General features: G+C 38.0%; 5 protein-coding genes across 6 annotated transcripts; all 5 read left to right on the top strand.

The window, feature by feature from the left end:
* The first annotated feature begins 24871 nt into the window (after nt 1-24871).
* On the top strand, nt 24872-40466 carry LOC122065346 (methionine aminopeptidase 1A-like). 2 transcript variants are annotated; one of them, XM_042629148.1, is made up of 17 exons: nt 24872-25090; nt 25338-25441; nt 26075-26125; nt 26542-26727; nt 29553-29628; nt 32442-32489; nt 32581-32625; nt 34517-34616; nt 35262-35313; nt 35406-35447; nt 35588-35649; nt 35744-35842; nt 37900-37973; nt 38062-38131; nt 38267-38332; nt 38423-38511; nt 40118-40466. In XM_042629148.1, the coding sequence occupies exons 2-17, from the start codon at nt 25368-25370 to the stop codon at nt 40193-40195; spliced, it is 1212 nt and encodes a 403-aa protein (XP_042485082.1). In that variant the 5' UTR covers nt 24872-25090; nt 25338-25367; the 3' UTR covers nt 40196-40466. The 2 variants fall into 2 exon arrangements, with proteins under 2 accessions (XP_042485082.1, XP_042485081.1); XM_042629147.1 differs by having other exon boundaries at nt 24873-25090; nt 25349-25441.
* A 3645-nt stretch (nt 40467-44111) lies between these two features.
* LOC122065351 (hsp70-Hsp90 organizing protein 3-like) lies at nt 44112-51046 on the top strand. Its single transcript, XM_042629153.1, has 7 exons — nt 44112-45346; nt 48808-49096; nt 49698-49783; nt 49906-50129; nt 50244-50310; nt 50389-50448; nt 50742-51046. Exons 1-7 carry the CDS (start codon nt 44462-44464, stop codon nt 50853-50855), a joined length of 1725 nt encoding a protein of 574 aa, XP_042485087.1. The 5' UTR covers nt 44112-44461; the 3' UTR covers nt 50856-51046.
* Nucleotides 51047-54153: 3107 nt separating this feature from the next.
* On the top strand, nt 54154-56283 carry LOC122065345 (endoglucanase 8-like). Its single transcript, XM_042629146.1, has 6 exons — nt 54154-54519; nt 54700-54792; nt 54887-55081; nt 55172-55280; nt 55690-55853; nt 55957-56283. Exons 1-6 carry the CDS (start codon nt 54169-54171, stop codon nt 56281-56283), a joined length of 1239 nt encoding a protein of 412 aa, XP_042485080.1. The 5' UTR covers nt 54154-54168.
* A 3794-nt stretch (nt 56284-60077) lies between these two features.
* LOC122065348 (endoglucanase 8-like) lies at nt 60078-63749 on the top strand. The gene is made up of 7 exons (XM_042629149.1): nt 60078-60347; nt 61354-61761; nt 61864-61956; nt 62063-62263; nt 62758-62872; nt 62974-63140; nt 63341-63749. Exons 1-7 carry the CDS (start codon nt 60135-60137, stop codon nt 63662-63664), a joined length of 1521 nt encoding a protein of 506 aa, XP_042485083.1. The 5' UTR covers nt 60078-60134; the 3' UTR covers nt 63665-63749.
* Nucleotides 63750-66105: 2356 nt separating this feature from the next.
* LOC122065350 (endoglucanase 8-like) lies at nt 66106-70131 on the top strand. Its single transcript, XM_042629152.1, has 7 exons — nt 66106-66317; nt 68026-68433; nt 68530-68622; nt 68709-68909; nt 69157-69271; nt 69369-69532; nt 69697-70131. Exons 1-7 carry the CDS (start codon nt 66156-66158, stop codon nt 70030-70032), a joined length of 1479 nt encoding a protein of 492 aa, XP_042485086.1. The 5' UTR covers nt 66106-66155; the 3' UTR covers nt 70033-70131.
* Nucleotides 70132-70714: the final 583 nt, after the last annotated feature.

Below are 70714 nucleotides of genomic sequence, written 5' to 3'. Positions count from 1 at the left end.
AGAAGGTATAAAAAGGATTCCGATCTTAATGATCTCATGAAATCTGATTAAAGCCATCATGGAAGATTCGGATCCAACGGTTGTAGGAACCATGGACTTCCGCCCCCGCCGCGGGATCGCGATACTGCACGTAGCGCGGGTACACACGCTCTAGGGTTCAACCCTAATGAGATGAGATAGTATCCCCTGGTCGTCAAATGCCAGGGGGGATACACGCTATGGGTAAAAGGGAGTCGCCACCTAGAAAAGGGTCTAGGACCATAAATGTCTCCCCCAATCAAGGGAGAGAGACTAATGACTCTGATGGATAAGGCTAGTTTGCACCAAGATTCTGGGCAAGTGTCAAGTGACAGACTGGGAAGGTGTTAGGCACCCAGTCTGCCCGACCCGAAGGCCGGTCTCTTTTTGTTTGACCGAAGTTTGTTTGTACCCTACTAACTAGTCCTAAATCTAGGTCACTAAAAACCCTAAACTAGGTATCTAAGCATGACATGTGAAAACCCTAAACCAAATGTCTAAATTATGCTAGCTAGGTTATGATGCAAATAATGAAATGATTACACTAATTAAATAAGCCTAAATGATTTAATTAATGTATTATGAGTCTTAGATTAAGCTAATGAAATAAGCCTAAACCTAGGATTAGTTTAGCAACTTATGAAACCCTAAATTAAACTAACTCGATTAATTGAGTCTAACCTAGATGGATGATTAATGAATTTATGAAATCCTAAATTGAATCAGTTAAAATGGTTAATCCTAATCCTTAGTAATTTGTGAAATAAATTATTGCAATCCTACTTAATCTAATTGGTAAAAATATTTTTAAATTAAATGGGGCCTAATTAAATTAGAAAAGTTAAATGGGCTAATTACATTAAATGAATGCATTTTTTCTAATCTACCTAATCTAGTATAGGAGGATTAAACTAAACCTAAGGTTTAATTAAATTAATTATGAAACCTAATTGGACTAATTATGTCTACTTTAAGCTAATCCTAAGATGAGTTAAACATTTTTCAAAACCCTAGTTAATCTAATGAGAAGAGAATCTTTTAACTAATTAATCTAGTTAATTATCCTACATTAAATAACTAATTAGTTGATTGATTAAAATAAACAAACACCTAGAGGGAAAAAGATTGGTAATTACACAAGTTTAATAAATTGAATTGAATGAAGAAATCAAATGCAATGATTTAAAAAGCTAAATTAACAAACCACAATTAAATAAACAACAGTTGAAATGACTAATTACATTAACTAAGTTACTTTAATTAATCTAAATTAATACTACACTAATGCAAGTGAGTGTTGGAGTACAGAAGATAGGAGATAGTAGGAAAACCCAAATCCCCAATACGCACCTAATGCTACGAGCCGGTTTGAGGGGCCAGCCACGCCCGTTCTAAACTAAACACGCCCTAAACCACGTCCCATATATTCATTTGCTGATTCAAAACCCTAACTTAATAGAAATTAGTGAAACCCCATGGTTATCATATGATTCAAAAATAATGAGCAAAACCCAATCGGTTTCAGCCCTCGATCCTAAGGGGCTGGATTAGAGTGACCCTAGGACTCCATATGGAATCCCCTAAAAATATTAATTGAAACACGGAGAATTAATTAAAACGCAGCGAAGGCAAAAGTGAAATGGGAGAAATGTCACACAATGATAGGGGTTGGGAGCATATTACAATTTGAATTACAAAGATAAATAAATAAATAAATAAAATGAAATGAATAAACAAAAGAAAATGAACACAAGAAAAAGAAAATAAAATAAAAAGAGATAGAGAAGGAGATGGGGTTTCGGCCATAGTAAAAGAGAAAAGAAGAGGGGAAGAAGAAGAAGAAAAAGAAGAAGAAGGAGAAGAGGGGACTGGTTTTCTACTACAGGGAAGAAGAAGAAGAAAGGAAGAAGGATGCTGCTGGATTTAGCTACAGTGAAGAGAAGAAAAAGAAGAAGAGAGAAAAGGGAAGAGAATAGATGGAGATGGGAATGTGCGGTTCAGGTTTCAAAGGAACAAAAGAAGGGAGAGAGCAAGGGTTCGGTGGCTGCCAGTTACAGTAGCAGGGAAGGAAAAGAGAAAGAAAAAGAAGAAGAAGAAGAAGAAGAAGAAAAGAGGGGCTCGGTTGCTGCTGCAGGAGAAAAAAGAAAAGAAGAGAAGAAGAAGAAAAGAGGGGCTCGGTTGCTGCTGCAGGAGAAAAAAGAAAAGAAGAGAAGAAGAAGAAGAAGAAAAGAAGGGGAAGTTGAGTGTTCGGTTGCTGCCGGTTGGGTGTTGCAGCAGCAGGGAAGGAAAAGAGAAAGAAAAAGAAGAAGAAGAAGAAGAAGAAGAAGAAGAAGAAGAAGAAGAAGAAGAAGAAGAAAAGAAGAAGAAGAAGAAAAGAAGGAGAAGTTGCTGCCAGTTACAGTAGCAGGGAAGGAAAAGAGAAAGAAAAAGAAGAAGAAGAAGAAGAAGAAAAGAAGGGGAAGTTGAGTGTTCGGTTGCTGCCGGTTGGGCGTTGCAGCAGCAGGGAAGGAAAAGAGAAAGAAAAAGAAGAAGAAGAAGAAGAAGAAGGAGAAGAAGAAAAGAAGAGAAGAGCTCGGTTGCTGCTGCAGGAGAAAAAAGAAAAGAAGAGAAGAAGAAGAAGAAAAGAAAAGAAGAAGAAAAGGAAGATTAGGTTATATGAAAAATTCTGATCCGAGGGTCCAGATTAAAAGAACAAAAGTAACTTAAAAACTAAACCAAATAAAGGTAAACATGTAAAAAAAAACAATTAAACTTAACTAAGCTAAAAGAATCAATTAAACCTGAATATTTTTAATCGGACCGGAATAAATCAATTTACATCTGATAAACCGCATTAAACCAAATTGAGACTAATTAAACATAATTAATATAAAAAAATCAAATATTAATAAATTAGAAATTAATCTATTAAATTAGATAAACTAGTTCTAATAGAAAAGAAAAATACCTTAAACCGGCTTTAATCAAGAAACAAGGGGAGATAACCCTTGTGCTTCAAGACCAAAATCGAACCGAATCGGACTAAGTCTCCCGGCTCAAGGAAGGATTACACATTCAAAGATTTTTACTTGGAGGAATTATTTATTTAGAGAGAGGGAATTAGCAAAAACCTTCATGGGGCCATATTCCTTCTCTCCAATTTTTCTCAATTTTTCTCCCCCCTCTTGGAAGAGGGGAAGGGCTATTCTTATAGCCTTGGGACTTGGGACAATTCTCTCAAATTTCCGATGTGGGACTAAAAAACTAGAGAGAATTGTCCCAAAAGGCTTGCTTTTGGACAAAGGGGTTTGGGCGCCACGTGGCACCCTTTGGTTGCTCGGAATGGAATCTGATACCGAACTTTGGAGTCAACTTTCGGGGGTCATATCTTTCAAACCGTTTGTCGGAATTCGACGTGTAATATGTCGTTAGAAAGCTCAGTCCGAGCACTATCCAATGATGTGAGACACGATTGTAGTCTCGATCGGGAACCTTTACAAAAATATGCATAAAGTAGGGACCCGGATCATATAATGAAAGAGAGAATCGGGCGTCGATTCGCATAGTTCTCGCATCAAAGTGTAATGTCCGACTTGAGGAGACAAACAACAATAATCCACAACATCAAATTCTAATTTTTGAAAACATTTTCTCTTGAAAGTTTATAGGAAAAATTTGTCATTTTCTACTCTAAGTTTGAAAATTCTCCAAGTATAAAATGTCCAACATGTAATCCTTCATATTATCATCATTGCCGAGGGGTGACAAAATTCGGTGTCTACAACGGTCAATATGCATTTTCACTTTTATGAGTGGGAGACAAGCTCCCTTAAAATCCAGAAAAGCAACAAATCATAGATCGACAACACTTCTGACGATGTCAGCGCCTACGTCATGATGACGTCATTGAGATTCAAATTTAATGGTTTGGATCTATTGTCCGTTGGTTTAATCCGACGACTTAGATTATAAGATCTTTTATATGAGATCTACGGTCAGATTTCGCCCCTGTTGCGCCGCCGCCGGTGTAGCCTACGCCACCCCTATGAAGATTCCATTTCAGGCTATCTCATTGCTTCAACTTCAAAATGTCATATCTCCCTCATTTTAAGTCGGATTTGGGTGAACCAAGTTGCAGCTTCTTCGTTTTTTCAAGCCCTACACCATGGAAGCAAGAAAAATGGGTTTTGAGTGAAAGAAGGCTACGGGTTTGGTAGGAGAAGCTTCCCCCTCTTTGTTGGTCCTTGAATGAACATACATTCTTGATGATAAATGTTCTTAGGCCATTAAAAGAGGTAAAAGAGGTAGTTGAAGTGTGTTAATGGTACATTAACTCAAAGCCAAGGAAGAAGAGAAGAAAGCAAGGATGTGTTTGCTTTGAAGAGCAAGAAGCCAAGGAGAGAGAAGGTGTGAGTACCAAACTTGTCAGTACAAGTTTCCAGTCATCCCAGGCAATCGGTTGTGAGATTCTCTAACCTTTGATTTTACATTACATGTATGTATGTATGTTAGGGTTAGTTGTGGATGAATGTATACATGCTAGGTTAGTTGTGGATGAACTGTAAGCATACTAGCTAGTTGTGGATGCATATGCTAGGCAGAGCTTGACTGTAGGGCATTGATATAAGCCCAATTAAATTGTATTATTTATTGTGTGCTTAGTGGGTGCTAAGCACCGGGAGTGGGTGCTCCCGTGTAGTGGGTGCTACACATTGTATCGGCACTACGAGTTCCATCTCAGCTTCGGCTTGAGAAAATTGAGTGTGGGTGCTCCCGACTGTGGGTGCAGTCAAAAGTAGTGTATTGAGTAGGTATGAAGCCTTTACAGGCACTACTCCGGGGATGTAGGCAAATTGCCGAACCTCGTAAAAACCCTGTGCTGTGGGTGCTTATTGTTTGCATTTTATATTGAAGTGCGTGGAATGTGGAATGGGTGTGCATACTTGAAAGTGCCTATGAGAGGCTGAGTGTGCATACGACTATGTGCAAACAGGGACAAGTATATTAGGTTTTTCTTGGCCAGACATCAGACAGGTTTTTGGGGATCGGAATTGGACTCACTGATTCACCCCCCCCTCTCAGTGACTGCCGGGTTACAACACTTTGATACTGAAGTCAAAGAGGGAGAGTGCTCAAGTGGAAGGCATTGATTTTGAGGAAACTTTTGCTCCAGTGGCAAGACTTGAGGCTATCAGAATGTTCTTGGCTTCGTCAGTGTACAAGGGGTTTAAGGTCTATCAGATGGATGTCAAATCAGATTTTCTAAATGGAAACTTGGAAGAGGAGGTTTACATAGAACAGCCTGATGGGTTTTAGCTGAGTGAGGACCCCACTCTTGTGTGTGATTGAAGAAGGCATTGTATGGCTTGAAATAAGCTCCAAGGGCATGGTACTTCAGATTGGATTCTTACTTGTGGAAGTTGGATTTCAAGAAAGGCTTAGTGGATAGTAATCTCTACATCAGAACTAAAGAAATCAGTCAGCTTGTGATGGTTGTATCTGTAGATGATATCATCTTTGGGGGTCACAAAGATGAGTTGTGTAGAGATTTTGCAATGAGGATGCAAGATGAGTTTGAGATGTCTATGTTGGGTGAATTATCATTCTTTTTGAGTTTACAGATCAGTCAGAAGAAGGAATGTATCTTCATATCTCAGTCTAAGTATGTGAGGGAGATGTTGAAGAGATTCACCATGGAGGACTGTAAGCTAGTTAGTACACTTATGATGACTGGGTGTAAGTTGAGCAAGGAAGATGACTCTCCATCAGTTGACCACACCTTGTATAGATCAATGATTGGTAGCCTATTATATATGACAGCTAATAGGTCTGACATCTTACAAGCTGTATGCATGGTAGCTAGATTCCAAATAGGACCAAAAAAGACACAAGTGGCAACAGTGAAGAGAATTTTCAAATATCTGAAAGGGACTAGTGAGTTTGGATTATGGTATCTGAAGGTCAAGAGCTTTATTTTGTCAGCTTATTCAGATGTAGATTGAGTCGGATATGTGGATGACATGAAGAGCACCAGTGGTGGTGCATTCTATTTGGGGAGCAACTTGGTGGCATGGCACAGTAAGAAACAAGAATCAGTCTCTCTTTCAACTGTAGAGGCAGAATACATTGCGGCTACATCTTGCTATACACAAGTGTTGTGGATGAAACAGATGTTGAAGGATCTGAGTGTGGAGGTTGAGCAGGTAGTGCCACTATATTGTGACAATACTAGTGCTATCAACATCTCTAAGAACCCGGTGATACATTCTAGAGTGAAGCACATTGCTATCCAGTATCATTTCTTCAGAGACAAGGTGATGGAAGGTGAAGTAAGGTTGGCATTTTTTCCCACAGTAGAGCAAGTGGCTGACATCTTCACTAAACCACTTCCCAAATATCAGTTTGAGCTCTTCAGACAGAAGCTAGGAGTGGTGATTCTTCCCAAGCACTAGGGGCATTAGGAGAGGGGGAGTAAGTTGCTTGATATGCTACCCCCATATTAGACTCAGGGGGAGTCTATTGATTCCACCCTTTGTACTTGCTGTCAAAGGGAGAGAGAGTTACTCATCGAAGTTTTGGAATGTATTAGTGATGAGGTGGTTGCCAACAACTCCAAAGGGGGAGATTGTTGTTTTATGGTTGTCCTTGTTGGCAACCCGACCACCTGGCGGTGATGACATGGCCAGTTTGGATGACACAGATGAAAATGATGATGTGTTAGTGTCCAGTGTCACCGATGAGATAACAGAGTCACATGGTATGCATGGAGTAGTTTGATTCATCCTTAGTAGGTGGTGCGGGTCTCTGGGTCAAAACTGAGAAAATTGACCTATTTACTCTCGGAGGCATTTTTTGTAATGAAAATGACCTTTTTGGAAGACCACTTCTTCATGAAAAAGATAGATTATAATTTATCTAGTCTAGTGCATCTGATTTTGTCGCATTCAGATACCATATGAAGAAGTTACAGCATTTGTGGCAGTCGAGGATAATTTCGGCATTGAAGATGAATTTTTTAAAAGAAGTGTTCTCCATGTAACAAGACGACAAAAATCCTATCTTTCCAACAATTCTAATTTCATCACGTTCCGATTCCGTATAAGGAAGATGCATCATTAGAAAGATCTAGGGGCATTTTGATATTTTTACATGACTGATTCAGATGATCGGGTATTATGGAAAGTCATAGAGCGTCAAGCTACAGTTCTAATGCACTTCGTTTCATCTCGATCGAATATCGTATGAAAAAGTTACATGTATTTTCATGAAGTCAGTTCGAAAAACTAAATCAGAAAATCAATATATATGCTCTCGGTGTTGGGCGGATTTTCCAAATTTTTATTTTAAATTTCAGGGGCTTTTATGTAATTTTGAGATTTTGAAGGTCTTAATTGAGAAGGGGAGTTTAGCACTAGAAATATGAAGGCAGGGGCTTATGTGTATATAAGAGAATCAGAGGGATCCTTAATACACGGCTTATATTGAGCCACATCGGTCATATTCAGATCTAACATCTCGTGCAAGAGCTAGCGTTGAAGATGCTTATACGAGGCTTCTCATTGGTGGAGTGTATTATATATAATGGATTGGCGCTTCACCTGATCATATTTGCTATAGTGTTACGCATATGCAAAAAGGGATGCTGATAGATGCCATTTAATTTGATCTCATGAGATCTAGATTAAACTAGATCTAAAGATCTAGATTAAACTAGATCTAAAGATCTTGATCCAAGGATTGTAATCTGTTTCAGCCTTCATGAGAGATAGCCGACAGCCACCGTATTTTGTACTGACGTAGCCAATGGTACGTCAACAACGTATCTGATGATGTCAATGCCTACGTCACACTGACATCATCAGTTGACTCAATTATTTTAATCTTGCGGCTAAGATTTATTAGCCATTTGAATAATTTAACGGCTCAGATTAAAACTGGATTTTGGATTAATCCGATGGCCCAGATTTCGCCCTTGTTGCGTGCGCCACCGGGGTAGCCTACGCTAACCTCTGAAGATTCTATTTTGAGTGTTTTGGTTGGTCCAACTTCAAATGGCCATATCTCCCTCATCTTAACTCCGATTTGAGTGATTCAAGTTGGAGATTCTTCATCTCTCTGAGTTCTACACATTAGAGGGAAGAGATAGGAAGAGGGGTTACTGAGGTGGTTAGAAAAATAAATTGAAACTCGTGGAAGGCTAAGGGTTTGAATGAAAGACTTCCATCCTCTTGCACTTGATCCATAGCTCCCATTAGAGGCTTAGGAAGCTACTGGAAAATAAGGCAGCAAGCTCTATTGGTTGTTGCCAAGAGAAAGAAAAAGAAAATGGAAGAGAAGAGAAGAAAAGGGAAATAGAGAAGAAGTTTTTTCCTTCTCTTTGTGTGTGTTTTGAATGCCTCTCAAGAAAGATTTTCTCAAATCCAATTAATGGAGTTTGATGGTTCTTGTTGAGAATACTTTTTTTCATTAAAGCTTTATTTACAAGGAAAACTAGAAGATGAGAAGTAGATAGATAGATAGATAGATAGATAGAGAGAGAGAGAGAGAGAGGAGTGTGTGTGTGAATGTGAATGCCATTGTTGCTCCATGAAAGTAAAGACAAAGAGAAAATAAAGAAGAATAAGAAGAACCTTGAATTTGGTTATTATGAGTTGCTTCTAGAAACTTAAGTGCCAACCGGGGTTGAAGCATTGGCGGCATCGAGACAACGTGGTTGCGGTTCGCATCAAGTGGAGATCGACATTATTACATCTCTGACGGTTACTCCTTGCCAAGGGAACCTCACTTTTGCCAAATTTTTATTATTATAAATCATTGTAAGCAAGATGTTTGATAAAATTCCTAAGTGATAGTTGTAGTTTATTTGGAAAAAAATTGTATGCATGAGTGCTTCACTATAGGGCATTGTTATAAGTCTAACTTCATTTTTTATTAGTGTTCAGTGGGTGTTGGACACAGCGGCTATGTGTTCCTTGGTAGTTACAACTACCTAAACCTATTTTCCATGGGTGAGGCCTCTCAGATCATTCTGAGAAAACTAGGGTGAAGACCTAGCCATTGTATATCATTGGTGAAAACTGAGAATGTGTTTCCTTGGCTGTGGATGCAGTCATAATTAGTATTAAGTAAATGCTGAGCCCGACAGTGGGCATTACTCTGTGCATGTAGGCAACTGGCTGAAGCACGTATTTATTGTGTTGTGGATATGTATGCTCGTATTTGTATTGTGGATTGGAGTGCTTGACTACAGAATAGGTGTGTACATCTGGTAGACCTGACCACTTGATGGAGCAGTGTGGATATGCATACGACTGTGTATGTATGTGACAGTGATTATCATGTGAGGTTTATGAGACAGCTATAGGTAGCAATACAGGTTATGTGAGTAAGTTCTGTGCAACAGTAAGAATGGTCAGTAGTATACATAGTTGCTCTGGGCAGCATCAGTAGATTATGTTATTGAAGTGTAAATAGTGATTGCCACATCAGGGGTACAGCTGAAAAATGAAAAAATATTTGGTACACTGATTCACCCCCCTCTCAATGTCAATCAGGACCCAACAGAGATAAGATTGCATCATTGTTGATAGAGAATAAGGTTATTATTGTAACCCGGCAGTCACTGAGAGGGGGGGTGAATCAGTGAGTCTAATTCTAATTCTCAAAAAACTGTTTGATGTCTAGCTAAGAAAAACCTGATATACCTGTCCCTGTTTGCACACAGTTGTATGCACACTCAGCCTCTCATAGGCACTTCCAAGTGTGTACACTCATTCCACATTCCATGCACTTCAATATAAAATGCAAACAACAAGCACCCACAATACAGGTTTTTATGAGGTTCGACAATTACCTACATTCCCGGAGTAGTGCCTGTAAAGGCTTCGTACCTACTCAATACACTACTTTTGACTGCACCCATAGTCGAGAGTACCCACACCCAATTTTCTCAAGCCGAACCTGAGATGGCAATCGTTGTGCCGGTACAATGTGTAGCACCCACTACACGGGAGAGGGTTGCAATTGTGGAGCATTGGATCGAAAGAGGTTTTGTAAAGGGGATTTTTTTTAACTTGTCTGTATTTGGTCGAAAACTAAACTGAAGCTCACCCACCTCATGGAAACGTCACAGAAACCACCCTCTGCAGCCTATCGTTGTGTCGATGTTGTGCGAAATAGCTTCCAATGGGATTTGATCTCTTGATGTCCAAAGATGAGAAAAGAAGAAAAAAAAAACATATGTACAGACACAAGAGTAAATCTGTAATACCCTACTTCTTAAACCCAGTCTGATTATACGGTTGACTCAGTTTAACCATGCAGGACCCGAACCAGAGAGAATTAGAGCGGGTTCTTTATGGACTATGATGGCAAGGGTGACCTTAAACACCGGCTGGCCCGATAAGTCCGAGCCAGTGCCAGAAGAGACGGGAATACCCAAGCCGTATACATGCACCTATCATAAGGCCATCTACGGAGAAAGCAGGTATGTAGCCGTATATTAAGGTGCATACGTATATTACATCGTATGTCAAAAGTGAGGTTCGCGCCGAGGCCCGAACTCTGTCAAAATCCCAAGTTTTGGCCCTCAGGTGGGCGGACAAGTGGGCGCATCCACCCACCTGAGTGACCCACCCATGTGAATTACTTAGTATTTTAAAGAAGTGTATATAGCATTTATACTTTTCTTTTCTTTTCTCATTTATGACACTCGTACGTTGGTGAGAAGAGTAAAGAGGAGAGAGAAAAGAAAGGAAAGAAGAAGAGAAGTGAAGGAAGAGGAAGAGGAAGAAGGGATGGATTTCAGCGGCGTCGAGGCTTGATCTCCCCATTTCGGCACCGGAAGAGTGATCTTCAACACTAGATCTACATTTGGAGGTAAGCAAAGTTTGGGTTCCTTAAACCTTCACCATACCCAAGTGAAACCCTTGGTTTGGGTAGGGTTTCTTGAGATCTTGTAAATCCCCCTTGAAATGATGAATGTAAGGTTTAATAGATGATTTATATGTTGATCTTGAAGGATTTGAAGAAGTATTTACAAGGTTGGAGAAGCATTGTGGATTTGAAGTGATTTTTGGGGTTTGAAGGTGTTCTTGAGCAAAGAAGGTAAGATGGCTTCCCATTCCTTAAATCTAACCTAGATCTAAGTTAGAACCATCCTATAAGACCTTGAAGGTGTGAAGAATGGGTTTGAAAAAACCCCATTTGAATCCCCAAAGAGTGGGAAAAGTTGGGAAGAAACAGCAGGTTTTCGCCAAGACCAGTGGGCCATCTGGCCTGCCTGTGGGCACCCGCCTGAGAGGGCAGGGCCCTCGGGCACAACCGGCAGGCCAACAGGTGGGCCACCCTGCCCGTCGGTTTTAGCAGACCCTCTGGCCCAATCAGTGGGCTAGACCGGTGAGCCAACAGGCTGGCCGACCTACTCGTTGGTCCAAACCGGTGGGTCTGACTGGTGGGTCGGACAACCCAGCTGTCCGACCCACCCGAGAGGCTTCGAATGTGATTTTTACGTCCGATTGGATCCGAATCAGACGTGTGACCTTCTTTTAGGATTCTAAACATGATCTTGTCATTGGATCGTGTAAATCTTGATTCCAAAATGGTGAAATACTAACCCCGCTCACTCATGTTAAGTTCACCAAATCCTACGCTTCCCACACCGGATCTCACCAGTACCGAGCGGGAATCCTTATACACTACAAGTAAGTGGGGAGAGGATGTTTGGCCTTGTTTCAGGGCCTTGTTTGGCATTCATTTAATTGTATCTAGTATAGCCATGCCATCATGAAAATGCTATGTAGATTAGTCATCCTCACATTTTTATGCATGGGTGTTGTGTTTACTTTCTAAATGCAAGTGATGAGATGCTTATGTGATGAATGTTGACATCATTGTGCATGATGCATTAATAGACTAGATGTCGTAGTCGGCTTGGAAACGAGTGCATTGATGGCCCGTGGTATGGGACGCGGTGGCACTATGCAATTGTACTATTGTCATATAAGAGCATGCAGTTTAGGATTTTCACCTTCCCGTGCTACGCCCCTTCCCAACAGGGGTTAAGGTGTTGGGTTACCATTTGGGGGGAAGCAGTGGTCGCGGTTGTCGGGTCACTGTGGCGGTTAGACATAACGCCCGACGGATCATTAGGACAGTTGGCAACCCCTGTGGTATATTCAAGAGGGCCAATCGTACTGCTTTTAAATTGCTGAAGTCAGCACCTTTAATTTCAGTCATTTACTTTTCTGTTGAGAGCCGGTGGTCGGCATGTTTTTACTTTTTCGAGTACTCACGGTGGGCCTTCTCTGACAGCCCTATAGGGGTAACGCGGGATGGAGTTCGCGGCTCGTACCCTGAGCATACGCGCACTGTGGTTGTAGTAGCACTAAACCAAAGACTTAACAATGTTACTTAGGTGGATGTGATTTAAAATGTAATGCATAGCATATAGTGCATATGGTTGTGATTGTTGTGTGGACTGTTGTGTGGTCCATCTTTCCACTTACTGAGCTAGTGAACTCATCCCACGTGTGTACCTCTTTTTAGATGATTTTGTAAGTCATCCATCTGAAGAGCACGGGTCGGGTCCCACGGTTGAGTTCCCTGAAGAGGACTGGTGGGCCCCTGAGGAGTTAGAGCACGGTACTGATTGCTCGTGCGAGAGTTGTGCTACGGGACCGTGGTTCTGATGCCGAGCTGAGCTCCACTTTTGAGGCCGAGCTGAGCTCTACCTTGTGAAGCCGAGTTGGGCTCAACCTTTGATACCGAGCTGAGCTCTATGTTCTGATTCTGAGCTGAGCTGTATACTCTGATTTTGACGATTTCCTTTTATGTACTTGTTATGTGAATTATACTTTTATTGTGTAAATATCATGTCTTCGGGCCCACATGTATATAACTATTGTATCACAATTCGGGTATCAAGTATTAGGGGATTATTCACAGGTAAACCAAGTCTTCCGCTGATCTGATGAGCTTTTATTAGTTGTGTGTATGCTGTGGTGGAATACTGTATCTGTTGATCCTGGTAGGTTTGGGTTAACCGGTGTTAACTCGATCACTGGCCCGGTTCGGTGTGAACGGGGTGTGACACCTACAGTCAAGCTCTGCCTAGCATATACATCCACAACTAGCTAGCATGCTTATATTTCATCCACAACTAACTTAGCATGTATACATTCATCCACAACTAACCCTAACATATATACATGCATATAATGTAAAATCAAAGGTTAGAGAATCTCATAACCGATTGCCTAGGATGACTAAAAACTTGTACTGACAAGTTTGGTGCTCACACCTTCTCTCTTCTTGGTTTCTTGCTCTTCAAAGCAAACACATCCTTGCTTTTTTCTCTTCCTACTTGGCTTTGAGTTAATGTATCATTAACACACTTCAATCACATCTTTTACCTCCTCTAATGGCCTAAGAACATTTATCATCAAGTATTCATGTTCATTTAAGGACCAACAAAGAGGGGGAAGCTTCTCTTGCCAAAATCGTAGCCTTTCTTCACCTAAAACTCAGTTTTCTTGCTTTCATAGTGTAGGACTTGAAAAAACAAAGAAGTAGCAACTTGATTCACCCAAATCCAAGTTAAAATGAGGGAGATATGACTATTTGAAGTTGGAGCAATGAAATAGCCTGAAATGAAATCTTCATAGGAGTGGCGTAGGCTACGCCGGTGGTGCGCGCAATAGGGGCGCAAATCTGACCGTAGATATCATCAAAGAATATCTAATAATATGAGCCGTCGGATTCCCATAACGGTTAGTAAACATGAACCGTAGATCTAGGATCATATTACGTCATGATGACATAGACGGTCAACGTTGCGTCAACGGTCAGAAATGTTGTCGACATCCTATTGGTTAAATCAGCACGATTAACGCAGGGTTGTCGGCTATGTCTCATAAAATATACACTTCTCGCAGCCCTTGGATTGAGATCTTCAGATCTAGTTTAAATAAGATCTCATGAGATCTTGAGAAACAACATCTATCTATACCACTTTTTGCATGTGCGTAACACCGTAGCATCCTCGATCATGTACAGCTCCAGCATATGGTTCTTGATAAATCGGACCAATGAAAAACTTCGCACAAGCATATTAAGCATCCGATCCAGCGCCAATTCGTGAGCACTCTTAGATGGGAATCAAGCCTACGTGGTCGAATCTGGACTGTCCATTTCACAACCCTATACTCTCTTTTATTACAATCAAGCCCCTGCCTCCATAAATTTTAGTGCTTAATGACCCCCTACAACTCAGATCTTCAAAATCTTGAAATTACACAAAAGCCCTTAAAATTTCAAAAATAAATTCCAAAAAATCCACCCAACACCAAGAGCATACTGATGAATTTTCAGTTTGGATTTTTGAACCGGCTTTACAGAAATACTTATAACTTTTTCATACGATATCTGATCGAGATGAAACGAAGTACGTTGGAACCGTAACTGGACGCTCTACAACTTTCCAGAAGACTTAATCATTTGACTCAACCACGTAAGAAGATTAAAATGTCCCTAAACCTTTTCAATGATGCATCTTTATCATATGGAATCGGAACACGATGAAATCAGAACCGTTGGAAATATTGGATTTTTGTCGTATTGTTACATGGAGAACACTTCCTTTAAAAAAATTATCTTTAATGCCGAAACTCCCCTCGACTACTACAAAAGCCGTAACTTCTTCATATAATATCAGAGTGTGATGAAATCAAATGCACTGGACTAGGTAAATTACAATATATCTTTTTTATGAAGAATTGATCTTTCAAAAATGTCATTTTCATTACCAAAAATGTCCCTGAGCATTAATAGGCTAATTTTACCAGTTTTGACCTAGAAACCCGCACCACCCACTAAGGATGTATTAAACCACTCCATGCATACCAAGCAGCTCTGTTATCACATCGGTGACACCGGACACTACCATATCATCATTTTCATCCACGTCACCCAAACTGACTACTGTTGTTTATGGTTGTCCTTGTTGGCAACTCGGCCACGTGGCGGTGATGACGTGGTCAGTTTGGGTGACGTGGATGAAAATGATGACATGATAGTGTCCAGTGTCACCGATGAGATAATAGAGCAGCTTGGTATGCATGGAGTGATTTAATACATCATTAATAGGTGGTGCGGGTTTCTGGGTCAAAACTGGTAAAATTGGCTTATTTACGATTGAGGGCATTTTTGGCAGTAAAAATGACATTTTTGGAAGATTGGTTCTTCATGAAAAAGATAGATTGTAATTTACCTAGTCCAGTGCATTTGATTTCGTCACATTCCGATACCGTATGAAGAAGTTACGGCATTTGTGGCAGTCGAGGGAAGTTTCGGCATTGAAGATGAATTTTTTAAAGGAAGTGTTCTACATGTAACAATATGACAAAAATACAATATTTCCAACGGTTCTAATTTCATCACGTTCCGATTCCGTATGAGAAAGATACGTCATTGGAAAGGTGTAGGGGCATTTTGGTCTTTTTACATGGATGATTCAGATGATTGAGTCTTCTGAAAAGTCGTAGAGCATCCAGTTATGATTCCAACGCACTTCATTTCATCTCTATCGGATATCATATGAAAAAGTTATAAGTGTTTCCGTAAAGTCGGTTCGAAAATCCAAACCGAAAATCCATCAGTTGCTCTCGGAGTTGGGTGGATTTTTCCGAATTTATTTTTGAAATTCGAAAGGATTTTGTGTAATTTAAAGATTTTGAAGGTCTGAGTTGCAAGGAGACTTTAAGCACTGAAACGTATGGAGGCAGGGGCTTGATTGTAATAAAGAGGAGTAAAGGGAAGTGAAATGGATGGTCAAGATTCGACCACGTAGGCTTGATACCATCCAAAGGCTGCTGAGATTTTGGTGTGATATGGACGAGATAGATGCTTGCGCGTAGGATATGATTGGTTAGGTGCATAACTCTTGATGCACTGGCGCTACACCTTATCAAAGTATGTTAGTGTGTTTCGCGCGTGTATAGAAGATATAAAGAAGATTCCAATCTTAATGATCTCATGAAATCATATTAAAGCCAACATGGAGGATTCGGATCCAATGGTCAATAATCCTTTTCACTTTTGTGAGTGGGAGACAAGCTCCCTTAAAATCCGGAAAAGCAACCAATCATAGATCGACAACACTTCTGACGATGTCAGCGCCTACGTTATGATGACATCATCAAGATTCAAATCTAACGGTTTGGATCTGTTGTCCGTTGGTTTAATCGGACGGCTTGGATTATAAGATCTTTTATATGAGATCTACAGTCAGATTTCGCCCCTGTTGCGCGCCGCCGGTGTAGCCTACGCCACCCCTACGAAGATTCCATTTCAGGCTATCTCATTGCTCCAACTTCAAAAGGTCATATCTCCCTTATTTTAAGTTGGATTTGGGTGAACCAAGTTGTAGCTTCTTCGTTTTTTCAAGCCCTACACCATGGAAGCAAGAAAAATGGGTTTTGAGTGAAAGAAGGTTACGGGTTTGGTAGGAGAAGCTTCCCCCTCTTTGTTGGTCCTTGAATGAACATACATTCTTGATGATAAATGTTCTTAGGCCATTAAAGGAGATAAAAGAGGTGGTTGAAATGTGTTAATGGTACATTAATTCAAAGTCAAGGAAGAAGAGAAGAAAGCAAGGATGTTTTTGCTTTGAAGAGCAAGAAGCTAAGGAGAGAGAAGGTGTGAGCACCAAACTTGTCAGTACAAGTTTCCAGTCATCCCAGGCAATCGGTTGTGAGATTCTCTAACATTTGATTTTACATTACATGTATGTATGTATGTTAGGGTTAGTTGTGGATGAATGTATACATGCTAGGTTAGTTGTGGATGAACTGTAAGCATGCTAGCTAGTTGTGGATGCATATGCTAGGCAGAGCTTGACTGTAGGGCATTGATATAAGCCCAATTAAATTGTATTATTTATTGTGTGTTTAGTGGGTGCTAAGCACCGGGAGTGGGTACTCCCGTGTAGTGGGTGCTACACATTGTATCGGCACTATGAGTGCCATCTCAGCTTCGGCTTGAGAAAATTGGGTGTGGGTGCAGTCAAAAGTAGTGTATTGAGTAGGTACGAAGCCTTTACAGGCACTACTCCGGGGATGTAGGCAAATTGCTGAACCTCGTAAAAACCCTGTGTTGTGGGTGTTTGTTGTTTGTATTCTATATTGAAGTGCATGGAATGTGGAATGGGTGTGTACACTTGGAAGTGCCTATAAAAGGCTGAGTGTGCATACGACTATGTGCAAACAGGGACAGGTATATCAGGTTTTTCTTAGCCAGACATCGGACAGGTTTTTAGGGATCGGAATTGGACTCACTGATTCACCCCCCTCTCAGTGACTGCCGGGTTACAACAACTACGTCATCACCGTCACATGGCCGGATTGCCAACAAGGACAACCATAAAACAACAGTTATGACTAGGGTTGTCAAAACCTAGGCTAAACCAAAATAACCTAAATGAAACTGAAGCTAGTTTTGGTTGCAGTAATAAGACCTTGATACCGAATCGAATTGCATTGGAAGCCAGACAATCCCAAGATCAGCTCAGAACCTAAACCAAAACCAAACCGATAAGAAACCAAAATTAGACCAAAACTTGTATAAAGTCAGTTGTTTGATAATTTACGTTGGTCTGGTAAACCGAACCCCAATGGGACTAAAACCAAAACTAACCTAATAACAAACCAATATAAAAAAAAAAAAACTTCCTAAACCAAAACTGAACCAAAATTTCTTTATTGTTTAGGTTTTGGTTTCACTAGTCCCACATCGAAACCGACTCAATTCTGACAAAATACGAATCAAACCGACCAATTGACATCTCTACTTACAATCGCTCATCCTCACACTCCTCTCTAATTGATTATAGATACATAACAACCCTCACTACAAATGTATGGTGAAATCTTATACAAGTAATCTACCGTAATACCCATACAGTTCTAAACGTTCCTTCGGAATCAACTCACTTATGCAAGAGATGGAATACAAGACATTAATTGCACCCCCAACATAAGCTTCATTGTAGAAAATTTGTTACAAATCTGCAGAAATCTCTATGGGTTAGTATACAATGGCTACATACTATAGAGGGTGGAGGTCACTGCTCCAATTATTAGAGAAATTTCAGGTATTGCTAATGCCTTCTCCATTGTGAGAACATTGTCCTCCATAGAGCAAGCCATTGGTTCATTATAACGCGATTGGTAATGTAGACATATCAGATCAGGCTCTGGTGAACTCATGGGCGGAGGTCTCACTAAAAAAGACTTTTTTTTTTAAATGAAACTATTCATTACTTCGTGCGGGACACATATTAGAAAGATTGCAAAGATCTCTCAATTACGAAGAAGAAAGGGGCTAAACTCCATACATAAACTAGACATGTATGGCCTTCTGCACTAGTGAGTTGGCAATAGAATTGGACTGTTAGGGCCCGTTTGATAACGTAACCAGAAACGTGTTTCTGTGTTTTCTTGTTCTCAGAAACAAAGAAACCTACTAAAAACCGTTTGGTAAAAGTGTTCTGTTCCACTTGTTTCTTGAAACATAAATTGAAATTTATAACAATTTATGCTTCAAGAAACATGAATGACGAAACAAGTTTTACTTCTTTCGCTTGTTTCTCGAAGCAAAAAAGGGGCACAATTCCACGATCAACCGACACACCAACTTAAAATCTAAGAAAATATATGTTGTTCATTCGAAGATCGACACCCCCCTTCCTCTTCAAACCATCCTTCGCTTCACTACTTCTCCTGCGTACCCGACGACGGGGAGCTTTGCTTCTCCTGCGTACCCGTTTCTTTATTTTCCTGTTCTCTCTTCTTCTTCTTCGCTCCCTTTAACTTCTAAAGTTAACAACACCACAAACAACAACAACAACCATCAGAGACCTAGCCAAAGCAGCACTGTTGAGTCTTCGACCCGGGAAGGGTCTTCTCCAGCACCGATGGTACCTCCCTCGCCTTTGAACCTTGATCTGTTACATCGCGGCGGTGGTAGTACTGGTGGCAACGCCGGTGGTGGCGCTGGTCCTGGTGATCAATTGTGGTAATACTGGCAGCCAAATTTGGAAGATTTGAAATATTATAGAAAAAAAATTAAGAAAATTAACACAAAAGATATGAAGAGAGAACATAAAATACTCTATATAAGGGAAAATCTGGAAAATAAAAGGTTAACCGTGTTTGTAACAAGGAACAACATAGAGAAATTCATGATTTCTCAGTTATAAAAAACAGCTTTGAGGTGAAAACAAAAGTTCCGATCACATATTTACATGATAATTCCGATCTCAGCCTTTTCTCTCTTTTTCTTTTTTTCTTTTTTCCTTCTTAGAAAAAAATGAAGGAGCAAGAACTTGAAATGTAAATACAAATATTGTCCGTTTTGAACCAGTGACGCTCCCAAAATCACAGTATTAAGCGACTTCCAGCGGAGGGGGAGGTTGAGGTCAAGATCGAGGAGTCCCTTAGGAGAACTATGGGGTCGTGACTGAAATCAACAACGGAAGACGAGTTGGAATCGCTCTGCGCCTCACCTCCGGCACCAGAAAACACAGCTTGAAAGTCGGCAACAGTGGCGACTGTTGAACCTCAGGTGTAGAATTTATCAAACAACTTCTTACCCGTTTCTGTTTCCATAAACAAGAATTATCAAACACCCTTCTTACCTGTTTCTATTTCCAGAAACAACAATTTCTGTTTCTGTTGTTTCTTGAAACAGAAATGGCAGAAACGTTATCAAACGGGCCCTTAGAAATAAAGGAGAAACTACAAACCGATAGCACGAAGCTAGGTAGTGGATATCCTCAACAAGACCTTAAATAGAGAGCGGACAGGTCTTAAAGCCCGAAAACTGAAAAGAGAAAACCAAAATCAGCTAGTGTAATCAATTCCACTCAAATTCTTATGATTGTATTTTAAATATTTAAAAAATGAAAAAAAACAAATTCAAAATACTCTCTTACCTTGTTTTTGCCCTTTTTATCCGTTTTTGGTTCTGTTTCATAACCCTCTTGATTCTTGATTCTTGATTCCGCTGATTTCTATTCTGTAGAACTAAAATGAGAGTGGAATTCTATCTGATAAACCCGGTCTGATTTAATGCTCCTAGAGAATAGACCAACACCCTATACCCTCCAAAATAAGGATTGCCGGAATATCTTTTAGATGTTTTATCTGTTTTGGAACAACTTGAATTGGAATAGGGCTGGACAAAATTAGAAACTGATCCCGATTATATTTGGTTTCCTAAATTGCTCGACCTCCTCAACCTGTAATGGTAACATCCTTCATCTTCCTCCTCCTACTCTCATCTGTTTGCTGCATTTCCCTCTCTTTTTCTTCTTCTTCTTCACAATCAAGTCCCATCCTTCCCAAGAAACTCGACCATATGGCTAGACAACTCTTCCCATGCCATCCTAACACCACTAGAAAAATCAAGCTCATCAGAAGCTCATGCTCACCAGAAGGCCTTGAGTACAAGCCTCCTGGTTATTATCTATTTCCCTCCTTAAAGAAAAAAAAAAAAAACACACGCACACACACAAAAAGACAAAAAAACTAGCTTTATCAATCTACGACACTTTCTTATGCATGTTCATGCCCATTCCTCATTATCAATTAGGTCATACCAACCTTCTAAGGAAAATCAATATAACTATTTCTATTAAAAGGCTTCTCCATAATGTTTACTATGTGATATATTAGATGGAGCCCAAAATTTGTGGATAGGTAGATTTCAGTTCTTCGACTTAGAGTGTCAAGACTTGGCTTAATTAGAATAAATTAAATGGTAAATAAAACTTTGAAAATCCATGAGTACCACAAATCTGCCATGTGGTGTGCATGCTAATACATGGAGCAAGTCAAGTGGGTTTTTGTGATAAGATTTGACTATGAAATGTAACAATTGACCAATTTATAGTTGACTATTTTATCCAATGGCTGAAATTGCCTAATTACTTTGCAATGCGGTAAAATTAGGTGGAAAACTTGTCTACAGTAGACACCTCATCTTTTAAAATTTGGATCACACGGTTTTCCTTGAAGATTAATTATGCCAAATCTGGTATATATCTCATATCTCTAGAAGAATTAATGTGTTATGCCTGATGTGATATGGTAGTCCAAGGAATCTATGAGTTTCCATAGTATTATTCTTAATAAAATAGAGGGAAAATATATAAAAATTAATTATTATAATTCCCATATATGTGTTCCATATTTATTGAAGCTTCTGTATTCCGAACTTATTTTCTAACTCTCCCAAAACAATGAAACATCCACTTCTCTTTCGCCCTCCCCCCCCTATAATTAAAATTCTGTAAATTACTCCTAGTCCTCCCTCCCCTTCCCTCAGACAATGCCCATTGCATCCCCTTCCACCATGCCTAGCCTCCACTTGTAGTCCTCTCATTTTGACACCCTAGAGGTGCTCATCAATGATAAATATATGCTTGAAGACTGTGAGATGATTCTATCTTGGGGCTGGAGAGAGTCCGTCCCATAATCTTGAAGATGTTTGAGAATCATTCAGTTAAAATGATCAAAATGCCCCTATAGGAATAAGTAAGTTAAAATATTGTTAAGTAGCCTTACAAAAATCCACTCAAAGTTTCAAATAAAATGACTTTCATATTGATTTTCTCATAATTAAAAATGGTTTGATGATGAATTTATTTAAACCCCTAGTTTGGAAAAGATTCCATTTAGTCATGTGGAACCTAATTTTTGTTGACCAAAACATATCATCTATAAGTATTTGGAATAAGCTCTAAAATGCCTTTTGAGTCGCCAAATTTAAATTTATGGAGCGAATGTTATGACCTTTTAAAATCTTATTGAATTTGAACTTGGCTATACACAGCTGAGTTCAAAATAGAACCAATCAGACTAAAGGCTTTGGTGGCTGCTTTTCACTTAAACTTTGAATGAGCCTATATTGACATGAAAGGAGATTGAGTCAACATCGAGTGCGTATCTAACACAGTTGAAAGTAGAGTGGACTAGATAACGTTATAGCACAGATGAGTTCCGGTGAGAAAGAACAAATGTGGCTATTTCATTCAAAATGCCAGTTAACCTTACAAAAATCCCAAAGCAACCTTATATAAGTAAGTCAACCTACAAGTAAGGGCAAAACCGGAAAAAAAACCCCCTAGATTGTGCACCAAATATTGTGTGCTCCAAAACCCCTTAAACAAATGAATTATGTGAATCCATTGCCAAGACCCAAAAACAATAGTGTCTAGGTTTATCAATTCTTATAGAACATTGGTTGTCATTTTTGAATTGGGGTTATGACTTCCGTAATTCACCCAAATCAAAAGTTATGGTCCCAACACTGACATTGGAAAATTAGTATTTTCAGTCATATCACATGGCTTTCTATTGGTCCAACGATTCAGGTACTCATTAGATATCTGCTCTACATTAACATCTATCAATCAATGCTTGATATTAAAGAAACTCATATGCGTCGAACAAAACCCATTACAAGTCGAGTTTCTCAGTAGTGTGCATTAATTTGTATAGGCCTTTGGTTGACTCTAAATAGGCCCATGTAGACGTCAAATGCACGTTCATCGATGACACTTAAGTCTGATGTTCATGCTTTTAATGTCAAATAAAGGTTATTCAACATTGAAATTTGAGTTTTTGCCACAAATTAGACATTTTGTTTACCTTTGGATAAGCTCCAAGGGGTTTAAATCCATCCAAGTACATTCCTTGGACCCCAAGGAAGGATTTAGATTTATAAAAACCCTAAAATTTCAATTTCATTAGATAAACATTTTTCCCTAAGTTCAGCCTTTGATGAGAAACAACCTTGTTTTATTTGAGATACTAAGGAGGTTTCTAAGCCTATAAAACTTTTTGTTTATGTTCAAGAGCCATCTTTGGAGAGTGCCAGTGGCCCCAATAGTAAAATCCAAGATCAATTTTTAGTGAGAGAATAAGCCCTTCACCTGAGCTGTGAGCGTCCTCCACCCCAATATTCCTGCTTCTTCATCATAGGAATGTTTGCTTTAGTTTTCCTATTTATTTCAATCCATTCGATTATTAGTTTAATTGTATTGTCCATCAAAAGAGGTGTGTGTTACTATTACCTATATAAGCAACGGTGGCATATATATAATGGTTTTAATCCAATTTTAGTGTGGTTTTATGTTATTTTATCTTTTTTTGTTTTGTTTTGATGTTCATTTTAATTTTATTTGCTCTCATTTGTTTTGTTTCTTTATTGAGATTTTGATTTGGATTTGTTTTCTTCTCACCCATATTTTACACTCCCTTCTGTTTTTTTCTCAAAATATTCTCTTCTTCTTTCTTTCTTTTCTTTTCATTTCTTTATTATTATTATTATTATTATTATTATTATTATTATTATTATTATTATTATTATTTGTTTTTTAAGATAAATAAAGAGGGCATACCATGGTAGTGATCATAATCCCAACCCACAATCAGCTGACTCGAGCGATGATGGATTGTGAGTATTTTCACCACTAAGCTACCAACCCCATTGGTCCAAAATATTCTTATTTATGTCAACTTATAGTTACTTTATGTTTAATGTTTTATTTATGGTGTGTAGGTCTTTTGATTTTTATTTTATTGCTTGATTTTTGAAGGAACATTGCCAGAGTTTAGTTTATTGCTTTGATTGTTCAAGTTGATGAATAATCACCTTCAAGTCTCTATCATAGTGTGACTCACCCTTTTCAAAATTAGGTGAGTTAGGTGAGTCTGATTGTTTCATTGTCAAGAAAGAAAAAAGAGGACTAAAATTGAAGACAATAAACAAAAAATTTAGGTTTAATTTGTTTAATTGAAGACCGAATTTATAGTCTATAAATAATATATGATTAAAAGGAAAAATCAGACCAAATGAGCTCACATGATCCAGGTAAAAATACGTATTTTGACCAACTTGAACCTGGTCTAATCATTTCTTAAATCTGATGAGCCTTCATGATTCCTGATCAATTTTTATGTTTTTTTACTCAACTTAGGTGACTCTCCCAACTCAATACCTGATTTTTTAACTATGGTATCAACTATAATATTGTTCACTCCACCCGCAAGTGTGAAGAATCCATAAAGGCGGTGGAAATTAGAGGGGGTGAGAATAAATAGTTGGGAAAAAAATCGTTTGCAATTCCGATCTCGTACAATTTTGTGAAATTCCACCTTCAGGGGGGTGACACGTGTATTGATACCAATGCAATGGTCTAGATCTGATTTAAATGCTTCTTCACTGATTTAATGCTTTATTAGTTGTACTAGATCTGGACCATTGTATTGATATCAATACACGTGTCATCGTCTGAAGGTGATATTGCACGAAATTGTACGAGATTGAAATTACAGACGATTTCAACCCAAATAGTTGGCCTAAATACTTAGATGAGATATTTGAGCTTTATGGTCATTCACGAGCTAGGATTTAGTTATAAGGATCAATTTAGACTAATATCAATATGGATTCAAGATCGATTGTATCAGTCAATATCATTTATACTTTAAAAAAAAAAAAAAAAAAAAGATTTTTTTACAATTTTACCCTTGATATTGATACAAGACATGATCTTAGATTAGTCAGATATCGAGATCGGGATCCTGGGTCCCAGATAATATTAAGGATAAAAAAAAAAAAAAAAATCCAGATCGGTGTCAGCGAACACCGATTGAATTATAAAAGAAATGCATGGCCAATTCAATACCCATACCTAACCCATGCGCACGAGAGACGATTTGATTGAAGAAGTTGTCAGGTGCGGGTCCTGCGGGATGCGGGGATGGGAGACTATAGAGGAGGGAAGGGGTAGGGTTACTTTAGGGATTTAAATGACAACAGAGAAAGAGGTGAAAATTGGGCTTCGAGTAATACAGGACAAATGCAGGGAGTAATAATCGTATTGCCCGAAAGTCTTTTCCGACGGCGTTTCCGCGGATACTTTCTCTGAAGTTTGAGTTGAACCGTAGTGAAGGAAGACTTGCTTCTTCTTCCATCGATTTCTGCAAACCCTAATTTGTCGTCTCAGAAACAAATCTTCATACTCCAGGTGAGGAGTAAACCTTAATAGATTTGAAGATTTGTTATAAGTGAAATTTATGTACTTTCATTCCTTCGTAATAGTTTCGTAGTTCAGGTATGAGTATCAATCCTTGTTAATCATTTGAAAATTTGACGAAGAAAGTGGAATCCGTATGTGACTAAAATACATTCAATCTCATCCTTTCTCTGGTGGAATGTTAGTAAACATTTTTGCTCCTTTTTTTTTTTTTTTTTTCAAATCTCTGATATTACAGTCGTATGCTAGACATTGAAAAATTGCTTCAATGGACGGAGCTTCGAGTGAGCAGGCTGATTCGACGATATCTTGTGTGCGGTGTGGGAAGCCCGCTCATCTTCAGTATGTGTTTCCATGCCTCTTGAGAGTGTTTTCGACTTCTTATTTTGTGGTTGGAAGTGGCAACTTGTGGATTTTGATATTGAAATAATGGGCATGTTGGTATTTGAAAGTCAATATTTAGGTTCAATTTGCATCTTTTTATTTGTTGTTGGATTTTGGAATGATTATTTAGTCTTTGCGTGCTTTGTCTGTAAACTCAGTGAGTACTGCCTTTCGCCCTTTTTTTTCCCCCATTTTTACTTCACTTGTGAGCTCTTAATTTATCAAGTTTCAGTTCCAGTCCTTGTTCTCCACATGCCTGACAAGTTCTTTTCTCCGCCTCTAAATATCTTGTTGACGTACTGTTATCTTTGCTGTGGATGCTATTCTTCTCAGTTGGAAAAGTTCTTTGTTGAAACTCACTATCTGCAAGACCTTGTTGACTTCCCAGCTGGACCCATCAATCACCACCTTACATACAATCCACTCCCAAAAGAGGCGTAACAAAGAACATTCGAATTATAGGATATAAACCACAATCTTTGGACTTACCAGATAATCCTGCAGAATATTGTCACACATTAACATCAGTTTTGACAAGAAAGTGAACCCTGTTGCGCTTCCACTTTTGTAATTTTTCTCTCTTGTATGCAGGTGTCCTAAGTGTGTGGAATTGAAGCTTCCTCGTGAAGGTGCTGCATTCTGGTTTGTAACCGTTTCAAGCTTCGTATTTGGATTTATGGATTCAAAATAAGTCATGGAACTATACAAGTAAACAATGAGGGGCAACATGCAAATCTGGTGCCCTACCATTAAGCAATGCCTTTAGTAAGACAATACAGATGAAGGCTTCCTTGAAGGCATGCAAGAGAGTTTGTGCCAAAGTTTCTTCTTAAGTATTAGCACCTGCAAATTAATAAGAATTTTCCATTATGGGAGGAGACTTGTTTGGGGAGCTGTTACTCCTAGTAACAGCCTTCCACTGTTTTGTTATTCTACCTTTTTTCCATTTCCTTGTGTAATCTCTGATTTAAGAAGGATTGAGTTTTTTACTCTGAAGTTTTCTGAGTGATTACCCAATTTCTCTTTTCAGTAATTCTGTTGTTTTGTGGGGTTGGCAGCACTCAGGATTGTTTCAAGGCATCATGGAGTTCTCATAAGTCGGTGCACTTGAAAGCAAAGTTGTCCGCAGTTGGTGCAGGCACCCCAGAGGAACAAATTTCAACCTTACTTAATGACGGATGGCTATATTGCTTAAAGAAAGGCCAGGCTCGTACGGAAAAGCTACCTCATTTTGATTGGACAGGGTATTTCTCAAGGATTGTTCTTAGCCTTTTTTTTTAATGAATTTTTTTATCAACACCACGGTTGTTCTTATTGTTTGCTTGTGTTGGATGTTCTACAATTTTCAATTTTTGTGATTTTTCAGTTTCTTTGTTGTGTTTGATGAAATGCATCTCTTTAAGAACATTTTGTTACATTATTCCTTTTCTTTAAAGAGATAAATTCCTTCCTGTATGGTCATGCGAGGTTCTACAAACAGATTTGTGGCACTGTGGACCTAGATTTGAATGAAAGGTCGAGTGGGCTGGAGAAGCTATTAATTGGAAATTCTGTTGAGAAACTGATTTTGCATGAGAATCAAGGATCATTTAAAGATCTTACAAGTTTTGTAGACAAATCATGGTCAATTAATTTTTATTGTGAGGGCATCTGAAGCGTTCTGATTACGTTTCAAACTTAGCTGTATTGCCTGGTTCACACAAGTGTTATATAAGTCCATGATATACTATTTGTGAAATAATAAAATGAAGCTTTTGTGAAGGACCAGGAATGGGAGAATGGTTTGAAATGGTTTCAAAATTATACAGCTTCTTGTTAATATGATTAAGCTACAGTAAGGAAATATCTGAAGAGAAATATTGCCTCAAATAACATTGCACAGTTGGGAAGAGAACTTTGTTTGTAGTTTACTGTTTGATTGACAAGTTCCGTAAGTGCATAAATTAGATGGCCATAGAGTATCTGAACTGCCCTGTATCTGGAACCTCTTGTTCAGTCTTTTTCCTGTGGTGCTACAGAATCTATTAATTTTTAGATTAACAAAATGGTGTTTTCCTTAACGCTTAATGAGATTGTATTGACAATGAGTATAATGATGTATATGGCTGGGGAATTGAATTCCCTTAAGGTCCGTCTGATTGGGTATAAATTATTGCAAAGTAATATAAAATATTTTAGGAAGAAAAGATCAATAGATTGCATAAAATAAAATATTATCATTTTAGATAACAGTTGAAAATTGAAGTAAATATTTTTCTCTGTTGCACTTCTCCCAAAAAATGGAACTAATTTAATTGAAAATTCTAGTTCCAATTTAGTTATTAGTTCACAAAACTTCTTGTTATTAGTTGAAAATTTTCTATTTTTTTTTGTTCAAGCATATAGTACTTTACAACACTTTTCATTGGGCCAGACGGAGCCTAGATTTAAAAATTATATTCCATTTTTCATTTGACTTTTCTGCAAAACCAAAAAGTGTTGCCTCATTCTAGGTGTAGGATCTAGAATTCTAGATTTCTTGACTGGGTGATCTATGTTGTTTCAACCATGTGGAAGGATGAAATGACCGATTGGGCTTTTCTTCAGCTAGCAGAACCTTGGATTGCCTTGGCATACATCCAATTTGACTGGCCATTCCAGTTGTTGAATTTCTGTTGTATTATCAGTTGGAAATATATATTTTTTATTTTTTAATTAAAAAGTTGGGAAAATGAACCTTTTACCATTTCAATGACAGAATAAGACTGGGGTAGAATTGTTTTAGGCAATAGTTGAGGCTTGCTAAAGTGTTAAAGAGTGTTCCGTAGGAACATGTTCCATGAGATAGTGGCTGTTGGTATCTTTTTATTTATTTTTATTTTATTTTTTATTGTGAGAAGTCGGCACTGAAGTTTCCTTTGAGTGGGAAGTGAATTATGATAACAGAAGGAAGAAAAACAATGAATTGAGTAAAAACACTGACCAATTACAAAATTCAAATGGTATCTCTGATCCTGAAAAACTTCACTAATGCATTTGTCACTGCAGCGACATATTATAAGTGGAGTTAGTCTTAAGTCTTTGATGTTTCCCCCTTCTTATTAAGCATTAGAGTTTTCTACACTCAAATGGCATAATAGAGATAGTGGGGGAGGGAGAACAACCTTATTCCTATACCTCCTGTGAGCAAGATCCAGCACAATAAGTACATGACAGACTCGTTTCCTTCAACTCCAAAACTTACACAAGGACCGCCCCTGGAACAATGCTCTATCATTATAATGGGGCACATCCCTTTAACCACTGAGCAGTATGGCCCACTATTCAAATATGTAATTCTGACTTTGTTAGTAGTTTGACATGACATTTGCAACAGGATATCCAAATCTAGGTCACATATTTGTTTCCAATGACCCTGCCCAGACGCCGCAGTGGTGGGAGCATCGTGCAGTGGTACACCCTTTTATATTTGTTTCCAATTAAAGCAGAACCATTTCCTGTGGCCCTTGCCAATTTTCACCTGCTTCAAGATTTGGCATGATCCAACCAGTGACCTGCCTACTTCTTGACCTCTTTGGAGGGGGAATGGTCTTACAGTTCATGAAATGTTAAAGAGTGTAATCCCACAGAATCAGGTATGCCATGGGATACTTTTAGAAGCCTAAAGAGGACCACTTTCTTGCCTTTATGGTTGGCAATAGAACATGGTGTAGGTGCTGTGTAAACATCCAACTTGTTCGTACACTCTTAAGAAATGTCAAAGCTTGTTGCTCTCTAGACTCCAATATGGGTGCCAAGGATATTAGTCCAGAAAGTGCTCTCTTCTCACTCATTCAATACATGCCATTATAAAGAATCACTAAATCAAAGAGTTAGTTCGTCAAAGTAAAGAATTAAATTCATGGTTTCTTTCTTTCTTAGTCTTTAGGTTATTTTTTCCCTTTTTGTTCTTTTTGACCTTTTATCTCAGTATAATGAAAACTATTTTCTATCATTTCATTCTTTATTGGGTTTATGATCTATGATTCGATGAACATTTGCTTCTTTCATGACAATTTGAGACCAAAATTTCCATTCTGTAAATTTTCAGGACCCTGAGGCCATATCCTATATCAAAACGGCGTAGTGTACCCGCTCATATTGACAAACCAGACTGGGCAATTGATGTGAGTTTTTTTTATTCACTTGTCAATTATTGGCTATTGTTTGTGATTTTTCAGGAGATTATAGCAAGTTATAAGTTATTGGTATGATGGTGGAAATATTGCTTGGGGGAGAGGAATGTATCACTGGAAGTATCAAAGTGGTAGATAATGTTGCCAATATGGGGTACGGAGAGTGGGAGTGATGAAGATTGCAGTGTACTTTTAGAGAAAAATAAAAAAAGTAAATCAAAGTAAACAAAGTCCTAAAATATTCTACTAGACTAAAGACCCAAATTGGACCCAGTTCATCTCCGTCTGGATTCCAAAATGGGTTTCGTCTGGTCCAAGGTACTACTTCTGCATCAGATGCTAAGGTAGGATTGGTGGATTCCAATCAAGTTCCAGGTGAGATGCTTTGTTCATATCCATGTATCTTTCCTCCATTCTTCTTCATCTTATCCACAAATCATGTTAGTATTTTTAAGTTTCTATTCTGTTCTCCCCACTTGCTGGAATTTTAGTTTCCTTATAGTTACATCTGAGATTTCAAATATGATTTCATATTTGGCAATCGAATAACATTCTAAACACACCCACAGTTTCAAAATTTGATCCTGTTTTTGTTTTCTTAGAATCCTACTTCAAGTTGGATTTCTTAGTTTTACTTTATTCTAAGATCAGTTTGATTTTCGGTTTCAGATCAACATCCTAATGCCATTTCTGAATTCTGTTACTGTTTCAAATCACTGTGATCATTGATTCAATATTAAAAGTCTTGCAATCAGTTTGCAGTAGGGGTGAAATATGGCCGGGTTGGGCCGGGTTTCTTAAAACCTTAACCCAACCCTAGGTCCTCAAATTCAACCCAGGCCCAACTCAACCCTGCCAGGTTCATGTTTAGGCCCAACCTTGTCAGGGCCAGGTTGGCTTGGGTTGGCCTTGGCTTCTGCAGTGGTTGGATTTAACCTTGATTGACATGTTTTTGCCATTCATATCTTATACATTAAAAAAATATAGAAAAATGAAATACTAATAGAAGCTCTAAATGTAATATAAAAATTCAGGGTTGAATTGAATTTTGGGTCTGGTTGGGCCGGGCTGAGGCCTCAACCCGAGCCCGAGCCCGAGCCCGAGCCCGAGCCCGAGCCATACCCAACCCTGAGCCAGGGTTGGGGTTTTTCAACCCTAACCCACCCTCAGGGTCAAAAAAACTTGGTCCAAGCCTTGTTCAGGCTCAGGGCGGGTTCGGGTTCGGGTTCGGGTTGTCAGGGCCAAACTTTCACCCCTCGTTTTCACTTCTGGAAACCTGTTTCAAGTGTCCTATTCTTAATAGAATAGCTCTATAACCCCAGATATTGAGGAGTTATTCTTCCCCACATAATAGACCTTCAACCGGATTTTGGGTTGAATCAGAATCTTGGATTTTCTGTTATTATAATTCTCTTGAAATCTGGTTTCATTGGATTTCTGAACCTAGTAATCTTAGGACTCTAGAAACCCATCATATTTTGGCCTAGTGAAATGGCTAATACAAGAAAGATGATAAAAGAATATAGGGACAACAATTAGCTGGCCAAGCTGGCAAGAAGTCATGAATTCATTAAAATCTAAAAAACAATTTGTCATGTCCAGTAGTTCTTTACAGGTTCATGAACATGGAGATAATCCGAAGGTTCAGACTTCAGAATATGGCTCTTGCATCATGTCAATCCAGAGAACATATGGTCTCAAGCTGGGTTAATTTGATAACTAATAACTTAATAATTTCACGACTACCTTATATGTCATTATTGGCTTATTGCACAAATAATTAACAACAAAAATAGATTTCAGTTTTAAATTGTTTTGGACAAAAAGTAAAGCTAATAGGGGTAGATTACTTTTATATAATTAACCAATGGAGATAACAAATTTTCGTACGATAAATGAGTTAACCCTAAATTATGAAAAAAATGTAACAAATATCCCTTTTGAAGAAACCATGAGTGATTTTAGGACCAAATTGACTCAGGACGTTCCCAGAAAGGATTACATCTTGAAGGGGAGGAACAAGTTTCAGGTTCCTTCAAGCTTGAGGAACCTTTTTATGCAAAAGTTTCCATGCATTTCAACTATAACCATGAGTTGGGAAATGGTTATGTACTTGACCCAATGTCTCTGGTATATCAAAACTTTCTAAAGACTGGTGGTATTTTGGGATATCTTCACAATGTTTGAACTCCTTGATGTTCCATCAATTTCTCATCAACCCAAAACGAAAAAATGCATAGGGATATATTTACAAAAATTACAATATAGCATAATTTGTATTTGCTGAACATTTCAAGGGACCTTCGCCTTAGGAAGCATGTGGTTCTGAGTTCGACTTCTCTTATCCCCTTGGGGCTACTCACACAGGGGGTGTTTAGTGCTCTTCACTGCTTTTGGTGAAAGTTAAATTGTTCTCATTCAACCCTGGTATGACCTGATCCATGCGGTTGTGGAGTCAGTATGGGCCCGCGGGTCTAATGAGGCCGAAGGCCTAGATACCTATCGTTAGCAAAAAAAATTGTTGTTCATGGTAGTTCGGTTGGTTCTTCTTTCTTTCTTACTTTGTTCTGTGCACCCTACTTTTTGATTAGTCAATTAGAAATTTTATTAATAAAAAATTGAAAAAAAAAAAAAAAAAAAAAATCTAAACAGAACAAACTAAGCTGTACAGGGCTGTGAGGGTGGCCTAAACAGCATATTTGTTCAATTAATGCTTGTGTTCTAGTTACAACCCTGCTAAAAGATAGGATTCATTGTGTTTATTATATTATTTTAGATATGACTTTTTTCTATTTAATTGGCAGGGAATCCCCAAAATTGAGCCCAATAGTGATTTGCAACATGTTGTGGAGGTAAGCTTGATAATGGCTTCTCAGATCATTTACATTGGATGTTGAGTGGGAAATAAGCGTTTGTTTTATTTTGGCATGATTATCTTTGAAGATCAAAACTCCGGAGCAGATTGAGAGAATGAGAGAAACGTGCCAAGTAAGTCCTTACTGTAAATTCTTTTCTGCATAAACTAATTCTGATTCTGTGATTGTCAAGGAAAAATGTGTTAACTTTGCATGTTTTTACAGATCATAGTTATAAATTTAAATTGTAGAGAACTATCTACTTATTTGATGTTGTTGTTGAACATCAATTGTGCATTTGCTGCACTTGATACCCAACAGAGCTATTTCATAAGATGTTCTAATATTGATGCTCCTGCATAACTCTTCTCTAGAGTGCTATGTTACATGTGATGTGATATTGGTATGTGTTGAAAAGTCAGATCCATCTCTTTTCCTGAACTTAGGACACACTTGTCAAAAAATGCAAATGGGAGTGGGGACTCTGCTAAAATGTGTTTAAAAGGGTATTGATGTGTCAAAAAAAAAAGAGTGATGCAGATACATCTGCACTTACCTGGTTGGACCAGCATGACCGGCTGTGGAAGCCAAGGGCCAAGAAGAACAGGTCCAACCCAGGTTTTTGGTTCAACAAGGGCTGGTAGTTTAGTTTAATATTAAGTCTTTTATTTTCTCAAAGTTTGTTTTGGGTAGGATACGTAGGAGGTAGAGAAGTAGGAGTCTTCAGTGTTAAGAGTCTAAGTAGTAGTAGTCTTATTATTTTCTTTTAAATACTTGCATGTACTCAATGTTTTAGCCAGATCTCCCCCCAAAAAAAAAAAAAAAAAAAAAGAAAAAGTTTTAGACAGAGAATTTTATTTTAGAATTAGTTGAATTTCTGCGTTGTGTGTGTGATCCCCTTCCCCCTCTTTATGCGATTTCCCCTTTCTTCCCTAAGGCTACCCCATCAAAGAGGGTTAATCTTTTTCTTTGTCGTAGTCATGTAATGGCTTTTGGGTGCTTTGAGTTCTTTTCTATAGTCTAAAATCTATCCTTTCTTCCTCGGTGGTAAGAAGGAGAATAACAAGTAGCAACCATGGAGTTGCAGGAGGCAAGGGGCACCAGCAGAATGAAGCAATAAGATCAGGTGGCAGCAGGTGATTGACACAGTCAGCAATGGGGTGTGGGTTCTCAGATGGTTCATGGAAGGGGGAGGTGATGTGGCAGTGGCGAGCAGCGGCTGTCAAGCAATGGCAGTGGTAGTGGTAGCAGCGAGATTCAAGTGGAGAAAGTCAATATTATTTTCAAACATACTCTTTCATATCTAAAAGTTTGGGGTGTCAAGTGGCGTTCAAGAGTTATGAAGAAATGACTTTCTTTTTTTTTACCCCAAAATCATTCACAAAATGAAAAAATAAAATAAAAAATTGAGGCAACTGAACTAAAGTTTCAATTCATTTTGTCTTCGTGTAGGTAACATTCAGCCAGATCCAATTAATAAAATATATATTCTTAAGCATCTAAATAATCAAATATCAATTTCTAAGAGTGCAAACATAAAAATGTCCATTCATAAGCATACAATCAAATACTTAAAGGGGAAATCTCCGTTCCTAAGCATACAAATAAATCCAAAATTTCACACTTCCAAATCACCAACACCAAATATATGCCTTATAAATGGGTCCTGGCGGTTCCAGTTCCTAACTGGTCTTTCAGTTCTGGAGCCACTGGCCACTGGGAAACCCTCCCCAGAACTGTGCCATCTCATTTACCTACCAGGTACCAAAACCAGAACCCAGAAGTGTCCCTTTTATTAGTTGGACAGTCCAGTTCCAGGTTTTAGCAGGTCAGTTCCTGTCCAAATTGACACCCTTAGTTTTTAATCCATATAAACTGATCGTTTATATTAAAGGGATCATTTTATTTCATCGCATAACTAGACACTGATCTATTGACATTTGGGAATGTAGTATTTCTTTTATTCTTGGCTTTTCTTCACGTTATGTTTTGAAGACCTATTTTCTATCAATTATGATCTTCAGATTGCAAGGGAGGTTTTGGATGCGGCTGCTCGTGTTATTCGACCTGGTGTGACAACTGATGAAATTGATGAGGTGGTCCATGAGGCGACGATTGCTGCTGGTTAGTTGTCAAGAATTGTTTGGCTATTTTTTGATACATCCCCATATTTAATTTTAGACTAGTAGCATAAGTTTTGCAGGGAAAAAGAAGTGTTGAATGTTTAGTTGTGTTTCTTTTGCACTGGCCTGCATAATTTCTTGGAGGATGATATCGGTAAACTGTCTGGCTGATAAGTTAGTTAAAGTGAGGCTGGTTGGGCTGACCTTTATCTGGGGCCTTACCAAATCATGTAGTGTTTTTGAATCCAGGGCTCCAGTTCCTTATGATGTTATTGTTGTTGACTTCTTGTTGTCTAGGATTTTCTTTTTGCTTAATAAAATCATTTGTGGTTGCGACGGCGTCCGGGCGAGTCTTTGATTAGTGCAGAAGGGAAGGGGTAGGGTTTTCAGACAAAGACCATGAAATTTTTTTTACCTGAAATTTATGTCCGTAGTACTTTATATGGGTTTTAGTTGTAGGACTTCGGATTTAAGAACATTACATCTGCTCTGTACTGCTAGAAGAACATGAACTCTGCGGTGATTTTCTGCCCCATATATCTTTTAGCATGGGACAGAGCACAGGCATTTGATTTTGGGAGGAAGAAAGGAAGCACTGCTCTGCTATGGTTGTGTTACTAACTAGTTGTATCTCTTTATGTTGCAGGTGCATATCCATCTCCACTAAATTATCATTTTTTCCCAAAGTCTTGCTGCACGTAGGTATTTCTTCGGCATATATCTTGTTCAATTTTGATTTGGTAACAAAGCAAAGGCGTAGTTTTACCTATTTCTGTTTTTGTTATTATAGGTCAGTAAATGAAGTTATTTGCCATGGAATCCCAGATGCCAGGTTTATATAATATTTGCTACTGTTTTTTTATTTCAATATTTTTTCTTTCTCTTCCTAACTGAACCCAAACTCTGTTTTCTTAGCCCATGCTTTATGTGCTGCCTCTTCTAACTTTTCTCCTTTGTGTATTTATCCTTTAGGAGATTAGAGGATGGGGATATTGTGAATGTTGATGTGACTGTCTACTATAAAGGTGTCCATGGTGAGAAACTTTATGATAAGACATTCATTATGCTTTAACTGCATTGTGCAAATTTGTCCTATGGGGCTCTGTAAATTGATTGAGCGATGTGCAGGTGATCTTAATGAGACGTACTTTGTGGGGAATGTTGACGAAGCATCTCAGCATCTGGTCCGAAGTACTTTTGAGTGCTTGGAGAAAGCTATATCCATAGGTACAAGTTGTAAATTCTGTGATACTAATTAGTGGTATAATATTATCCTTACATTGCTAATATCCATTAGTCACACTGCTTCTTAGCTCCCATTTCCTGCTGTAGCTTATAAGACAATTTAAGCTAAAGCATATACATGACATTGGAAATGTGGTAGTTTCTGAAAATTTTTGGACCTGGGAGGTGCCATGCTCCAAATTAACTCAACCCAACTCAAGTAAGACTTAATCCCAGACCCAGCTCAATGGGGTTTGCTTTACAAATCCTTTCTCATCTCTATTTGAAGGTCTTAAAAGAAACCCCCTTACTCAAACTCGATTGGAATTGGGCTCACCATTAGAGTTCTAGGCCCTTAAACCTAGGTGGCGACTCCAAAAACCATGTTTTCCCCATCCCCTTCATGTCGTCTAGAAGATAGAGGACATAACCTCTAAATAACGGGAAGAAGATGGGGGGTGTGGAAAGATAAGAAGAAACATGCTCCTCGAGAAAGCGGAGGGAGGGATTGCAAACCACAACAAGAGTTTTATTTGCTCGTGAGGTGGGGAGAGGACGGGGATATTTCCCAACCCCAATTTTTATCCTGACCACTTTGAATACCAATATGAAGAGTTGAACCCGTTTTGGACCTCAACTACTAGATTAAAAAATTTGGGATCATGACTACAGAATCGACTGAACCGTAGGCTCCGCCGCTCCAATACTAAGTTCATGCAGCCAGCCAATTTTAATCCAGATTAGTAATTGAGGATTTGATTGGCTACAACACAGGCCTAGTTTTAAGGAGATTTTTAGGACAATCCACCAGCAGATGAAATCTTGCAGGTTTTGATATTTCAGCAGCCTGCAACGGGTAAACAAAGAGAAAATACAGAGAAAGAGGAATGTTCTGGGCCTATGAACAGTATCTTTGAAGAAAAGAGGAGAGGAAGAGAAGAGGCTCACACATTTTCATAAATGAAATTCAATTTAACTGTCTTATCTGATAGGGGATTTTATTCTTACAGAAAAAATTCAAAAGTAGTGTTTGAGTAAACTTAAAACAAATGCTAACAGAATTAAATAACCATTAAGTAACCAAATAGACTTAAACACTAACATTTACTCGTAAAGTTTTCCGAATCTCTCTTATACTGACATAATTTGGCAGACTTAAGATATTACTCTATCTTGCTAATAAGTATCCTAATCTAACCTAAAGACTTAATTTAAGACACTAATCTTGTGTACCCCTATGGATATAAAATTTTGGGCATTGTAATTGGACCTGTTACAAGTAATATCACTTACAAAAGCCCATAACTAAATACTAGAGAAATAAGACCAATTTTTGGACTAAGCTTGCCGTAGGGGGTGGGGAGGGAGGTGGAGAGGGGGCTGGAGAAGAGGAGTGTCAACTATTCTATTGACTTGGATGGTATTTCATTTATTTCAAACTTAATCGTGAGTCCTTAGCTCCAAGTCAACATCGGAAACAATTAACTGTTGCAACTCTTTTTTTTTTCTTTAAATAAAGGTCAAATTAGTTGAAGATTGATTGAGCTATTTTGCATTTGATTCTTTTTTTTTTTTTTTCATATGGGTGGGGGGGGGGGGAGGAATAATGGCCCCATATATTGGTGACTAATGGATGTCCCTTATTTAGTTCATATAAAATAAAAAACACAGTTCTTTCGCTTAGAGAAAAAGGGTCTAAATAGGGAAGGAATTCTGGTCACATGTTGTAGGCATCACCGAGAGGTCCGAGACAGTTTGAGTGGAGATCTTCTGATGGGAATATTATGGTTATATATGTGTGGATGTCTGTGTGCTTGGATCTAAGACACGGGTGAATTGCCTAAATGTGAGGCATTTGTTGAATTTGAATTCGCTTGTTGATGGATCATTTTTCAACTGCTGATACATTTATTCTTAATTTTCCTAATCCATATTTGCTGCACAGAATATATTCAATTTTTGAGTTATCTAGTCTTATTGCTGCGGGAACTTCTGTGTAGTATGTTGTTCTTGGAAATCCAAATGGATTACAAATTTTTGTATTTCTTTTCAAATCTCAGTTAAACCTGGGGTGCGATTTCGTGAAGTTGGCGAAGTTATTAATCGGCATGCTTCGATGTCTGGGTTATCGGTGGTAATGTGGTATCTACATTTTAGAATTAATTTTGTTGATGTGATGGCAATTTTCCTACTAATTTTTAATGTGGATCCTGTAATAATAGGTGAGATCATACTGTGGTCATGGTATTGGGGAGCTATTTCACTGTGCCCCAAATATTCCCCACTATGGAAGTATCCTCAGAAACATGGCTTATCAAATCTCCTGTTTTAACCATTGTCTTATTTGTTTTCTTCACTAGTCCACCCATGGTCTCTTTGGCTCAGGCAGTTGTTGTTTTTATTTGTTGCTAACCTTAACCCAATCAGAAAATAAAGCAGTTGGCGTGATGAAAGCTGGGCAGACTTTCACAATTGAGCCCATGATCAATGCAGGTATCTTTTATAGATTCATAGGAAAATTGCTATCTTTCTAAGTGGATGTTTTAACCTGCATAACACATACTAAAAGGGATTTCTTCTTAGGAGTTTGGCGTGATCGGTCTTGGCCTGATGGATGGACAGCTGTTACAGCAGATGGCAAACGCAGTGCTCAGTTTGAACACACTCTTCTGGTAACATTGCATATCGTGGTTTCCCCCCATTTTCATGCACTTCATTCTATCTACTATGAGAAGGCTACTTGTAATGGTCAACTGGCTATTTTTAGATGAATATCAATCCTCTTTTGATTGCTTGGTTTTGGGAATTGTTTTGTCGATCACTTTAAACATTGCCATAATAAGGACTTGGTATGAGCTTTCACAGTGAGTTCACTGGTTCTTCATCCTTGGTCTGCATATAGGTCTCTGGTGAGCAGGAGGTTTGTACCATAAGCTTTTTGTGCAACTGTATAAGGATACGTACTTTTCCCATCTTAACTTCAGGTCTAGCCTTAGTTGGTCAAACATTTAGTGTAAAGATACATATACTTACCTGTCTCACATTGTATATGCATGCTTTTAAAAGCAGAATATGGGATGCGATGCTCAATCTTTGCCCCCACCCTCCAGAAAGAAAAAAAAGGGGAGAAAAGATGTTCTATACATTTCTGGAGCTGTTGTACCCTTACTTTCTGGATGAAGATTTTGTCAAAAGTATTTTAGCTATTCTTTGGCAGTAGAAAAATTAAGTTTACCTTGTGCCAAAAGTTAAATACATTGGACTTCTTTTTTTAATTTTGGGCATATTTTTCCTACCAATAATTCTACTCTCTTCCACTTCATATTGTGTGCTTTTCATCTTTCTTTCTTTCTTTTTCTCTTTTCTTTCTATTTTATTTTTATTTATTTTTATTTATTTTTATTTTATTTTTGTATTTTGGGGTCTGTTTCTAATTTTCTTTTACATTCAATCTAAAAATATTTTCATTTAATATGTGCTTCTATCTTGAAAGTTCTTTTTATGACAGAAAATCGGTACTTGTGTTAGTGAACTAGTTTCTTGATTGATTAGTTGGGGCTTACAATTTACGAAGATCTTCAAGTGAAAATTGTCGACTTTACAAAGACATTATTTCTTAAGTTGTATTAGAAAAAATAAAATCAAATGACACAACTATGAACTATGAAGAGGACTCCCCAAGCTGGGTGAGATTGGACTCTTAGACCAGTAGTCTACAATATAGCGCTTTTCTTTTCATATTATCCTGGAAATTAGTACATCTGTTCAAGTCCAAAAATGTTGCAAGCACTGGTACCAGAAATTTTGTCAGCAAGTTTCTTTTGTGAAATAACGATTACTGCAGTGCCTTACCTCTCTTACGGAGATTTATGATGCGAGCAGTTGCATTATGCACATGTATTTATCTTTGCTGACTGACACAAGTGCTGTAATAATGTTCTTGTTTTGCATTTCTCTTTCCCCTCGAGGAAGAATGTTTAAAGGCAGTGTATACCATTCCACAAGATAAAAGCTTATGAAGAATGACTGCACTAGCCTTTTCAATGTGTGCCTAGTATACTGCTGTACATGACCCACTAGAGAATATGACTGAGTTGTCATTCCAATTTATGCTTCTAGATGCTGCTCCTTTTTCTCCTTTTTGATACTATTTTTAGGCAATGCGTAACCACATCTTTGTAGTCTGTAAATTTCGGTATTACATTCTTTAATATTTTTCTTTCAATAGGAACATAAAATTTGGTTGATTATTTATACTTTCCCTAATCTTTGATGCAGGTCACGGAAACTGGAGTTGAGGTTCTTACCGCACGGTTGCCCAGTTCACCCAATGTGTTCCCGTGGCTAAATGTGTGACAGTTACAACAGCTGTTGTAAGCTTTTTAAATAACCCTTAAGTTTTTCATGACATTTACTCTATTTTGAGCTTTTGGAATCATAGTCAGTTTCTTTTAACTGTAATCTATCAGACAGTTTGCGTTTACAGCGAATGATTTTTTTTTGGGTGACGTGAATCCCTGATTCTGGGAAGAAACGAAATTTTGTGATTGTGAATAAGTTTGCCTGGGCAGAATGAACCCCAAATTTTGAAACTCGACATCAGTCTGGGTTTCACTTTTCGCATAAATGGTCAGATAGCTAGACCTTTTTTTTTCTTGCAGTGAGAGGGAAAGTGTCTTACAGTCAGAGCCTATGTGCCTTTCTAGACTCCGTGGCCACTGAAGTCACTCGATCACTATAATTTGTAACCTATACTTCATTCTCATACTTAGGGAGGGCAAAAGGAGTCTTCTAGTATATTTTTCAAGATTTTTGCTTGTTTTGTGAAGCTGTTGTTCTACCACTAGGTTTTCCTACAGATGGGAAAATGGGTTTTCTAGCGTGTCCAAATTGCAGCCCCTAGGCTAATGTAGACAATGTAATCTTTAACCCTTAATGCTAATACTTTTCCTTTTTCTGATTAAAAAAAAAAAAAAAAAAATTTGCAGCCATTAGGCCCTCAATTACCTTGGGTCTTTCTTGGCCTCTGTAGCATCTGGACCAAGGGACTGTCAGGTCCTTGGGTGAGATGTGAGATAGAGTACATAGAAATCTACACATTAGCGTCGATGAAGCTTTTTCCCATATTTTTGAATGATGCTATTTTCCATGACCCCATTAAGACAAGGTTACCTTGACACCAAATCACCTAATGCAAGTCCTTTGGATCAATCATGTGTTGTTAAGTTTGAGGTTCCATTTCAATCATATGACTCATCATTTTGGAATTTTGTTTGAATTATCTTTAAAAAAAAAAAAAATTATATTATCCCTGAAAAAAATTCTTATAACTTGCTGAGAGCTATTTGCATGTGTGCCTCTTAGTCTCTCCTCTATCTTGTAGCTTGCAGTTATTCTTTTCTTGTAGTTTAATGTTTATTTATTTGTTTATTTTTGTGAGTAGTGTCTAATTGCTGAAAAATTCTGACATGCAGTTAATTTGTCCTAATTTCGTAAAACTAGAACCTAGTTTTGGCACCATGGTTTGAAGAATCATAATTCGAAATAAGTCTGGCCGTTTCTTAATTTTTAGGGTTCAAGTTGATTCTGATCGATTTCTATTGAATTTTAAACAAATCAAAAACCATTGAAGCTGATTACATTGCCAATTCCGCTTACTCTGTTACTTTTCGTTTTTACCTTTTTAATATAAAATAATTTTTTTTCCCAGTAAAGGTAATATTGTCATTATACATGTGTATTTACATGATAATGATATATTATATCACTTTCTTTTACTAACAATGAGTATCTAGGTCTTTAGCCTGACTTAGTCCCGCGGAGTCATACTGACCCATGTGAGTGGATCCAAGAAGGTAAGAGGAGTTGAACTCAGAACTACACATCTCTTGAGACAAAGATCCCTTACCGACTCGGCTACCCCCTTGGGTTAATGATATGTCACTTTCAATAAACGGCAATTGAGAGAAGTTGTCAAGTTCTAAATATGCTAAAGAGGTGTCATTGAGACACTCCCATACTTATATCATATTAAAAAAAAAAAAATAGGGGCAGGTATGTTGTTGGGCATATGGTAAGCTCGCAGATAACAACAATGTTGGCACATGATGAGATATCATTTAGAAAGAATATGTGAGTCATTTCATAAAGTGGTTTTACCAGAAGGAAAAAAAAAAAAAAAAAAAAATTCAGAAAGGGAAAGAGATGGACACAGTGGGTGCTAGCTTATGGTATATCAACGGTATATCCAACCTTTATTATTATGAAAAAAAGATAAGAAAACCTATACACTTGCATGACCATTACACAAACGTGTAGACCAATAGAAAATCACATAAAGGCATCTAAGCAAGGGCAGCACCATCCTTCTCATTTGTGTACCTTTGGGCATAGTCGCATAGAGATTAGGGACATGCAAGCGGTCAGATTCTTTTTTAAAAAAAAGAGGAAATTACACTCCCCTCCCCTATAGTTTGGCTTAATACCACTTTTCCCCCACGTACTTTCAAAAATACCACTCCCCTCCCCTGTAGTTTAAAGATTCTATCAATCGTGCCCTTTCCGTTGCATAACCTAGTTAAGTGATGACATCAGCTTTAATGTATTTAATTTAATATTGAAATTACCCTTTAGTGATACAAATAGGCAAATACCATTAGTCGATCTCTTAAATTAAACTGAAGTTCACCTCATGGAAAGCTCACTGAAATCCTTTGCAATATATCACCACTATGCTATGACACCGCTGCAATAGCAAGACAAGATTTGCCATGCTCATTAGGCAGCCTATTTTATCTTCATTGCCACCAATGAACTCCGCGGTTGACACACAATTGCTTTCAATCTCCTCATAAACCTCGTCGAGTAATGGCCTGGTCGGGACTGGCTCACTTGACCCCATAATGGTTCCATAGGCAAGGAAGAGTACTCTTCATCCAAATACGAAAAATAAAAACTCAATTCCTCAATTAATTCCAACATCCTTTCTAGATTCCTCTCTTTTAACCATGCCTTCACTACTCTGTTTTCCTAAAATACCCCAACAGAGAAGAGAATGAACTCCTATTGATCGATCAAGCGCCATGTCTTTTCATCTCCAAAGTCAATCCTAAGTTGAAGAATCAAGCACCAACAAATTCCATCTCGTGCATAAACCTCTTCACGCTAATGTTGGAATCGTCGATGTATGCCAAGATTGGAAGGGTAAGGGATCCCGACGAAGCTCGTTGACAGCTTTTGTAACTTCACGGTAGAAGGGAATCAAGAATGTCAAGAACAATTGTAGAATTTTAAACCTTTTCATCTCATGTGTTGTTGGGCTGTGCTTGGATGCGTTTTAGTTACCCAAGTATTACAAAGACTTACGTAAAATTTCAGGCTGAGAGAAGCTCTATCTGTTGAGGTATTACCCTCGAACCAGGCCTGGTTCCATGAGCTTTTTCGCCTCTTTCTAGAGTTAGAAAACTAGCCCCTTTTGCCTTTGTTTCCCGATTCCTTAGCTATTAAACCCCTTCCCCTCTTTAGGTCCAAAAGTACCGAGCAGAATTGGGTTTTTTTTTTTTTTTTTTTTTTTTTTATTATTATTTTTTCAGAAACCCAGATTACTCATAAAGGTTAAAATACCAGAAAAGAAGCAATGGGAAAACAAAATTGAGGAATTTATTTTTCTTTTGAAAGGTAAGAAGAAGTTAGTCTATCGTTTTCTCTCTTCAATTGTCGATTTGAAAATCAAAATGGAAGAATCAAGCGTCACCATTAACGTTCCATGAGATCGTCGGCAGAGAGGGTTGCAATTGTGGAGCATTGGATCGAAAGAGGTTTTGTAAAGGGGATTTTTTTTTTTTTGACTTGTCTGTATTTGACCGAAAACTAAACTGAAGCTCATCCACCTCATGGAAACCTCACAAAAACCACCCTCTGCAGCCTATCGTTGTGTCGTCGTTGTGCGAAATAGCTTCCAACGGGATGCGATCTCTTGATGTCCAAAGATGAGAAAAGAAGAAAAAAAAACATATGTATAGACACAAGAGTAAATCGGTCTTTTTACATGACATTTTAACACCGTCAGCCATTAATGGGATGATTGATAGAATCTTTAAACTATAGTGGAGGGGAGTGGTATTTTTGAAAGTACCTGTGGGGGAAAGTGGTATTAATCCATACTACAGAGGAGGGGAGTGTAATTTCTTCATAAAAAAAAGAAAAAGAAAATTTTATAGTAGGACCATGGATAAATATTTGAGCTGCCCAAGCCTTCAAGCGGTCCCCATTCCATGAGTTCTAACGAGTTGTTCCGAGTTTTCAGACCAAGGCGAGCAGTTTCTCTGCAAACGACTTCCGAACTTTCCAGAGTCTTAAGTTGGGAATCCGGAGTATTCCTAGAACTCTCTCGTACCAGTCCCACCTTCTAAATTCCAACCCATCTCCTCACTCCGCTTAGCTCGCACGAACACTCCAGAAAGTTAAAAGAGTCCTCTGTGAGCATAAACAACTAAATTTTTCCCTCTTTCTACAACCAACTCTCTCTCTCTCTCTTTCTCTCTCTCTACCTTCTTTAGAAGTACTGCTAGATTCGATCGAAAACCGTCTCTGTATCTTGCTAAATTAGGGTTTCATCAACTGATGGCCGAAGAAGCCAAAGCAAGAGGAAACGCGGCATTCTCCGCCGGGCGCTTTGAAGAAGCAATCCAGTCCTTCTCCGAAGCAATCATTCTCGCCCCTACCAACCATGTTCTCTATTCAAACCGTTCTGCTGCCTACGCTTCCCTCCACAAATACAATGAAGCGCTTGCTGACGCGAAGAAGACAGTCGAACTCAAGCCTGACTGGTCCAAGGGTTACAGTCGTCTCGGGGCGGCTCATGTTGGCCTCGGCAGCTTCAATGAAGCCATCGCTGCTTACAAGAAGGGCCTCGAGGTCGACCCCAACAATGAAGCCTTGAAATTTGGTCTTGCTGATGCTCAGTCTTCTGCTTCACGATCCCGTGCTCCTCCTTCAGCTCCGCCCTTCGGAAATATGTTCCAAGGGCCAGAATTGTGGGCCAAATTGACGGCTGATCCGACGACCAGGGGTTATCTTCAGCAGCCTGATTTTTTGAATATGATTCAAGATGTGCAGAGGAATCCTAATAATATTAATATGTATTTGAAGGATCAGAGGATGATGCAAGCTCTGGGGGTGTTGCTTAACATTAACATGAGGGGTCCAACTCCAGAAGAAATGGAGGTGCCAGAGACGGAGCCCGAGCCAAAGAAGCAACCAGCGCCTGAGCCAGCAAAGAAACCGGAGCCTGAACCAGAGCCTGAGCCGATGGAAGTTTCTGAAGAGGAGAAGGAGGCAAGGGAGAGGAAGGCACAGGCACAGAAGGAGAGGGAGGCTGGCACTGCGGCATATAAGAAGAAAGATTTTGAGACGGCAATTCAGCATTATAGTAAGGCAGCGGAGTTGGATGACGAAGATATTTCATTCCTCACAAACAGAGCAGCTGTTTACTTGGAGATGGGAAAGGTATGGTCTTTTTTTGCTTTGTTCACATATTGGAAACTATTCATTAATGTTTTTCTTTTCTACTATTTTATAAAACATATATTATTGGCTTTGATATATTTTGATCTTCCTTATTAGTCACCGATGTCGTAGGATGGTAGTAAAAGAGAATGTGGTCAGACTTTTTTATGCTTTAGCTATGAATTTCGTGTTGATGGGTTTATTCTGGTTGTGAAGTGCATGTTTTCTGGGTAGATATTGAATTGTGGTATAGAGTATAATATTCACGGAAACATAGCTCGGATTTATTAGTTGGTTTGTGCTTGCTGTTTCTTCAGTTCATAACTTGTTCAGAAACGTTAGTTTTTCTTCGCAGACGGATTGATAACTTATATAGAAGAATATGGTTTTTGATACTACAAAAGCAAATCAGGTTTAAATTTAGGGGTGCAACAGGGCCGGGTTGGGCTAGGTTTCTTAAAACCCTAGCCAAACCCAGACCCAACCCTTACTGGCCATGATTGGCTTGGATTTTTCAGGGTTGGGCGGGGATGACCTTGATTGGCTCTGACTCTGATCCTGATTGACCCTGACTCTGACTCTAGTTAATATTAAGGGCCGGGTGTACCTTGACCCTAACCCTGCAAAATATGAAATAATTAAAAGTAAAAATATTCATAGTAAAAAGGAGATAAAAAACACAAAGTCATAAATTACTTGTCATGAGGAAGACTTCTTAAAGCAAACATTCAAACAATATAAATAACTCAAACTATTATGGTAAACAAAGAGGAGATCATCTTAAGAAATCAAATAATCCAAAAATTTTCAATTATTTGTCATGATAAACAAAGAGGTCATCCTAATAAGGTAAAAATCAAAAGATCTCAAAACCCTTGAAATGTTAAACAAAGAGGAGACATCCTAAGAAAACAAAAAATCCGAAGTCAACATCAGGGACGAAAATCAGGGCTGAGTAGGGCCAAAATCAAGGCCTAAACTCAGGGTAAAAAAATCAGGGCCGGGTTCAGGGCTGGCCGGATAGGCCAAATACATCAACCCTTACCCACCCTAACCCTGACTTAGGGTCAGAAATTTCAGGGTCAAGCCGGCCCTCAGGGCCAAAATTTTTGGGTTGATACTTGTTCGGGATCAGGGTGGGCCTATGTTTAATCATGGATTGGTATAAGGATCTGTTGAGGTGGAAGATTACTCTCTGATTTTACTATTTCTTCTCGTGCAGTCAATGTGCACTGCCCTGTTTTTGGTGATTCATGATACTTTCTATCCTATGTCTTTGACTTGTGCATGTTGGATTCTATAAAATAATGTGGGAAGTAAACGTTTTCTGAACTGTTCCAATTTTTCTACCTAAGACAGTTAAGCCATATAATTAGTGGAGTGCTTCGTCTAGAATAAGCTGTGTTAACAATAGAATTTTTGAGCCATGGTCCACATTACCATACAAGGAAGAAGTAGGTTGTCTTGCAATGTTTTAATCCATGCATGTCTCAGTATATATATATATATATAATTTTTTTTGGGGGGGGGGGGGGTTGTGTGTGTTGGGGGGCTGCATAAGGAAGTCGAACCATAGACAGATGGGTTGATGATAGTAATATGTTCAACTATGTTTTTATTAATTAGGGGACTGATATCTCCTCCTTTTGAAAGACCTTTCCTCATGTAATTGCCGAGCAGAGGCTGTCCATGACAGCTTTGGGCTTTGAGCCTTATCTACTTGGGTTTATTTTGATTTGATAAGGATTTTTGTCTCCACTCATGGAGGATTGGTCTCTGAAGTCTGTATTCCTTTAGTATATTATTCTGCAAAACAATATATTTTCCCTCGCCCAACTCCCTCCAAAACATAACAATAAATGAATGTTGATTTAAGTTTGCCCTGTAAGTGACTGTGAATGTGATTTTGTGTTTTCAGATGCACAATTTTATAGATGGGGCTGTCCCATTTCTGTGTTAAGTTCCTACGATAATTTTTTTTTAATGTGTTCCTAAAATAATTTTGTTAATGTGATGTTAGCTAGGGCCTAGGGGAAATTTTTATACTTGAAAACAAGATACAATTGTTAGTAAAAGCTTTTGCATTGAAAAAAAAAAATGGAGCAAAATGTTGACAGAACATTTTCTTAACCTACATAAATTCCAGAAAAAAATCTTTCTTATTGGGCAGCTAGAGATAACTTGGCTGCAAAAGTCGGTGAGTTTACTTTTAGTTCTGAATCAAATTTATCCTCCTCATTGTTAGAGTGTGTGTGTATATATATATATATATATATTTTTTTTTTTTTAAATTCTATAACAGTTGCAACTTAACAAGAAGCACAGTTTACTTTATGATTATTAGTAGTATTCAGAAATTAGTTTGGTTGAAGGACAAGAACTATTATGATGGGAATGAATATTTAAAATAGAAATATAGTTAACCTATCATTTCATGGATTCCTTGTAGCTAAAGTTTAAAACAGGCTTTTGTAAAAAATTATTTTCTGAATAGATAAACCTAATTTTTTTTCCCCGTTATGATTATGATTATGATAATCGATACCATTATGGAAAAACTTCCCCACACCACCTAAGTGCAATTTCCCTCTGACGTAGATTTTTTATTATTTCCTTCTCATGCTTTGAATATGTGGGCACTATGTGGATGATACCTTTTTTCAGGGCAATCATTGGTGTGGCATGCAGATTCTTCCCCACACCGGTGTCATGGGGAACACTCCCCAATTACTATTAATAGAATTGTCAATGGATAAAAACTCTTATTATGGGGATGAGGACTGGTATTTGGGGGAAAATTTATGCCCCACCTTTGGCTTTCTGTAGCTGCATGGCCTTTATGATTATGTACTTGCTACTAGTTAGAAGTTGAAGTAAGTGTCTGTTAGTCTTTCTTAGTTAGTTCTTCCACCTTTGGGTTGCCTACCCTGCTACTGCAACATAGGACATCTTTCTTTCTAATATTCCAGCTCTTTTTTAGCTGTAATTGATATTTCTTACTGCTGCTGGCATTTGCTCTACAAGGATGATAAAGATTATGCAGTGTGGTGTGTTCAATTATGAGCTGGCTTGTAATTATGTTGGATCTTATTTATTGTTTTATGTGATGTTGTTGTTTCCATTTCGTGCTTCTTGTATGAATAATTTTTGGGTCATTCCATACATACACATTATGGATTTGTCAATTTTTAGACTATTAATACAAGGATTTGATATTGGGTGCTTCTTTTATCGTTGTGAGCTTGTCTAACCTCTCTGATATTGTGCACAGTATGTTATTTATTGTTTTATGTGATGTTGTCGTTTCCATTTCTTGCTTCTTGTATGAATTATTTTTGGGTCATTCCATACATACACATTATGGATTTGTCAATTTTTAGACTACTAATACAAGGATTTGATGTTCGGTGCTTCTTTGATCGTTGTGAGTTTGTCTAACCTGTCTTTGATATTGTGCACAGTATGAGGAATGCATCAAAGATTGTGACAAAGCTGTTGAGAGGGGCAGGGAGCTGCGCTCAGACTTCAAAATGATTGCAAGGGCATTGACTAGGAAGGGAACTGCCTTAGTGAAGATCGCAAAATGTTCAAAGGACTATGAGCCTGCAATTGAGACCTTCCAGAAAGCTCTTACTGAACATCGTAATCCAGACACACTGAAAAAGCTCAATGAGGCTGAGAGAGCAAAGAAAGAACTTGAGCAGCAAGAATATTTTGATCCGCAACTAGCAGACGAGGAGCGTGAGAAAGGTATATTCTCTCTAAAGTTGTATTAGATGACTTGATAAAACTTGCTTAGTTTATGTATTTTCTCAGTTTCATTCTAGTTTACTGTGATTTAAGTAGTTAAACGTGAGTTCAAGGAGTGATGCACAGTTCAGTTGCAAGTATTTTCTGTATTCAGGATGGCTTGTCATACATATTTGTTCTTTATATGAAGGAGCGGATGAGAGTTCCTCATTTAGCGTTCCTTGTTGAATATCAATTTTGGGTCTTTGCTGTAGTGATCTATATTTCTGTACTTAATGAGTCTTAGGAAGTCTCGGTTTAATGGTTTGACAAGTTAATATGTGAAGTATGTAAGCAAGTTGGAACTGTGTTGCTCTTGGTTATTTTGTACTTCCAACCTGTTTTCATGGCTTTTGTGGGAGCTTCAATTGATAAGCTGGGTTTTTTTCCTCTCACTCTCACATGCGCACATGAACACGATGCATAGTAACTGAACTGTTCTCTTATTCTGGTTGTGTGTGTTTGAAAACTATCTATCTAGTTAGTTATGGGATTGACTTTTTTTAGGTTTCTTTTTCGATGACTGATTTGTATTTGTTAAAATGGGGTTTTTCTTGAACAGGGAATGAGTGTTTCAAACAGCAAAAGTATCCGGAGGCTGTCAAACATTACACAGAAGCTCTGAGAAGGAACCCGAAAGAACCAAGGGTAATAAAACCCTTATCTCTATGCTGAACTTTAGAACAAGAGATACAACCACCACCTCTACACATCTGTGCATCTAATTACTTGCTGAAAACTGACACACTTGCTTACTTGCTGTTATCCAGGTGTACAGTAACAGGGCAGCATGCTACACAAAGCTGGGGGCAATGCCTGAGGGGTTGAAAGATGCAGAGAAGTGCATTGAACTTGATCCAACCTTTTCAAAAGGTTATACGAGGAAAGGTGCAGTCCAGTTCTTTATGAAGGAATATGACAAAGCATTGGAGACATACCAGGAGGGGTTGAAACATGACCCCAGGAACCAGGAATTGCTGGATGGTGTGCGCCGGTATTTACACGAACTAAACTGCTATGTTTTTAGATGTTCCTGCTTCATCTTTTGTTTGTTATTTTGACTTTTGACTGGTGGCTTTGTACCCATGCTTTCTGAAATTTTCTGCAGATGTGTTGAGCAGATCAACAAGACTAACCGTGGTGATATAAGCCCAGAGGAATTGAAAGAGAGACAGGTGAGTTTAGTTGCTCTATCTTAATCTTTATGTAAAGCTTGTTCTGGGAATGGTATTAAATCTTGGCTATTTTTGCAGGCTAAGGCAATGCAGGATCCAGAAATACAGAATATACTGTCTGATCCTATTATGAGACAGGTGACTATACACGATCAATGAAAGAATTGTGCTTGCTCTCACCCGCTCCCCACCCCACCCCACCCCACCCCACCCCACCCCACCCCACCCCCTCCCACCCAAAAATAAAATAAAAAAATAAAAAAATAAAAAAAATAAAAAAAATAAAAAAAATAAAAAAAATAAAAAATAAAAAAAATAAAAAAAATAAAAAAAATAAAAACCAATCCGTAATTTTTTATTTTTTATTTTTTCTCTTCATATAATTTTTCTGTCATTGTATGGTTTGCTTACTGAACACCATTGGTGGACAGGTGCTGACTGATTTCCAGGAGAACCCAAAAGCAGCCCAGGAACACTTGAAGAATCCACAAGTGATGCACAAGATACAGAAACTCATCAGTGCAGGGATTGTTCAAATGAGATGAGAGAGTTTCAAAAAGGAAGAATGGATATTGCATATGGACAGATGGTGGAGCGTAAACCTGAAGTGTTTATCGCATTGATTGGTTCTCCACATTGTGTATTTGGATATAAGGATTCATTGGTGCACTGAATTTGTTTTGAAAATTTTGAATTACGGTCTTAATTTTATAAAGTTTTGTGGTTTTGTTACTTCCATGCTGGTTCTATATAGTTGCTAGTCTCTTCCTTACTGTTGGAGAAGCTTGTAGCAACAGCTCTCCAACAGAAAATTATAATGTTATGCTGAGTTTAGCTGGTCTATATGCTGAAATTAACCTTTCTTTTCCGCTCACTGCTTATCTGAGGTTCTTCTACCAAATAGAAATTGAAACATCTCCTGAATCATTTCTTCGATTTTCAATGATTCTTAAAAGCCCTTAGTAGCTGTATCTGGCATTCTGGTGTCTCGAGACTCGAGACATCAGAAATAGAGAATTATGGGATCCCTGGGTCTGTTCAGGATGAGCTGTGGGGAATCCACTAACCCCATCCCGAAGAAGCATGAAAATTGCCATGGCACATTAAAAATGAGCACATAAAAAAGAGGAAAAATTACATGATTATCCACTTTTAGGTTTCTCTCTACAAAATTAAATACAAAATGTTTTGGTTAACAAGAAAACCTAAAATTAGGTTTAGGTTTATAAAACTATTCACCTAAAGTTTCAGTTGACAAAAATTTTCAAAATCAGGTTTGGGTTTATAGAATTACCAAAAATAGTGATTCTTCATCTTCTACATATAATCATGTATTTTTTTATTACTAAAATTTTTAGTGGGTAGTTTTGTAGACTCAAATTTAATGTTGGGTATTTTTGTTAACTTAAACTTTAAGTGAATAATTTTGAAAAGGAAAACTTAATGTTAGGTATTTTTGTTAACTGAAACTTTTGGTGGATAATTTTGTAAAAAAAAACCCATAAATGGATAATCATATAATTTTCCCATAAAACAATTTGATCGGGCTTGGTCGGGTGCCACTTTATTATCTATAGCAGATATGTACCTTTCTTTTCGGCCTCCTCGTTCATTTTATGTTTATGGGTTATCTTTCCCTTCTTGATTGTTGGGCGAAATTTAAATGGGAAAATGAATGTTCTCTGATTCAGAAAAAAATCTGGTGAAAAAAAAAAAATTGGTGCCTGGCTGTAGAGAGACTGGGCACCCATTTTCTTGCAGTGTGACTGCCAAAAGTCCCGAGCCGTTAGTGTAGATCAGGTTCCGTATGATAAAAAGGTCCCAAGTCGTTAAAGAGTGTAGATCAGGTTGCGTATGATAACCATTCTCGTACTGGTTGAGAACTTGGTTCGCTCTCGTGGTTACGGCACCAACTGAGGGTAGATACATAGTTTTAATTACACATGAAGTGGAGAGTGGAGGTCGTAACCGCAGGTTCAGATAATAGCCGCCGATACACTGTTACTAACTCTTCCCTATTAATACAATACATCGGAGCTGCGAGAATTACGAGAACGACAAAGTGGCTCTTCTCCTTTTCTTTCCTCTTACTTCTTCATCTTCTTAAGAAAATAGAAGAGAATAACTGCCATGCCTTTTTTAATCTTCTCTTTTTCCTTCTTAAGGAAGAAAAGATATTCTACCAAATAAACAAAAGGAAGAGAAGATACATGGAATAATGGATAGATGGTCCATATATAAATAGATCATCGGTGTAAGTCTCTCTCTCTCTCTCTCTAGATCTTTCATATTTCTTCTCCATCTTCTGAATGTTGCCTAATCAGTTTGTGATTTGGAAATATCCTCATGGTCCTTGAGGATTAGGAGTAAAGGACCTTGTTTAGGAATGAATTGCCTACGAAGGTAAGCCGGCCTAAAGGTTAACAAATTGGGTTCAGTCAGTTGAATACACAATGCACAAAACAACAAAGTTGTTTCTTCTTCAAAGTTCGAAGTGGGACCAAAGACCCAAAGACCGAACATCAAACAGTACAAGTGTTTTTTTAACATTCTACATACACTGGGGCACACTTTTTCGATGTGAGAGAAAGTTGAAAATGGTCCTATTCTGGAGCTCCGGATATGGTCTGTTTGACCGGTTCAACCGTCCAACTGGTCTGAATTTGATAACTATGGAAATGTTTTTCACCATCTCAAGGATAATTGTAGGGAAAAAGATTGTCATGCCTCCGATGCCTAGTTTTCCCCTCACAAGATTGTTTCTTTATTTTTTTTTTTATGGGAGAGGGTTTTTTGAAAGATAGTGTGGCCTTGCACTAGCGTGGGCACTAATAGAGGCAAGCTTTTTGTCTTTTATGAGGGGTGTGGTGGTCATTTTCTCCCTCTATGTCTAGCCTTTTAGGTTTCTTTAACCCTTTTTTATTGTTTTTCTTACTTGTTTTAAAAATATGGGCCACATACGGATACATTATATCTTTTTTTAAAGTATCTATTAGTGTGAGCAAATTCCTTCCCACATGAGCAACGTAGGAAAGATGGATCAAATGGGTTCTCGTACGATCTTGATCCACACATATGGAATCAGGGTTAGACAAGAATATTTCTGAATCTGATCCACTCCAATGTGGAGGAACCCGCTCCCCCAAATTAAGGGTTGGGGATCGTTGCTAAGTCATGTGGCTTTTGTGTCCAAAAACAGGGAGGGTGAAATGACCACCCCCTCTCCTTTAGTCAACCACCTATTGGATGCGGAAAAAAATTGTCTGCAATTCCGATATCGTACAATTCCGTGCAATACCACCTTCAGGGGGTGACACGTGTATTGATACCAATACAATGGTCCAGATCTGATTTAAATGTCTCTTCAATGATTTAATGTTTTATTAGTTGTACTAGATCTGGACCATTGTATTGGTATCAATACACGTGTCACCCCCTGAAGATGGTATTGCACGGAATTGTATGAGATCGGAATTGCAGACGATTTCAACCCATTGGATGCTTATGCATATGCTCCCGTTGGTCCCACGCAAGGTTTACAATTTGATAACCTCTTTTTAATTAAGGATTGGCAGATTTTTTGATATTAAAGGAAAAGAAAAATTTGCAAAAATCATGGAGGAGAAACCCATATTGAACGATAGAAGTTTGCTACATTTCTAAGGGTAAACCTAAAAGTCAATTCCAACCTTCCATTTGATCATAATTAAAGAACCTTAATGGAGAGCCAATAGATAACCTATCCTATACACTATCACCCTTACATCCTTTGCTTTGTGTCATGGAACAATCTATAACCAGGTGGTTTTGGTAGGAGGCTACTATGACGCTGGAGACGATGTGAAATTTTACTTTCCTATGGCCTTCTCGACGACCATGTTGGCTTGGGGAGTGCTGGAATTTGGCGAGTCAATGGGTGGAGATCTGAAGCATGCGTTGCAAGCAATTCGATGGGCCACAGATTACTTCCTTAAGGCCACAAGCGTCCCAGGCTTAGTCTTTGCTCAAGTTGGTGATGCATATGCCGACCACAACTGCTGGGAGAGGCCTGAAGTCATGGACACCCCCCGAACTCCCTATGCTGTTAGCAAGCAATACCCTGGCTCGGAGGTCTCTGCAGAGATAGCTGCTGCGCTTGCTGCCTCCTCTTTAGTGTTCAAAACCTACAATCCTAGATACTCCATAAGGCTTCTCAAAGGGGCTGAGATGGTAACCAACATGGTTTATCTATTTCCTTTTCTCAATGATTTGGGCACCCTCTCCTTAATGGGTAGCTTTTAAGTCCCAACAAGTGGTATCGAATCTAAGTAATCTGATATGAATTCTTAATGGTTAGTTTTTAAGGATGAGTTCTAACCAACGTTTTTTCTTTTTTATATTGTTCGGTAGGTTTTTACTTTTGCAGACACCTACCAGGGATCGTACAACTACAGTCTCGGACCATGGGTGTGCCCATTCTATTGTGACTACAGTGGTTATCATGTATGATTCACACTACTTCAAATAAATCAAGTAAGAAACAGATTTGAAGTTCACTGAGTAGACCCTTTTTACATGATCATCACATACCTTACAGGATGAATTGCTGTGGGGTGCTGCGTGGTTATATAAGGCTAGTAACTCACAGTACTACTGGAATTGTGTCTTGGAAAACATACACAATTTGGAGACCAATGTGGCACAAAATGAAGACAATGCCTATGGTGGTGGCCGCTTTGCTGAATTTGGGTGGGACACTAAGGATACTGGCATTAATGTACTTGTTTCAAAGGTTGGGAAAATAGTAAGACATTATTTGAAATTTCCACATTAGCACATTCTGCTCAATCCAACAATTCTCTTCTTTTTCTTGTTGTATCAGCTAGTTATGTCTAATATTGATTACTCTGCTCTGTTTCGCTCTAATGCGGATAAGTTTGTGTGCACTTTACTTCCTGAATCTCCCATGAAAACTGTCAAATACTCACCAGGTATTATTCAGTTCCTCCTCTGTTATGTTTGTCTCGAATTCTTGACCCATTTTGCAGAATGACCCGCTCTGACTTGGAGGAATATATATATGTACTATCATCTTGTTGAGCAGGTATTGTAAAATTTGGGGTCTTTTCATGTTAGAGTTTCTGGGCGAGTTCTCTTGTCATGATGATTTGTTTGTTCTTAAGCGATCTCCAATGTAACCTCTTTTCTACATAGTGAATCATCTTCTTCTTCGCTTGAGGACGTAGCACACCACATTGGTGTGTGAACCTCGTTAAATCTGTGTTTATTTTCTTCGTATTTATTGGTGTTTGTTTTAACATCATCTTCTCTAGTCCAGTGGTAATGAACTGATATTTCAATTTTTCCCCAGGTGGACTTAATAAAAATGTGTATCATCAGGTGGGCTTCTATTCAAATCAGGTGGAAGCAAAATGCAGCATCCAACTGTTCTTTCTTTTCTCCTTATAGTATATGCTAGATATTTGAGCCAAGTCAGTGAAGTCATTCATTGTGGTGACATTGTTTTGTCCCCTTCTAGGCTTATACAAGTTGCCAAAAGCCAGGTTTGTGACTCTTAAAGCTCATGAAATCAAAGTAAATATAAACCATTTCCATTATATTTGGGCACATTTCATGTTTGAATTTTATTTTGTTGAGCTGACGCAGGTAGATTATATATTAGGAAACAACCCATTAAATATGTCATACATGGTGGGTTATGGGAAGAAATTTGCCCATAGAATACATCATCGAGCTTCTTCGATGCCTTCCATTAATCAACACCCACAACAGATCAACTGCGAAGGTGGTTCTGCTTACTACTCGAGCAACAAACCCAATACTAACTTATTAATCGGTGCTGTGGCTGGAGGACCTGATGAGGATGATTCATATGCCGATTCCCGATCAAATTTCGTGCAATCGGAGCCGACTACATACATAAATGCACCCCTTGTTGGCATTTTAGCCTACTTCAACTCAAATCTTGTGTGATGAGATTCTGCCGGGGTTGGGTATGTCTTGTATTATGTAATGATTTACATAATTATATACAGAGTATAATTGTAATTATGTGCTGTTTGGGGTTTCTATATATTCTCTCTGTGATGAAAAATCTAGTTACAAGCAAAGAGGGATCATTTTATAAGGTGGAGAATTGTGTAGGGAGTTTTTAGATATAGTGAACAATTTATGATTCTCTCGAGTGGATGTAGGCAATCTTGCCAAACCATGATAAATTTCTCTGAGTTGTGAAATTGTTCTTCTTCGTGGTTGCGCATTGTCATCCCTAAATAGCACTTGATTTCCCATGAAAGTAGAATGTACATAACAAGGGCAACCTCTACAATGGCCTAGCAAGATTGAAGAATTTTCTTTTAGCTCTGTAGTGCTTATGCCTTCTTCCTTTGTTACTCAAGCATGTGAGTTAAAGGGGCAGGACTGCCGCTAGTAGGGTCCAAGAGCTATCTAGTACAAACACTCACACACACATCTGAATACGACATGGTTCAATCCCACGAGCTCTTCCCTTGTTTGCTAGCTCTTCCAGCCAAAACTGCCACTTACTTCCTCATGTTCAATGAATTATTGGAGATTTGGCATAGGTTGTTTCATGAAGCCATCAATCATTGTATTTTCCTTAGAAGAGAAGAGCTTAGATCCTACATAACCAAAGGAGTGTAAGGCGGCTTTTCATAGTCCACCGCCACTTTCTTATGTGTTTGGGTGTGCATGGGTAGAGTTCTTTCTGCCAAAAATTGGGATCATGATCATGGCTGTGATTTTGATCGATTTGTTTTTGGAAGTGGAAAAAATTAAAATAAAGAGAAGGGTTTACTTGAGGCATAAAAATCCCATGCAGGGAAGTAGCGAGTGACAGTGAAGATCCAACGGTTTGGGTGCATACTGGGGCCTTCTCAGTTGTTAGATCCTCACAGCCACTCACTGCAGTGGATTTGAATCCGTATTTTAGAAGCTTTGTTTGGCTTTTGGTGAATTGGAGTGTCAAATTTCAGCTCAAACTGGTTGGATTGATTGAACTGGACCAAGCCCCACAAAAAACTGATAAAAAACCAATAAAAAAAGGTTCTTCATTTTGTTATTGATATTATATACAGGGAAAGCCGAAATCAAACCGAATCTGATATCAAACTGCTAATAACCTGATAAAAAAGCGACAAGAATCGGAACTGAAGCAAACCAAAACTGAAACCTACCTTACTGGTTTGGTTCGGCTTGGTCCAGTATCAGCCTGAAATCCGATTCAGCTCAAATGAAACTTGATCAAACCGGACAATTAATATCCATATCGGGGAAAGTTGGGTAGTTCAAGAAAAAGTGTAGGAAATCCATCAACAACCCCTTTTACGGTGAAAAGCCTGGTTGGGTAACAGAGAGGAAGTGAAAGCTTCCCCTTTCACGTTATTTACCCAACTTATTAACAAATAATCCCACATTGATTTTTTATTTTATTTAATAATTATTTTATTTTTCTATTGAGGACTAAGTCTTAATTTGATTGAGCTGGCTTTCACAAACTCTATAAGGATGCTCTTGGCTGTACGCATGCTTATTATTATTATTATTATTATTATTATTATTAAATTATTATTTTTATATATAAAAACATTATCACTCTGATGTAAGAAATTTTCAAACAGGATAGAGTGCGTATGAAAAGACTGTGCCGGCCCCTTTACTTGCAATGAATATGTTTTCCTTGTGTTTGGTCTAATGAGAGAACTATGTCAATTTGGTTTAAAAAACACTAGACCAACAGGCCAAGGGAGGACGTATGGGAACATATTCAGCGCAAGTCAAAGGGGGGAGGTGGTCTTTTCACACCCTTCACAGTTTGGGTGTTTCTACGTCAAACTGGCAATGTTCTTTTTCCTATATACACCTTGCGAGTCTAATGTTACATATGCCTAGACACAATTGGGTGGGAAAAGATCACATTTTTTTTAGTGAATAATATAAATATATATTAAAAAACCCCAAAGAAAGGAAAAGAAAAGAATACAAGGCAAGATGCTAGTGAGTCATGCCACCATGAGGCACTAGACCCGGACAAACAAGAGAAACACAAAATGTTCAAAACATCAACTCAGATTTTTCAATCAGCTAAGCGAAGAGAATAAAGGGCGAACCTAATATGGTGACTCCTCTCCCTAACTAAAATAGAAAGTTGGTTGTCTTCTCAATGAAATTTCTCTTATTTTTGTTTCACTTCTAGTTTATCCTCTAGATTTTCAACATATTGCATTACCTCCTCGTTATAGTTTAACTCAATCTTCCTTTTCAGGGAAACAATCTAAAAAGGCTGCGTGCCAATCCAAATTATGAAGGAGACCAAAGTCTTTACTAATCCATTGCAATTTCATTCTGGATGAATTTATGACGATTTAAAAAGTTTCTAAATGGATATCATATCTATGGGAAATCATCCCAACTTGGCCCTCAAGCTTATCTAGCTAATGAGATCCAATGGAAAAAAAGGGGAAATATTCAATATCAATTATTGTCTAACGAGTCACACCTTATAAGTAACGAAATCGGTATCCGTATTACAGATACGATATCGGTTCGGATCAGTTGGAATTAGACAGTATCAGGGCAATATTGAATATTAATTGGACATGATTTCAAAACTGAACCAATATTTTCCCCATTCACCCAATCCACACCGGCATCGTATTGGAATAGGGGCATCAGGCAAGTTTCTGACTAACGGCTCCTTCAAGGTTCTGTGACTGCAAAGAAAAACGTCATCCTTTGAGATTTTAATTTAGTCAACTTTGTAATTACTTTGTTCAATTAATGTCTTTTTTCCTTTAATAAGATTTTTTTTTTTTTTTTTGGTAAAATCTTTTAATAAGATTCAATTACTCTAATTAAATGGTTGGAATAAAATCCTCTGCTTTTCGTGCAATGATCTGTCATACCCCTACGCGAGGGTCATACAATCTCTCTATTCCAAGTATACTTTTGTGGGTGCTTAATCGCCTATCACCTGGTGGGAAAAGCATGAATTGGTAATCTGGTAATTAATGGTAAATTATCAGACACAGAACAGTTAGGACCCTGCATAATTCACATACTAAAAATAGAGAGAGAGAGAGAGAGATGAAAAAAAGGTAGGTGGGGCTCCTCTATGGCGCAATAGAGGTGGGAACACAAATCTGACGGTCTGAAGCACCTTAAGGCGTGTACTCATATATTGAGATTCTGCGCCCGAGTGCTCCAAGCTGTCAGATGTGTGTTGCCACCCTTATGGCGCCATAGAGGAACTGGATCCTTGAAAAAATGGGATATGTAACTAGGTGGTATTCATCTTTGGCGCAATAGAGATGACAGCTACTACACATCCAACGGTTTGGACCACTTTGAGATACGCAACCGTGTGTTGGGGTCCATGCCCGGGTGCTCCAGGCATATGCGCTGCCACACCTGTTGTGCTACAGAGGAACTGGATCCTATGAAATAAACCAGAACAAGAACCTTGCCCGTCTGATCTTCGTTACACTTAGAAACAATTAGGTGTAAAAAGATTCAACTGCTCCCACGTGTTGGGTATTTTCACATCCAACTGTGTATAAGCTTGAGGGCAATAACAGGAGGAGTGGGGGACAGGTAGAGTTCTTTTTTTTGGATTATTGTGACTCACATACCTAAAATGTAAGAGAGAAAGTGAATAGAAAACGTTATATATTAGTCACATACCCAAAATTGAGAGAGGAGATTTTTTTTTTTTTCCATCACAAAGAGAGAGAGAGAGAGGCGAGAGAGAGAGAGAGAGAGAGAGAGAGAGAGAGAGAGAGAGAGAGAGAGAGAGAGAGAGAGAGATGGGTAGGTCTTGTTTAGCCTCATTTTTATTGTTGTTTGCGGGAGCAGTGATGGTGGGTGTGGCTTATGGAGAAGGTAAGCAGCACGATTATGGGGATGCCTTGGCGAAGAGCATTTTATTTTTTGAAGGCCAACGTTCCGGACAGTTACCTTCTACGCAACGGATGAAATGGAGGAAAAACTCTGCTCTTCAAGATGGTTCTGACAAAAGAGTAAGTTTTACTGCTACATCTACCATTGGTAAGAAAATTAGGGAAAGACCTCTCAAGATGACCCGTGGTTGTGCCTCTCTTGGGACTTGGGGTGCGCCCCCTGCTTGGGCGTGGCTCCTACATTTGACTTAGAAAACTTCACTATCTCGATTAGTTTTGCACACTCCATCTTTTTTTATTATTTTATTTCAGGATTTGACATAATAAAGAAAAGGGAGAAAGAATGTTACTAGACAGCATAATGTACGCTAGTGCCTCCCTCCTATGAAATGACACATATGTTCACAACCGTGGGGGGAAGGAGATAGATACAAGGAGACACTAGCATACACTACACAACTAGACTAAGAACTCTTCCCAAACAAAAATCATTTATATAATTAAAAGAAGTGTCTAAATGACTACACCTCTTAATGTGAGAGCGGATCAGGTTCATGTATGAGAATGTACGAGAACATTCTCGTACGTGAACCTGATCCATTCACCTCTCAATGTGTGTTTAGAATTTGACTCTTCCTTTTGCCTCTTGCTTTATTTACAAGTTTTTTTTAATACACTATTTAATGCAAATGTTGAATTATTTTTTTTTTTTTTTTTTTTTTTTGGCATTTCTACCTCGTCTTCTTTGTCCTAGCTTGATCCATGTAGATGTCCCTCTAAATTGGGATAAGGCTTTGTTATTGTTGCAATTGTATTTAATGTATTTTTAATGTGAAAAAAAAAATATTTACTCTCATTACAAGAAAAAAAAATGTGCTCTAGCTACCGAAAAAAATGTCATATTAAAAAGGAAATAAGAAAATGTTAAAACATAAGATCGAAGGAGTGTGTAAGACTGATTATAGGTTGTGCCCTCTCACAGGAAGAGCGATTACTGATGCCCTAACCCCTAATCCTTTACTGACTGAGTCTCATTGAGTTAGGCCGAGTCCAACTAATACCCATCACGATTTCCATTTTTTTTTTTTTTTGTTTTAACTTTGTCCATGAAACACACTTATTTCAGGTGAATTTGGTGGGAGGATACTATGATGCTGGTGACAATGTGAAGTATAATTTTCCAATGGCATTCTCAACAACAATGTTGGCTTGGAGTGTCGTAGAGTTTGGGGAGTTCATGGGCGTGGAACTTGAACATGCAAAGGAGGCAGTTCGTTGGGGAACAGACTACTTGCTTAAATCCACAGACACCCCAGGAATTGTCTTTGTTCAAGTAGGGGATCCTTATGCGGATCATAACTGCTGGGAAAGGCCTGAGGACATGGACACTCCTCGAACCGTCTATGCGGTTACCCCAAAACTTCCTGGTTCAGAGGTCGCAGCTGAGACAGCTGCTGCACTTGCATCTTCTTCAATAGTCTTTAGATCATCTGATCCTTCCTACTCTCAAAAGCTTCTCAGAAGGGCCATGGAGGTGAGCTTTCTCATTTTAGTTTGAATGAATCAGCACTGTCAACTTCTTCCTCTTCATTAAAATGGTGATCTATATGTTTTTTTTTTTTTTTCCTATCTACAGGTTTTCGATTTTGCAGACAAGTACAGGGGATCTTACAGTACTAGCCTTGGGCGATGGGTTTGTCCTTTCTATTGTGATTGGAGTGGCTATGAGGTGTCATAACTTATTCAAGTTCCTGTCAATCTTCATATCCAACTGTTAGTTATTTAGATTTATATCAAATAATAATCCAGTGCCTCTTGTATTTGATTTTTTGTAGGATGAATTGCTCTGGGGAGCTGCATGGTTATACAAGGCTTCTAGCAACAAAAAATACTGGAACTATTTGGTAGATAACATATCCATTATGGGATCCAAACATAGAAAGAGTACAAATAATCAGATCAAGATGAAAGGTCCTACTTCAGGTGAATTCGGATGGGATAACAAAGATGCTGGCATCAATATCCTCATAGCCAATGTAAGTTATGAAACTATTCCTTGGTTCGCGTTACTTTCTGACTAATCAGTTCAGTTGAGATGTTGGGAGTTGTATATGGTTATGACTGATATTCACTATCAAACTAGAATCTGGGTCTAGAATGCATTATGTAATGAGAAAATGGAGAAGAATCAGGTTACATAATGCATTCTAGACCTAGAATTTATTTCGAGAATGCATGCCAATACAACCTAGAGTTGTAGTCATACTTCAGTTTGTTCTACTTCTTAGTGCCTCAATATACTCTAGAAGCAAGTGCCATAAGTTGTTGGATTGAATCTTCCAAAGCCCATGCCACTTTACTGTCCTCCCTAAGTTGTTTGATAATATCAGTTTGTTTTGTTTCTTAGTAACTTGATATACTCGATGAGCTATTTCCACTTGATGCCTTGAGGTTTTGGGTTGGTCCGTCCAACACATTCTCTTTCAAAGGGATATTTTTTTTGTCTAACTTTCTATGTTCGTTATCGCAGAGTTCACCGTTGGATAACGGTGATTCCCTCGTCAAAGCAACCAATTTGAATGCTGATCAATTCATCTGCGGAGTACTCCCAGAATCACCTACGAGAACAGTCACTTACTCAAAAGGTTCTCCTCTAATTCTAGTTTTGTACACTATTTTCAGTGTTCTTGAAACCTCGGGTGCACATGATCAAGCTCTTCATTGAACTTTCTGGTATAAATGTTAGGTGGGCTTCTATTCAAACCAGGAGGGTGCAATCTGCAGCACACAACTGCCATTTCATTTCTCCTCCTTGCTTATGCTACTCAATTGAAGCGCACCAATGATGTCGTCAAGTGTGGCAATAACATCATTGCAAATTCGGAACGGCTCATAACACTTGCAAAAACCCAGGTAATCAAAAGTTAGCCATTAAGGAGTAGGTGCCTAAGTACCTAGCTATAAGTCTCCACATCGGACTATCTATTTCCGATGTAAGGCCATTAATTTCACCTTATGCGTGGAACCCTAGCTGTTCAACTACTAAAATATTACATTGTTTGTCACCTTCTAAATGAAGTGTGTTAACAAAGGATTTTGGAATATTGGATCAGGTGGATTACATGCTAGGTAACAATCCAATGAAGATGTCATACATGGTGGGATATGGGAAGAAATTTCCTTTGAAGATACATCACCGAGGTTCTGCTCTACCATCAATGGATCAACATCCAGGTCACATCGCCTGCAAAGATGGGACTCCATACTTCGTGAGCAAGAAATCTAATCCCAATTTGTTGATAGGAGCTGTAATTGGAGGACCTTACCCCAATGATACATACCCTGATTCTCGATTTTTGCCTGCACAATCAGAGCCCACCACATACGTTAATGCTCCTCTTGTGGGTGTCTTAGCCTTCTTCAAAGCTCACACATAAATGTAATGGATTAGCGAGCTTTATCGGCTGATGTATGCATCTTGAATAATAGTCAAATGTTATGGGAATTTTTTTCAACTTCTTATACCTTTCTAGTACATGAAAATCTAATTTATTAGAGTACTAGTTGTGGATTTTTTTTGTTTCCAAGATGGTAAAGAAGTAGAGAAAAATAAGAGAAATAGAGCATCACACAAAGACATAACAGCTCAATTAATCCGCTAATTCCAACAATTTTTCTCATCTTTGCCCGCATCAGATGAATTTACCCCTAAATTTGTTAAATTTGGGATTTTTTTAAAAACTTTTTTACCCTTGATATGTATAGATATAAGATTGGTCTCTGTTGATACCAATATGAATAAATCAACTTCATACCGATTCCTCAAATCATTGTCTAAACAGTCTGACAATCTTCAAGAAAGAGGGAAAGACATTTGTTTTATTTTTCTATTTAATTTGGATAAAGATCCCACATGTGCTAGGTTTAGGGGTGAGAACTAGCAGTCTTACCCCAAGATTCTTTAATTACCCCGAAAATATCAAGAGGCTGTTTTGACTGTGAAGAAACTACTTAGATTACTAAAAATCAAAATGGTTAAGTTCAAACACTAAGTCTCTCTAGATAGCCTGTCCATATTAGCCTTCCAACCTAGTCGGTTACCCCTCCCAATACCCCTCTCTTTCCCTCTCAAACCAACTACTTGATGACAAGCTTCTCCAGTTAGCTTTGAAGTCTCTCTAGTGATTTTCACATACAGAATGAGCATAATAATGAGTTCCAATGGGAACAAAGAAACAAGAAGGGAAATAATCCAACATCTACCGTTGTGATCAAACAAGTCACACACCTTATTGGGGCTTCCCGGGTCCAGATAATATTGGGATAAAAAAAAAAAAAGTCACACACCGTATAGGTATCAAAATCGGTCATTATATTACAGATACCATATCGATTTGAAAAATTGAAAGTAGACCATATTGGGCCAATATTGGACATAATTTCAAAACTGAACCAATTTATTTCCGAGTCACCCAATATTCCACATTGGTATCGTATCAGAATTGGGCTCAGTTGATTCGATATGGTTTCGGTAAATTGATACAATTTGATACAAATCAAGCGGTTTTATCTTAAAAATCAATGTCGTATTGTACCAAAAAAAGTATCATACATTTCAATATGGTTTTGAAATCGGTACCAAATTGACAACCTTTGTTTAGAGGGTGGTTGGCACTATTGTGGTGCTAACATTTTTTTTTTCAAATAAAAATACAATTTATTTTTGATTTGGAGAAAGTTTTCCGCCACACAAAGTGAAGATAGTCTCTTCAACAAAGATGATTTGACACTATACTCGGACTCCAAGAATAATGAATATCAATGTTATTTCTCAACCATTATTGATGAAGGTCCAAAATACTCTTTATTAGTTTGACCGGAAAGTCAAATCCCATGGTTAGAGGTTCCCTCCTCAGTCCTCACTGTGGGTGAAGGAAACTTGTTGATCATGTATATTTTAATTTAATCAATTTTATAATTACTTTGTTTAATCACTCTGCCAAGCAAATTCTTTTGGTTTTCTTGCCATGATCTGTCATGCGCTTATATCAGTGTTATCCAGTCTCTCTGTGCCAAGTAGAGACTAATTAGACTTTCACTTTGTGGAAACCTACAATAGTATTTGTGAACCCAAAAGGATATTGAATTAATTTTAAGTGTGAGAGAACACTATACAATGACGCATATACCTAAATACCAACGCCTATGACCAATGGGAGGGTGTGCAAGTATCTTCAGCCTGGGGCAGCCCAATCTTCTTGCACCAACTATGTCTTGGCACAGGTACAGTTAAATAGGTAGCGTTTTTTCTTCTTAATTTAAAAAAAAAAAGAGATGGTTCCTTAAAAAGCAACGCCCGTTTACTTTCCTCATGTTTTTGTACCAGGGTAAGGATTATTGGTAACATACAAGAAAAAATCAACAATGGTGGGATTTTATCCTTCACACGTGGGGCAAGGCGTTCATTTCGTCCTCTCATATATGTCTTTTTTTTTACTGTTCATTTGTCGTTTAAAAAAAAAAAAAAAAAAAATAGAAGATTGTTTGCGAACTCAAAGGAAAAATGAATTTATTCATTTGTTTGGGTGGAGTCCGGGTTGTAGCCGACTTTTTGAGTGCTCATCACCTAGAGTGAAAAGCGTAAATCAGTAATCTGGTAGTTAATGGTTGACCAATCATAAAGACTGTCGAAGAAACCGATATACTCACAACTCGCATATCCATAATAAAACTCATAACCCACAAACCCAGAATAGAGAGAGAGAGAGAGAGAGAGAGAGAGAGAGAGAGAAGTGATATGTAACTCATATTAGGGGAAAAAGAGCCCTGCCGATATATTGCTCACATATCTAAAATTTGGAAAGGAGAGAGAAAGAGATGGGTTGGTCTGGTTTAGTCTCATTTTTATTGTTGTTTGTGGGAGCAGTGATGGTGGGGGTGGCTTATGGAGAAGGTAAGCAGCAGGATTATGGGGATGCCTTAGCGAAGAGCATTTTATTTTTTGAAGGCCAACGGTCGGGAGAGTTAACTTCTATGCAACGAATGAAATGGAGGAAAAGCTCTGCTCTTCAGGATGGTCATTCTATTGGAGTAAGTTTTACTTTTTTTTTTTTTTTTTTTTTTTAAATAAGTATTAATATCTTCGTTTTCTTAGGTGGCAAATAAACTTTACGGTCACATCTTCTAAAATATGGTTTGATCCTTCTGTGTTTCTTTTATGTTTTCATCATTTTGCGTTTGGCTTTGGCTCAGTGGCTTTTGGTGGCATCTTGTTTTATAATTTTTTTCCTCAATTTTTTGAGTTTTAATGTATTATGAAAAGAAAAAAAAAAAATCTAAAAGATAATGTGGCTCTTACATCTAGGCATAAAATGAGATCAATGAAATGATCATCCCATCCGTTATGAAAGGCAAAAATCCTAACCTTGTTAATATTTACATATATGTTCATGGTAGACGTCACTCTACATTTCAGAGAACCCTCTCCTAACATTATTAAGGAGAAGAGAATACTGTCCACTTCCAGCTACATGGCAGTACACCTCTAACCGGAGGGAAGGTACATGTGAGCATCTTCAACGAGGGCAGCACATTTTGTCTAGGTGATGAGGCTTATGAGTAAATTATATAAATAGCTTTCAATACGACTAGTGAAAACATAATAATTAGAAGATCAAACATGGAACAACCATTGTTTTAAAAGAATGTTACAGGAATCGGCTAGAAAAAAATCGAGCTTAATTAATTGGTTCCAATTCGAGTTGGGTGATCTCCTTATCCGATTCCGGTTCCAATTCCTCAAACTATGATGACACTTAAATTTGAAGTTATAAAACCTCAAAGTTGAAACACAAAATTAATCCCATTGAACTGAGGGAAAAAAAAAAAAAAAGACATGTGAGTCATATGATTGAATTGGATCACTAAATTTGACAAACGATCAAATTAGGCTGTGGGTACATATGCTTATAGGCATAGGCAGGGCAAAAACCTTTATCCATAATTTATCACATTGTATGATTTTATTGGGCAAAGATCAAGGATCGTTTCTTTATAGGGAGGGTGAAATGGTAGTTTTGCCACACTTGACCGACGCCTTGGCCCCTCTCATTGGTTCTCATGCTGGTGTAGAGCCCATGCAGCTGGACGATAATATTTTTTCCTATTTTATATTAGAATTTAATATAATAATGAACATTATTTAATAATTGAAAGGAGGGAGTGTCTAAATGACATATGTGTTTATAACTTAACACCTCTTTTTCATCTTTGTATCATTTTAAAATGTTTTTTAATACAGAAATTAATGCAATGGTTAAAAAGAGTTTTCTAAAAACTGAAATCGTTTTAATACAGCATTCAACGCACTTTTTATGTACAATTTTTTTTTTTTTTTTGGCTAAAGAACGTAAAATTATTATAATACATTTGGACAAAAAGTTATATGTTCTCCTAATAATGAAAAATATAAAATTTTAGGTTATGTTTGAATGTTTAGAAAGGAAAAAAAAATTATAATAAAAATAAAAATCATGAAGACACAATTTATGCTTTATATATCTATCTCTCCTCTCAAATTCAAATATATATATTTTTTTCTTTTTTTTTCTTGACATCCAAACTTAACATGGAAAAAATAAGGGTACAGTCTCTAATATAAAATAACATCAAATGTCAACAAAAGCCAAAGATAGGAAAAAGATCACAGACATACGTTTCGAAATTGGATCTATGAAGATTAATCCCATTCTTTATTTTTATTTTTTTAAGCTTTTCCCATAAAACCCACTTATGTCAGGCGGATTTGGTGGGAGGATACTATGATGCTGGTGATAATGTGAAGTATAATTTTCCAATGGCTTTCTCAACAACAATGTTGGCATGGAGTGTCTTGGAATTTGGGGAATTCATGGACATGGAACTTGAACATGCAAAGGAGGCAGTTCGTTGGGGAACAGACTACTTGCTTAAATCCACAGACAACCCAGGAACTATCTTTGTTCAAGTAGGGGACCCTTATGCGGATCATAACTGTTGGGAAAGACCTGAGGACATGGACACACCTCGAAACGTCTATGCGGTTACCCCACAACACCCTGGTTCAGAGGTTGCAGCTGAGACAGCTGCTGCACTTGCAGCTTCGTCAGTAATCTTTAGATCGCCTGATCCTTCCTACTCTCAAAGGCTTCTCAGTAGGGCCATGGAGGTGAGTCTTTTCATGCAAATTTGAATGAATCATCACTGTCATCGACTTCTTCCTCTTCTTAAAATGGTGATCTATATGTTCTTCTTCATTCTACAGGTTTTTGACTTTGCAGACAGATACAGGGGATCATACAGTGATAGCCTTGGACCATGGGTTTGTCCTTTCTATTGTGATTGGAGTGGCTATGAGGTATTCCCCCCACCTTGCAATAGCGGGACTGGGTTGCTCTTTTTATTAATGATCTAATGCCTCCGTAACAATCTGATTTATTGTAGGATGAATTGCTCTGGGGAGCCGCATGGTTATACAAAGCTTCTAACAATACAAAATACTGGAACTATTTGGTAGAGAACATATCCATAATGGGATCCATGCATAAAGAGACTAAAAGTAATCAGATCGTGAAGAATGGTCCTACTTCAGGCGAATTTGGTTGGGATAACAAAGATGCAGGCATCAATGTTCTCATGGCTAATGTAAGTTAAGAAACCATTCCCTGGTTTGTCTTATTTTTGACATAATAAAATTAATTGTTCTGTTGAGATGTTGGGAGTTATATATATCGTAATGGTTGTACATCAATAATAATATTATTATTATTTTTTTAATTGTGATGCTTTTATATACTTGACGAACTATCTTCACTTGATGCGTTAAAGTTTTGGGCTTGACCCTTCTCTAACATTTTCTCTTTTGTCTAACTTTTTATGTTCGTAATTCTAGGATTTATCGTTTATGAACAATGAATCCCTCATCAATACAGCCCATTTGAATGCTGATAAATTCATCTGCGAAGTACTTCCCGAATCACCAATGAGAAATGTTAACTACTCGCAAGGTTCTTCTCTAATCCCAGTCATTTAGACAATTTTTGGATGTTCTGGAAATCTAGGGGAATATGATCTCACAATTGAGCTTCCTTGTATAAATGGCAGGTGGGCTACTCTTCAAATCAGGAGGAAGCAATATGCAACACACAACCGCCATTTCATTTCTCCTCCTTGTTTATGCTACTCAATTGAACCACACCAATGATGTCGTCCAGTGTGGCAACATCATTGCGAATTCAGAGCGGCTCATATCACTTGTCAAAAGCCAGGTAATAGAAATAAGATTGAACTAAGTACGTATAAGTCTCTACATTGCAAGATTATTAATTCCGCCTTTTGCGTAGAATCCCAACATTTCAACTACTAAAATATTACATTGTTTATCATCTTGTGTGTGAAGTGAATTAACAAGGATTTTCAAATATTGGATTAGGTGGATTACATATTGGGTAACAATCCAATGAATATGGCATACATGGTGGGATATGGAGAGAAATTTCCCTTCAGGATACATCACCGAGGTTCTACTTTACCATCAATGGATCAACATCCAGATCACATTGCCTGCAAAGATGGAACTCCATACTTCGTGAGCCAGAACCCTAATCCCAATTTGTTGACAGGGGCTGTAGTTGGAGGACCTTACCCCAATGATACATACCCTGATTCTCGATCTTTGTTTACACAGTCAGAGCCCACGACATATATTAATGCACCTCTTGTGGGTGTATTAGCCTTCTTCAAAGCTCACATAAATCCAATGGATTAGCTAGCTTTCTCGGTTGGATGTTCTAATTATTTGGATTGGTATGACTTTACCACAAATGGATTTTTTTCTGTTAGTATAGTTTATTTCAGAATATTTATAGCGTCACTTTTGTATGTGCATGTTTATTCATCTTTCCAAAATTTTGAATTAATTAATTCAATTATGAAAATGGGTCCTAAGAGAAATTTTTGATATATATAAATATATATATATATATATATATATAATACAACTTGGAATCCAATTAGAATTGATGGATGGTGATTCCGTACCTGGCCATCAGTTTTATAACCTCACTGCATGCCTGTGATCTATCAGTGGGATGTTTGATTGCATTGTATTGTATTAATAGAAAAATTATCATAAGAAAAAGTTCCCGCTACATATTGAAAGCCAATCTGGCACAACACTTATTTCCTAGCATGTGTGCTGATGATTTTGCCACCCTAATCATTTGTTAGAGGGTGAATTTGTTGGGAAGCAAGGTCTTCCCATATGTGTATAAGTTAAAAATAACACAACCTATAGAAAATGTACTTAGACAATAAGTAACCACAAATTAAATCATAACATCAATTTAACACGAAAAAACCCTTCAGTATGAAAAATAATAATAATAAAAATAAAAATCACATGATGAATTTGAAAGGAATCAACTAAATTGAATAAGGGTTATAATGTT

The sequence above is a fragment of the Macadamia integrifolia genome, unplaced genomic scaffold (assembly GCF_013358625.1).
Source record: "Macadamia integrifolia cultivar HAES 741 unplaced genomic scaffold, SCU_Mint_v3 scaffold1981, whole genome shotgun sequence".
Taxonomy (NCBI): Eukaryota; Viridiplantae; Streptophyta; class Magnoliopsida; order Proteales; family Proteaceae; genus Macadamia; species Macadamia integrifolia.
Note: the sequence above shows the minus strand (reverse complement) of the source record. Positions and strands in the feature narration are given on the sequence as shown.

Bases quoted from the DNA above. Each gene is read 5' to 3' on its own strand.
- LOC122065346 (XM_042629148.1), top strand. From the start codon at position 25,368: ATGGACGGAGCTTCGAGTGAGCAGGCTGATTCGACGATATCTTGTGTG. The intron at 37,974-38,061 runs GTAATGTGGTAT...CTGTAATAATAG, and splicing joins CGATGTCTGGGTTATCGGTG to GTGAGATCATACTGTGGTCA. The intron at 38,512-40,117 runs GTAACATTGCAT...TCTTTGATGCAG, and splicing joins AGTTTGAACACACTCTTCTG to GTCACGGAAACTGGAGTTGA.
- LOC122065351 (XM_042629153.1), top strand. From the start codon at position 44,462: ATGGCCGAAGAAGCCAAAGCAAGAGGAAACGCGGCATTCTCCGCCGGG. The intron at 45,347-48,807 runs GTATGGTCTTTT...TATTGTGCACAG, and splicing joins TTTACTTGGAGATGGGAAAG to TATGAGGAATGCATCAAAGA. The intron at 50,449-50,741 runs GTGACTATACAC...ATTGGTGGACAG, and splicing joins CTGATCCTATTATGAGACAG to GTGCTGACTGATTTCCAGGA.
- LOC122065345 (XM_042629146.1), top strand. From the start codon at position 54,169: ATGGCCTTCTCGACGACCATGTTGGCTTGGGGAGTGCTGGAATTTGGC. The intron at 54,520-54,699 runs GTAACCAACATG...ATTGTTCGGTAG, and splicing joins TTCTCAAAGGGGCTGAGATG to GTTTTTACTTTTGCAGACAC. The intron at 55,082-55,171 runs GTTGGGAAAATA...TTGTTGTATCAG, and splicing joins TTAATGTACTTGTTTCAAAG to CTAGTTATGTCTAATATTGA.
- LOC122065348 (XM_042629149.1), top strand. From the start codon at position 60,135: ATGGGTAGGTCTTGTTTAGCCTCATTTTTATTGTTGTTTGCGGGAGCA. The intron at 61,957-62,062 runs GTGTCATAACTT...GATTTTTTGTAG, and splicing joins GTGATTGGAGTGGCTATGAG to GATGAATTGCTCTGGGGAGC. The intron at 62,264-62,757 runs GTAAGTTATGAA...TCGTTATCGCAG, and splicing joins TCAATATCCTCATAGCCAAT to AGTTCACCGTTGGATAACGG.
- LOC122065350 (XM_042629152.1), top strand. From the start codon at position 66,156: ATGGTGGGGGTGGCTTATGGAGAAGGTAAGCAGCAGGATTATGGGGAT. The intron at 69,272-69,368 runs GTTCTTCTCTAA...TATAAATGGCAG, and splicing joins AAATGTTAACTACTCGCAAG to GTGGGCTACTCTTCAAATCA. The intron at 69,533-69,696 runs GTAATAGAAATA...ATATTGGATTAG, and splicing joins TATCACTTGTCAAAAGCCAG to GTGGATTACATATTGGGTAA.